The sequence below is a fragment of the Apaloderma vittatum genome, unplaced genomic scaffold, assembly GCF_000703405.1.
Source record: "Apaloderma vittatum isolate BGI_N311 unplaced genomic scaffold, ASM70340v1 scaffold4707, whole genome shotgun sequence".
Classification (NCBI taxonomy): Eukaryota; Metazoa; Chordata; class Aves; order Trogoniformes; family Trogonidae; genus Apaloderma; species Apaloderma vittatum.
The window spans coordinates 1-50,935 of record NW_009726552.1 but is presented as its reverse complement, the minus strand read 5'-3'; the positions used below and the strand labels follow the sequence as shown (position 1 = coordinate 50,935).

Here is a 50,935-nt window from a genome sequence, read left to right as displayed (position 1 = left end):
GTTCAGGAAGACCTGAACCACTCTCATCTTCTGAGATGTTTTCTGGGAGGAGGATAGGATAAACCAGGAGAAATAGGTACGATGCTTCCTCTGCGGACTTTCAGAGTTTTCTGCCTGTCGCAGTGTAGGGATTCCCAGAAGCTGGAGATGTCTTCTGCATTTAATAACCTTGGGTGCCTGAGTTTTCATGGATTTGGCCAGTCTTGAGGTGGCAAGGATTCAACAGTGGAAGAACAGCTTCTGCTTGTGGATAGCCTGATGAGGGGAGGAGAGCTGGGGTTATGGGACCTGTTCTTGTGTTTTTTTGCTCAAAGTTTTTTTTAAATCAGTGTTGTAAACAGATTTCAGGTTGTTTTTAAGAAAGTACCCTTCTCTTGGTCTGAAGAGTCACATTTGTCTTTTTTGGTGGCCCTATTTGGTTTTAGTTCATTTCTTCCCGCAGGCAGGTGGGGATGAGGCCAGGGCTGTTGGGGCAGCGTGGGCACTGGTCTGAGGAGTGGAAAGTTTTGAACTTCACATATCAGAGCCAGCCTGAAAGCCTCAACTTTACCAGTGGCCTGGCCTCTGTTATAAAAGAATGACTAAAGGTACATTTAGCTCAGCATTTTCTTGTTCTGAGGATGTACAAATGAGAAGAAAGTGTTTTTTGAGTACTTGTGGTAGGAAGGTAAATAAAGGCTGTGACCTCACTTTTTTCTTCCTTTAAATGATCTAGTATTGTGTGGATGTCTATTAGCTTCTCAGTGTTTGAGGACTTGAATCAGAGCTGTGCTGTGTAGAGTTGTTGGAATTAGATAAGGATTATATAAAATGAATCTGCAGAATTATCTTTAAAGAATTTGCAGTCTCAAAGGTCTGATGAACCCTGTTTTGCTTTTCCCGAATCCTAAATTCGGAAGTCAGAACTCTTGTCTTAGCCCTTTCTACAGATCTTTTTGTAATGAAGACTTTCACATGTTTGTATCCTAAAGACTTCAAATATTTGATTGTAGATTAGGCATTTTAGTTATCTGAACTAAATGGAAATTGGCAAAAATGATTGTGTAAACTAATATCCTATCAAGATTGGACCAAAAAAATTGAATTCAAGTCATAAAGCTTACACAGTTTCATGTATTTTGAAGAATTCTGAGAAACTCAAGCTTAATTTTGCAATATTTATTGGTACACGCTTTTTTTCAGGTCAGGATAGTTACTATCTTTTATCCAGAGTAAACGAGGCAAGGATGTGCCAATACATGACTTGTAGATGTTTTGGTCAATGTGATACCGTCACAGAATGCTGGCTTTACCTGATGCTAGGTCTTCCCTGGCACTAATACAGAATGTCAGGTTTTGCACGTTAGATGATTACGGACCAAAAGTCAGTTAATCTGTAAACCTCATTTCTAAAAAGTCATTGCTTCGGTCAATACTATGAACTTAAAATTATACGTAAATGGTTTTGTTTTTCCATGGCAAGCTTGCTTATGGTTGTATTCTTTCCGAAGCTACACTGAGAAGTGCTAGAATCTCTAGAAAATTTTAGCCAACAGCATTGTAAGAAAAAAAAAAATAGATCAGTGTTTATTTACTTCTGGAGTGAAAGTTTGCTCAAGTAATTCCATGTGTTAACCTTGTTAACTTTTATAGCATTTCATTTGCTGAAGACAATGAGTGTTTGACACTACGGGAAGGATGCTTATTTTGCTGAAATGTTGCAGGGTTCCTTTGACTTATTGTGCAGTCTGGATATATTGTATAATATACAATGACATAACTGCATGTTGTCATGGAAGCAAATCTGAGGAGCTTCCAGTGTTTCCATGGTGTAAGAATGAATCAAATCAGATGAGCTACCTAGCTTGTGATTGCGTGGAATGATTTTAGGCTCAGCTCTGAGCAGAGAAAAGGCAAAACATCTGGATAGCAACATAAACCTCTCAGAACTGTAGTCAAAGTGATGGTGTACGGGAACAATTCAGTATGTAGTGGAATGCTAACGCCATTTACGTCTCTGAAGCCTTTTGAAACTTAAGTAAGGACTGGCTTTAGTATAAAGCCACTTTCTGTGTAAATGAAGTCATTAATTATCCAAAATTGTCTGACATCTACATCCTGAAAAAGCTAATGGATTTTAATTAATGGGTTGTTACAAGTGGCTTTTCTTGTGTGGTTTTCGGTTTGCTGCTTATTAATGTGAGGTAAATGACTTTCTGTTCATGCTCAGTGTCTTTTCATGGCAAATTTGTTTCTTTTTATAAACAGACTTTCGGTCAGACAGTAATAGCTTGCGATAGATTGACAATACAATTGTCAATAATATAATAAATACTTGTCTTAAAATGGAAAACTAGCTCTAGTTTGGACTCACTGACTTTCTTCAAATCATGTCATTACTTCTTGATTTAGGGCTGTACCCTTAAAGTAATTTGAGGGCAGTGGGGTGCTATGAGTAAGTGAACCTGAATATTTTTATCCTAAATTAAAAGTAGACCATGCTTTTAGGTAAAATGAGATTCACATGCATCATCTTCCTATTTCATATAGATTTATTCAATTAAAAACAATCTTCCCCTTCCAAATAAAAATTATTGGATTAGTGGGATAATTCTGTCATATCTATGAAAGCATGTAAACAGTACCCAACCTTTATTGTTGTATTTTGATTTAATAGTGTTCTCAGGAGTGAACAGAGGCTACACATCTTAGTTTCCTAAGTGCAGCATACCCTATTAAATGTGAATTTCAAAACCTAAATATTTACAACCTAGATTTGCCATTTTTCTGTAATAAAGTCTTGGAACACATTTTGTCTTTGCCTTGTCTCTTTCTGATACTGAAACCCTGCTTGAGCTTCTTTGTGGACTCTGTAGCATTATAAGGAAAGCTACTATTCCTCAAGGTGGTGTTATTTAAATTGAGCTTTCTAGGCCCTGCTTTAAGTTGCAAATTAAATACATTAAATTCATTCTCAATAGCACTTACAAACCTAAATGAGGAGCCTTGTAATTCTGTTTTGAGCTCAGAGTGCTGGCTTGCTTGCTGAATACAGATGACTAACATGCTGCATTAGGTTCAGTGCTAGTATTTGAAAAATGAAAGTCACAAATTACCATTATTAAAACCAATATTAACTTTGTGTACATTTTGTATATTATGGATTTGGACTGTGACTGAGATTCAAGCACTTACGCAGTCTCTGAGCGATTTGGCAGGACAGTGGTGGTCTCCTTTGCGTGAAATGTAGTCCGTTATCTTAAGCCTATTAGGGTCCATTTTTACAACCTGGTAGTGATAGGTAGGTTGGATGCTGAAACTTGTTCTAATGAGATTGTTGTTCTTATTTCCACAAGATTCCTAGCACCTGAAAATTTTAGTCATCAACCAGCCACTAGATACTGCAAGAGAGCTCTGGTGGTAATTTTGTAGTTCCAAGTTCCCCATTTCTGCTTTGTGGGTGCCCATTTATCACACATGCACAGCTCTACTTCTGCTGCAGAGTAGAACTTCATCCCACAAATTGCTACACAGTCTGTTTTGTCCTATATTATTACTTATGGTTATAGCATTTTTTTTTTATTATTACTCTTATTGTAATTTTCTGTACTAAATTGCTTACTAGGCCTCAGCAAAAGAGTCTTCCTGTCATTGCCTTTGCTGCTTTGCTTCTGCTTGGGTAATCACAAATTGTTCCTCACTGCATTGTTTTGTAGATGAAGATTGCAATGAAGAGTAGACAGTACATAAATTTGCGTATTTGTCTTTAAATCAGTTCAGGTCATCATCAGCGTCTATGATTTTCCTGATATTCTACTGTTAAGAATTTTTCCCCTCCAAAGCCGTTTATTTGTGCTTTTAAGTTCAGAGTTTTAAGTTCATTTGAGTTCATTGCAAAATGCTGTGGGGTTTCAGGAGGAAACTAGGTTAGAGAATCAATTTGTTGACTGAGTTAAAAAACAAAAGCAAAAAACCCACCCAATACTGGATAACCCCTACTGTTTAGACATACGTAGCATGCTAGCTGTGTGTCCTTAGAGTACTCACTTAAATATGATTTTCAAGAGCCATAGCTTAGTCTGAAAAAAGTGAGATACTAAAGTAATGTCACAGACATTCAGGCTAGTCCTTTTAGTCTGCAGGAGCTGAGTAGCTAAGCCTTTTCCTTTCTGGGATCCAGAAAAAACCTTTCTTGTTTTTATTAGAGTAATTCCTGAGCAGATGATACAGCTTCAGGTTGGCTTGCCTGTCATCAAAATCTCTTGGTAAAACCGTATTGTACTAACCTACCCCTCTTCATGTAAACATACCCTGACAAGCTTTAGCCTAAGCTTTTTTTTTTTCCCTTGCTTTCTGTCCAAACTCATTGGAGAGACCTGGATAGCATCCAGCTGGAGATGTAGGTATTTTTATTCCTTCATCCTTAGGAGACTGTGGGAATTATTTGCTCCACCATGGCAACGGAAAGGGAGAGCCCTTGAAGGGGTAGGAGGGTCTGAAATCCAAATCTGAAGCAGAAGGTTCTTCGCTCTCATATCAGTGCAGAGTGATAGGCAGGCTTAAGTGTAACCACGCATGGGTTTGGGCCATCACAGTTAGGCTTATTGTTTACCGTAGCCAAGTCTGTCTTAAGGTTTTGTTTGTGGTGAATCAGTTTAGTGTTGAAAACCAGTATGGATTGTGCTGACTTGGACATAAGGATCTGACCCCCCCCCCCCCCCCCCCGCCTCTGAAGTACACGTAATAGAAATTTGCAATAGCATTAGAAAGCTGAAAAAGTGCATGTGTTTTAAATAATTTGGTTTTTAGCCAGTGCTTATGAAACAGATATGATATCTGTGTCCAAACTGGAGAGTTACTGCACGACCATGCTGCCCAAGGTGGGCAGGTCAATTTGATTTCACTGGGTGGGGAGCACATTTTTTAAGCAAAGTACGAGTCTGTTGGTAAGACGGAACCTTTCTCACATGAAAGAAATAACAAACCTGTAGAGAGGGGAAGTCTTGAGTCATACTTGTATTAATGGTATTCTCTTTTTTTTCTTTTTTTCTTTTTTGGTGTTTCCATTTCCTGTCCTGTGTAACTGGCGTATTTTACCCCCCGGACTGGCTGATGGGCAGTGGCAGCGCACAGCCCTGGGCAGACTGGGCTCTTGCGTCTTTGCCGGTCACAAAGACACCTGCAGCATGTTAGCATGTCTGTGTTATATGTTGTTTCGATACATGAACATTGTTTGGAATGTCAAGTCAATGCTTAAAACAATTGACTGTGTTCAGATAGTTCTACACTTTTTTTAGCTCTTGTGAAACTTGGTAATTTTTTATTTGGTTTTTGTGAAACTTAGTTTTGGCAGCAGGAAAATACTTGTGGTATGTTTTATTTCCAAATGCCATTAATACAATATTTTGTTTGAAGTTCTGGAGAAATACACTCAGGAAAAATATGCACGTCTTAGATTTGTTGTTTAACAACTCAAGTCACTGGTGTTGTGGCACTAAGGACCTGTCCAGGCCACAGGATGGCACCGATTTAGGGAGGAATATGGCAGAGACGGTGCCTCGTGGTTAGCACTGGCTGCGTACTGAGATTTAGATGCTTTGGGCATCATAGATCTAACCTGGATTGTGAATGAGGATGGATGGCAGTTGTGCTTTATTCTTACTACTGTTGGACCCTACCAAAAAGCTTACAAATCCCTGAAGGTGTGTTGGGTATTGACTTTTGTGATTTTGAGAAAGATGGATGCAAAGTTCTTAAAATATCCGACTTCACTAGTCAAATGCCTTGGGGCATTCCTAGGATGTAGTTCAGAGAAAAGATATAAAACTACCCTGCCAGACCTTAAATTATATGTCTCTAGAAAGAAAATACACCTTTTCTATTCAGCTGTGTAAGTGGGTATTGAATCAAAGTTGTTTTTTCCTAAACTTTGAAAATTTTGTTCACTTTGTTTTCTGCTTTCAAGAAGGGTTAATGAATATGGGCTTGTTATCATCAGTCAAGTCATATTAATGTATTTTGTGGTATCTACTTGAAGGCAGTGGAAAGGGCAAAGTAAAAAATTATTTTTGGAGGGTTCTCCCAGCTGTTAGAATTGTTTCTTGAAGTAATAAAAGTTGGTATTGAAGCTTTAAAGAAGACTTTTGCAGTAGACATTACTGGTTAAATATTAGTACTATTGTCTCTTTCTATGGGTGTTATTGTTATCCAGCTATTGAGTGGGTGTTATAAAACGTGAAAAGAAATTAAACTACTTGTAAAAGATTAGTGGCACTTTAACAGATTGCTGCGAAGAAGTGTGCACTGTGCATTTGATGTAGCAGTTTAAAAGAATGAAATATTGATGAGTCAGCTTTGTGTTAGCAACATATTGGTCAGAGTTGACGTGTGATATGAAAGCACAACCTGATCCTGAACCCCCTCTGGTTATGAAAAATCACTTAGTGCTTGATATTAGAGCAGAGCAGTTCATGCTGGTAATTAATACAGTCTGCAGAGAACACTTGCGGGTTCAGGCTTTCTGCAGTCAGGAGATGATCTGCCAAACCTGTACAGCTTTAGTTACGTAACTGCTTTTTCTTACTTTGAATTATGCATATGTCCCACTGCTTTGCCAGAGTTTGGGAGGTTTTTTCTGTTTTCCTACCATTGTGACTGCAAGACAGGCTCTCCCTTGCCTCGCATGTGGAGAGAAGGAGGCTGGTGACTTAAATATCTGATTAGTCTCCTTTAATGTCATTCTTCTTGCCTTCTCTACTTTCTTTTTTCCTTATTTATTTGCTGTTGTCTCTTCAAATTTTATTTACATGATGATTGTTCTAGATAAGCCTTACTATGCTTAGATTATATATTCCTTTCCTCCTCTTTCCATGGGTTTTTGGACCAAGATGCTGCATTCACTCTCCTTGCCTGCCTAACCCTAGATTGCCTAAGCTCTTTCCGCGGCAATTGCCCTGGCACACTGAGCAGCCCTGGATCAGTTACGTGTTCTTCCTGTACCTCCTGTTCCTTGGCTGTGCTTTGATGCTTGGACTGTTACTCTTGGGACTACAAATGCCTTCAAGTTCTTGTTTCTTTTAATTATTGATGACTTATTGATACAATCTAAGGGACCAAAGCTATGAGGACTTCCAGAAAAAACTCTTTTGCTGTTACCAGTTATCTGCTGCATTGTCTTCATTCTTTTACTACTGCAGCCAGCATGCCTGAAAGCACACTTGAGAGATGTCAATTCCTTTGTCTCATCTTTTGCTTTATGTCTTTCTCTTCTTTATTTGGAGGAGAATGTAAGAAACCAGACAACTGGCTTTTCAAGAATAACAGTGTCCAGCATCTTCTCTCCTTGCCCTTACTTACCATGCTTTAAAGCTGATTTTAATCAAGAGGCTACTTGGTTTATGATTTCTAACAAAGTTCCTACCTTCAGGAATAAGATATTGCTTTTGAATCTAGAACATCACCTATTTTGGGATTTATTGTGTATGCAAGTGGAAAGTGTTATACCCAAACCCCCTTGCTTTTTGCTTTCTACATTTTAGTAAATAGACAAGTGTCATGCTGGGAAGAAGATAGTACTGACAGGCAATTAAAATGAGTGGCATGAATGCAGGCTGCTAAACTTCAAGCAATCTTGATATCTTTGGGAAAAAAATGTTTGTGGCCTAAACTGCAGCCATTTGGCACACTGTTGCCAAACAGGATCCTGATATTTCTGTCAGCTTTACAGTCTGTACAAATAATTCCCTCAGGCAGGGGAACGTGCCCTAGAGTTGCTCAGTATTAATGCATCTCTGGAAATTTCTTAAAGAAGAAAAAGTTGGTTGTGATGTGCTGGTTCTGAAGTGTCTACCTATGTGCACACTGACAGCATGCTCAGCTTCCTCTCTGCCTTTGCCCTTGGGTAACAAATCTACAGATTTTTGGGTTGTCTAGAACAGAACAACCTGGGTGCATCTGCCTGTATATTTTAGTGGGACATAGTCCTCCAGCTCTTCGATACTTCAAAGGTAAAAGGCATGTCTGCCGTACACACGTGCAAGTCTGTGAACGTTTGTATGACCAACATATTTCCAGCCTCCTGTCGCTGGCCAGAAACCTTTCTGTCTATGCAGTTATGAATATTGTGTTAATGATATGCTCTGCAGCTCTTGATTACATCCATTCTGGGTAAAAGATGAGACATGGCAGCTCTTGGTGTTTAGAGGAGCATCTGTCAGTTCCTATTTATCTCTTATTATCCATGCTATAAATAACTGGAAATGTTTGTACTTAGGTCTGCATTTCCAGGGGTTTTTTTTTTATTCTAAGTGTAAAAACTATGCTGACTCATCTTATTTAAATATTCAGATTTGCAGTGGGAAAGCACATAGCGGCGGTAGAATAGCCGTGTTTTAACATTATGAACTGGTTAAATAGATTCTTTTTATCAAAGTACTGTGCACCTGACCTAATCCAGCTTTGTTTCCTATGGGCTGGTGTCCTTCATTCTTATCATATGCAGCGCCAGACATTCAGATTCACAGCATCTTCCTCAAAGAGACCCGTGGAGAAAGAGGCAGATGGTTTGTGCTGTGGCTGGCTCAGAACTGGGCAAATGCTGGTTGTGTCTTCTCCACTGTGGAGAAGACCACAGAACCACTGAGAAGCCAGTTTCTTTCCTTCAGTAAGGCTGGGAATGCAGGTGTCTCTGTTTAGCTGTCAATTTTTATGTAGGCTCTGGGAAGTTACCTTTTGATCCTTAGCTCTTTTTAGAGTTATTAATTTAAATTTGGATGGTAAAGTTAAATATTCAACAGCATAATTAAATCCAGCTAGCTCCTCGCTGTGTGCTTTTTTTGTAGGGTAGAGGTAGGAGTTGTTCTGGAGCTTTTTTCATCTTGAAAATCAGGGTGAAAATGTAATAAATAGAAATCATGCGTCCTTGGCATTAAAAACTGAACGAGTAAAAGAATTCAGGTTTGTTTAAATGTCTTAATGTTTTAAAAATATTTTCATTTAAACAATGTGTACCTTAACTGTGGTCTGACAGTGTTGCTGTATTTAATAGAAATGCAACTCTTAATTATTTATACAAAGTATTTCTTGTTATTCTTGTGATCTTCCTTTTTGGAAGTTTAATATTGAAATCTTGTACATTGTATCTGCCTATTCACAAATCATATAATTTTGCCTCACAAGCTTCTTTAATTAGTTTTCAGCCCCCATAAAATGCTCATAAAAGTAGACGTATTGATATATTAAAATTTTCTAGATGTAAACCTTTGAGAAATTTTGAGGTGCTAAAATTTTTAGGGATGGTAGGAGCTTATGAGAGAAAGAAAATAACTATAACCTTTCATAGCTTCTTTTAAATAAATAAAGTCAGATGACTTTTGCCATCTATTCAATAATTTGTGCATTGCATTGATTATTTATGCCCAGCAAATTGACTGTTGTGTGGTGGTTCAATGGTGCTCTTTAAATAGAGAGACTACACAACATGCAGTACTAGCTAAAACATCATTTAGTGTTTCTTCTGATGACCATAATCTAGAAAACAGTCACATTTTAAGCCTCCTTAGGAAGCAATATTTTGGTTTATTTCCCTTCTTTTGTTTTTGGGGGTTTTTTTGCAAAAAGGATTGTTTGGATTGCTAATTTCATGACTGCTCGCTGTTACGACTACAAATACTGTGGTGCTATGGATGATGGTGAAACGGGAACGTTCAAGCTCACTGAAATAACGGGGAGCCCGAGAATGGAAATACATCAAAATCTTCAGATGCACCCAACGCCGTTCCAGCACCAACAGCAGGCACTGAGCATCCGCACGTCTTTTAGTTCATCCACACTGCCCGTGTCTTCCAAACACAGAGGGAAATTTATAAACCTACGCGATAGCGTAAAAAAGAGCCCTACAAAAAGCACGGCAAAAGTAAAAGCTGCGAGCGGGTGGTTGTCTGACGGCTCGTGTTCTAACTGCTCTTTAGAAAAGGTGGGTATTGCATTAGGTGTCTGTAGGGGTGCGTTTTCGATGCAAACTGCAGAAAGTATGTCACAGCTTGTTTCATTATGTAGTTTTATCCCTGCTATTTCTAGAGACTGTTACTTAACTTTCTTTCGTACTTTATTGCTAGAAATCAAAGTAACAATAATTGAAATTGGGCTGGCAAAGAAGTGCTTCTACTCAGTGTTTTCCCATCAAGGCATTTTCACTGTGTGGGATGTTTTTAGTCATTTCTTGAAAGTGAAGAAAGTCTTCAGGTTTGCTTGAATTTTATTCTCTAAAACATATCTTCTAGTACTTTGCGAAGAGCACCATTATGGTTTGGTGGTTCTGCTTCAGGATGTGTATGATGCTTTGACTTAATTTCAGGTTAGTTGGTATTTCCTCACAGAAGGAGTTACTGTGTGTTGGTTAGACATGAGACAATGGGTATGTTCTTCCTTTTTACAGCAGCTGGACTTTTGGACATGCTCATCACTAAAAGACATAATTATCTTAACTTTCTAAAATATACTACTTAAATGTGGCTTTTTAATACATATATATAGATATGCAAGTCTGTCCTTGCACTGTGAAAAAGAAAATACTGGAGTTTTATCATAGTGTTGTAGAGAAGGGCTTTTCATTGTAAGTGTTAACACACTTACTTAGGCTGACAGATTCTGCTAAAGTGAGCTTTTGTTCAAGTCTTGCATTCCTATATATATAGTATATAATAATTCTGTGCTGTAGTTTGTGTATATTCAAAACAAGGTTTTTTGTTGGACCACTACTTCCTTTGTAGTTTAGATTGGTTTGTGTCTGTTTAAATCAGGACCATTAAATGCTTTAGACAGACATCTTTATTTAAAGTTATTTTCATGATAAGCTTTTGTTTTTTCAGGATACTTTAGTGTATTTTTTGGAGAGTTCCTAAAAATTACAAATGTTTCTTTAAAATTCCTGGAAACTGGAGCATTGAAAGTGATATGCCGATCTATTGGAGCTTCTGTAGCTGCTTTCACAGACACCTGTACCGTATGTACACTGGTTTTGTGCCCTGCTAAATAAAATTAGTGCTCTTCTGTTATAAGGAAGTTTCAGATCTGCTTTCTCTGATGATTAAGAACCTTTTAATTTCTTGCATTGTCCTTCCTTGTGGTGGCCATAGTGGCTGCATCAGTTCAATGTATTCTGTGAAACATTCAGGTGAAGGCAGTCTTACCTTCATGTGGATCTGCACATCCTATGCAAGTGGCTGCCACTGTTGTCACTGCTCTCCTCGCCCTGTGGTAGAGGAGGAGGGTCAGCCGGAACATTGCCAGGATGCCTGGAGAAGCTGGGAGCAGCCTTTAAGTGGCAGTCGTTGCTAAACCAACAGCACAAGTGGAAAATACAATGACAGTACTAATAGCTTGTGAGACTGGAACCTGAAAAAATGAAAGGACTTTGAGCGACATCATCTTTAAAATAATAAGGATAAAAATTAGAGCTGATTGAAAGGATTCTTGAAGCATTTGGGAGTGAGAAGCCCGGAGAGATGTGGGAGTCGGGAATTGAGAGAAGGAGAGAAGCAAGAAAATAAAGTTGCCTTTTGCTACAAATGGTTTGGCCCCCAAGGAAACCAGCTGTAACTTGGTCAGTTATTTTGCTAAGTCACAGGGAAAGTATCCAAGAACATTATCTAAGAATCACTTCAGTTTGGTTTTAACCTTCTCTTAATGCAGGACTTGTAAATGAAAAGCTGGAATTTTTCTGACCTGCTAGTGCTTAGACTTTCAGCATTAATGCTCTATTATATTTTATTATGTAATTTATATATGTCTGAAACTTTGGTTAACTGGATTCTTACTGTGTACACACATGGGAAGCCGCATACTTTGGAACAAGGCAGACTTGAAGCAGTGGCTTATATTGTGCAGGTGTAAGGCTAAGTGTTTGCTTCAGCTATTTAATTTGATTTATCTTCTGAAGGTTGCATCGTTCTTTCCGTGATTGGAGATTTGTTGCTCTGAGCATTTCCTGCATCCTTTGCAAAACGTTCCTTGTCATTTTTCTAGGACAATTTGGATTCTCCCCCACCCTCCTTTATTTTAGCACTCAAAAGACTGTGCTGTTGTCCATAGATGTAAGGATGTTTAAATTACATTAGTAATAATCTCTCAGGATATCAGATATTGAAAGATGTAAGAACAAGATATAACTGGATCATTTTTCACCAGCTGTTCATTTTGAGTAGGTTGACTTTGAGCGGGGAAAAAAAAAAAAGAAGTAGGAATACCATATGTACATTTAATAAGGGTTGCTGCTTTGGGGCTATTTCAGGTTTCTGTAATATTTACTTTTACTGTTTAATTTGGTGTATGCTATTGGTGTGTGTGGCCTTGTGTTTTAAAATATATTTAATACTGCCATGTTCTGATTTTTTGGTTCATTTTCAGGGTGTAGTATTTTCTTTTGTCAATAGGCTTCATTATATTTAAAGATCACAAGAATGTGTTGGAATAAGTGAGTTGCAAGAGCTTTGATCTGGTGTTCAGCCTGTAATTTTGATTATAGTTGCCAGTAGTTTATGTTGCTGACAGCTTGTTGACAGCCAATATGTTAACACCTCAAAATGATTTGAGTCAATGTTTTGCTCAAAATGCTGTTTGTAATCTTGTTCCCTTGGAGCTTAACTCAGTAGCTTTCCTGGTTGCTATTTTAATGAAAGTTCCAAAGACAAAAATTCTCTTGGTCTGAAGGTGTACGTAAACCTGTATGAAGATACTTGAGAGGCAGACCAAATCTAGTTTAGCAACTTCCACCCATTTGACAAAAAGATTTTCTTTATTTTTTGCACAGTTTAGAAACCTTAACATACTTCTGATTTTTCTCCTTTATTGAAGAGGAATAATAACGTTGTTCAGTGCTATCAACTTTAGCCACTGATTCCCTTTGATGCACATTGTGGCACGCTGGTGAAGGGCTTCTCTTGTGAAACCAGCCCACCAAAAGCCTGGGTCTGTCCATTGACATGCACGGATTTTATGTTGGACCCTGAAGTCCCCAACAAAGTCCAACCCTAGATACAGGCTGGGCAATGAGTGTGTTGAGAGCAGCCCTGCAGAAAAGGACTTGGGGGACTGGAAGATGAAAAATGGAACATGAGGCAGCAACGTGCACTCACAGCCCAGAAAGCCAATCCCATCCTGGGCTGCTTCAAGAGAAGTGTGGCCAGCATGTCAAGGGAGGTGATTCTGCCTCTGCTCTGTTCTTTGGAGACCCCCCTGCAGTGCTGTGTTCAGCTCTGGGGCCCCCAGCATAAAGGAAAAAATGGACCTGCTCAAAGTGGTCCATGGCTGGACAAGGGGGTGGGAGGCACTGGAACAGGTTGCCCAGAGGAGCTGTGGCAGCCCCCTCCCTGGAGGTGTCCAAGGTCAGGCTGAATGAGGCTTTGAGCAACCTTGGAAGCAACAGGATGAGAGGTAATGGTTTCAAACTGAAAGATGGTAGATTTATATTAAATATTAGGAAGAAATTCTTTACTGTGAAGGTGGTGAGACACTGGAACAGGATGCCCAGGGAAGCTGTGGATGCCCCCTCCCTGGGAGTGTTCAAGGCCAGGCTGGACAGGGCTTTGAGCAGCCTGGTCTAGTGGGAGGTGTCCCTGCCCATGGCAGGGGGGTTGGAACCAGATTATCTTTAACATCCTTTCCAACCCAAACCATTCTATGAAAGTCTCATTACTCTGTCTATGAGGTGAGTAACTTGGCAGGAATAAGCAGTGTGGGTGTGTCGTACTGCCTTGGGTTCTTTGCCGTTGCACATTGCTGGAGATGTACTGCCAGGTACAGCATGGTTAAAGGTGGTTGGTTGTCTTCAGTTCTAAATAGTTTCCAAATCCATATGCTATTTCAGACTTTTTAAGCTGTTAAATTTAGATCTTGTTTGTTTAAAAATGTTTTTCTAGATTTCATTGTTTTTGACGTTTTGTTGGTGATTTTTAGCCCACAGAAGCTGTTCCTTCCTCTTCTCCCATTGTCCCTGTGATCCCTGTCCCACCAGTCCCTGCTGAGACCACTGTCATCCCATCCACCACACCACAGGTTGTTATTCTTTTTCTTTTGTTTTATTTTGTTAATTGTGTTCAACTTTTATTCATTCCATTGCTTTGTTTAAATTCACCTTTTGATATTCTCGCACACAAGTCTGAGATGAACTGTGGAACAGATGAATTAGTAAAACTCTAGAGTTCCTTCTGAATTTTGTTTGGTTTATAGCAGCTTTTAATCCATTTGAAATGCCTATATTTTCATATGGAAACATATTAGTAAGTTGTGAAATAACTAAAGGAAAAAACAACAACAAAAGAATGGAAAGAAACAATAGGACATTTTATGTTCACATACTAATTTTAGAGCGATTCCACTCTTATTAATGTGTTATTTCTTGATTTATTTATTTATAGAAAATTTGTGTGTCATTTTATATACAAATACTTAATACATGTCTTTCATTGATTTCACTTGCATGATGTTTCTAAGGTTCAACCATTTAGTATTGGAGTCCTTGGCTATATAGAATACAAAAAGTGGTTTTGGATTTCTTTTCCCCTCTGTTCCTAACATATTTGACTCATAAAATGTGCTTCACTTCTGACCTTCATCCTTTATGTCATGTAACGTCAGCACAAAAAAAACCCCAAACTCCAATCTGTTGAAATAAATGCAAGCAGTAAACATGAGTTAACATTAGTATTGTGCATATAACTTGGAATATGTGACCATAGCATGGGAAGCTGTGGAATATTTTGGGATAGGTAGCAGTTTTATTTTTGCACATAGAATGGCATTCTGCTTTTATTTTTTGGTAACTTTACAGTAATTTTCTGCGAAAAAATCTCAACTGGTGAGCGCACACCTCCTGAAAAGATGGATCACTTCTTGGAATTGTTTGGTGATGGATATTTATTAACTTTAAAAGGGGAATGAGCTATCCAGACTGTTACTGGGATGTTTTTGTAGTACCCACGTTAGTTGTTTGGTTTTTTTTTAATTAAGGTCTGCTTTCAAGTGACAGGGCTAAACTTGCAGCAGGTGGTAATCTTTTCTTTCTCTGCTGCATTGTTAAATTCTGCATAATCCAAGAAATACCAGATTTTTTTTACAGTTGGCTGCTTTATAATGTAATTACTAGTGGTAGTGTGTTTACAAGAATCCATCATCTGTACCTTACCCAACAGGCAGACCAGAGATTTGATTAGTTCCAGAAATGTTTCCTTCTTAGAGAGGGATTCTGCCCGCATCAGGATTTGAGGCAGACAGACTAGTGCAACCACTGGCCTTCTGTTATCAGCCTCGATGGATAAAGATAACCGAGACTCCAGTAGCATTTGCTTTCAGGGATTTGCCAGTAGGCTAAATTTAGTTTAAAATAAAAGTATTAGTGCTATATGTATCTGTATTTTCTGTGACTGCCATCGGTGTGACAGCACGGCTGTCCGTTGGTGCTGGATTACAAGCAGAGGAGTAAGAGCCGAGTGGTCTGTGCCTCTGTGTGCTGAGGGCAGGAGTTGCCTGTATGATTCTGCATCATTTGTCATTCCAAGTGATTCAAAAATACCGTAGAAAGTTATGATCAGCTTTGGATTTGGCAGTTGCGTTTTTGCGCAGTAAACATGTCTTTGCTAACCATTTTAGTCCTTAGGCAAGCTTTTAAGCACACTTGTCAAATAACTTTTAAATATCTGAACAAGCCCTGGCACAGAAGCTTGAAAGCGTTAGGTAATTTGGAGAAGTCTTGCAAAACAGACTGAAATACCATGTCTTCCTTCCCAAAACGTTTGATGTTCTGAGTTAAGTGTTGCCCCGCGTGTTTGCAGTGTCCAGGCGTACCTTTGGAATGCCTGGCACAAAGCTTTTCTCCTTCCTGCTTCGAAATGACAGGAAATTATTGCTCCTTGATGGAGAATTCAGATAAATGCAGAAGGAGTGTTAGGAAGAATCACTTAACTTACAGAATGTGTTTTGCATCAGTTGGCTAGTTTGTGCCTCAAACATACTGCTCACCTAGAAACCTCATCTACTAGTGGCAAATTGCTTTTACCTAGTCCTCCTCCAGTCTTTTTTTTTTTTCTTTTTAAGACATTGACAGAAGATCCTTTGTCAGTCTCAAGAAAGAGATTAACAAAAATCCAGCCTTCACTGGCACTGCTTTTGTTGAATGTACTGGGATATACAGATTCTTAATATTAAATAAAAATAAATTCCAAAATTGAGTGAAGTGCAAAGAACATGATTGAACTTTCAAAATTCATCCATGTTTTGTATTTTCTTTGTAATTTAAAAATCTTTTCATACTTGATCCATAAATATAAAATAGATGTGGGTATGCTGGTCTCTTGTAGATCCAGTGTGATTAGACTCCTGATAACCTCATGTTTAGTCAGCTTCTCCAATGTATTGTTTTCTTTGTTTTTCTTAAAATAGTATTAATTGTAAAGCTCTTACACAATGATGGTGATGCATAATTTAATGAATGGGTATTTTTAGTAGAGGATTTTTTTTTTAACAGTGTTGTTTTTGATAGGTCTGGCACTTGAATAAGAAGCAGAAATTGGAATGGAAGTTAATGGCGGAAAATGGTAGTCTCTTTTGAGAGACTTTTATGATGATACTAGTAATAGTACTTAATTTCTGTACTGCATGAAGTGTGCCCATGGTTCTGCTGAGAGAATTGCTGGGTGAAAAAAGTGTTTGATGGCTTCTTGACAGAGTCATAAGTGCTGCCCTTTTGTCTCCTTTTTTAAGCAGTCTGCTCTGACAACTTGCACAGCTACCACCTGATCTTAGTGCTTAGTAAATGCCCCAGGCCTCATTTCCGCACAGCACCCTGGTAGCAGCTTGATGACTTCTGTCTAGTCATGGTACATTACTTACCTCAGTCTTTCCTAAGGAACTTCTGAATCATCACTTACTTCCTAGATTTTGAGAGCTTTTAAAAATTGTGAATTCTTCAGAAGTATGTTGTTGTCATGGTAATGAAAGTGAAATGCAGAATATGAATAGCCTAATACAGTTGTCATGGTTTTGCAGGTCTTAAGTTTATCTCTGAATGAGTTTAATGCTAGCTTCTATTGCAGCATGTTGAATTGTCCCTAAATTTATTTCCACGCACACATGCATGCATAAAAGATTAAAACATATAAAAGCTAAAAAAGTATCGATTTTGAATATAATGGATTTTTAAAACATTTATTAAAAAAAGTCTCAGCTTCATTAAAGCAGTAAGGAGACTAGCTTTGTTTTGTGTCACTGTGTGTGCAGGTCCTGTTGAACTCAATACATCAACAGTTATCTGGAGTCTGGAGTATATATACACACTTTCCCCCCCACACTCCTCAGTTAGTTTGTTTATTTCTTAGAGTGGGCTAGATGCTACCTAAGTTAAAGGCAGATAATTGATTCAAAAATAGGAAGAAATTTATTTGGAAATATTTCAGATAAATGCCACCAGACTCTATGGATTTTCTTTTAGTTGAAACCAGGTTTTTTTTCAAAGAGTAAAAGCATTATTCTACCAGTTCCTGACTGGCAGGGAAGCTCTACTATTACATATTTCTGTAGCAGTGGCCTCTGAGTGTTTCTGCCTTGTGGATCCATAACAATTTTCTGAGGGAAGCACATGCAGTAGGTGGATGTCTGCTGTGGCTTCGCTTTCACAGGTTCACATTTCTGTAAGTTTCCATTTTACAGACTGAAGGGTGGCCATGATGGGGTGAAGTGTTCCTGGCAGGAAGAAAGAGGAATCAAATTCACCAAAATTAAGTTTTAAGAAGTTGTCTGCTAAAGCAACTTCTGGACGTCACGGAAAATGTAACAGACAACATGTGAAATGACTCAGTGTTTCTTTTGAGAAACACGATAGTAAATGGCAGAACTTGTGTACAAAATATGAGCTCAAAGGTTTTGAAGAGTGTGGCTTCGTGGCATAAAAACAGCTTGTTCAGGATAGAAACGAATGTTTCTGAAGGTGAATTTCTGAGATTAAGCTGAGGCTAACTTTTACCGGAACTCAGGAAAACGGCAAATTAAAAGTTGTCTAATTCTCATTAGTATTGCTTTCTCATATGCTGTATAATTTTCTTTTTTTTTTAATTAAAGGCAAATCCCCCTCCAGTGCTGGTGAACACAGATTCTTTGGAGACTCCAACATACGTAAGCATACACTTGCTTTCCATTCTAACTGTGGATGAGGTTTTATGTATGTACTTGTGTAAGTCTGTTGTTGTTTAATAAAACCTATTTTACCTCTCTAATGGTTCTTGATTTCATCAGCTGTCCTGGTAGTTGTTTGAAGTCCTTAAATAGCTGTTCCCTGAATAAGAGGGGTTGCAGATTGCAGGTGGAAGGTTCTGTGTGAGTACCCATGTGTGATGGTGCAAAACACAGTTTGAGGTTCCAGAGGTTCAATGTTCAGAGAACAGTCTGTTTCTTCAATTGTTCAGGCAGATGCTTTAATATTTAATGTGCCATTTCCGATGCACTTCACTTAAAAACACTTCTTCATGCAATAGCTGTACTTAAGATTTTAGTGCTCTAAATGTTTATAAAAATTGATTTATTTGGTTCAAAACATTAAGGTAATAAGTGTAGTTACATGGAGGCTAAAATTTCTGTTTGTCAGTTTGCATTTGGTGATAGGAACACCACTGGCAGGTAGAGAGTTCGGAGGCTTTGAAATATATGTAAGTTTGGCATAGGTTTCGGGTCTGAATTTTCACCTGTACCTTCCTTCTATAGTTACGTGTTTCCCACTTGCTTGTCATTTTCCTGAACAGTGTTAATGCCTGTACTAGTTACTTTAGATTGCATTTATTCAAAGTATGGGCATCAACAAGTAAAGAGTAAATCTTGTCCTTGTCAGAAGCATTCATAATTTAGTGATGTTGTTAGAAAGGAGCTGTAATAACTCCAGACAGACAAAATTATGAATTAACAGTTTAAGCAGAAGATGGAAGATGAGTACAGTGACATAATTGGCTCATAAATGAGTCTTGAGTGTAAAAATGGTGCTTCTGACTGAAAGATCACAGCAGTAGCCTGCAGTGGCCCTTTTACCGATGTGATGCAGATACAGTTTAAAGTTTACAGCAGGTGAGGTGTCTCACTAAGCACACGAATTAAACCAGGAAGAAAAGTGATTAATAAATATGTCGTCACATTTCAGAAGGCTCTATCTGATAGAAGCACATGGAGAACAGTAGATAATAGAAATAAGAAGAGAAAATAGCATTAATGGAACAAATTGACACTTAAAATTATAAGCTATATAAATTATCCATTTACAGTGAATGCAAAACAAACAAGCCCATAACTATCTGTAATTTAACCTACTCTGTAAGCGTAGGAGGTTCCCAAGTAGCTAATGGAATTGTTAAGCAATAAATTGTGTAACCTCATATTTGTGAGGTAGCTGCATTGAAAATCTACAAAAAAACCCGCTTAAATATTAAAGCTTTTTCTACTGAAAGAATAAAAAAGCAAAATATGAATCTAGAAAGTCATCAAGGAATAAATGGCCAAGAAGGCAGCTCTCGTTACCCGAATAATAAAGCCAATGAATCCCTCTTAGAACGCAAACTGGGTTGGAAAAAAACTGCTACGAATCGTAATTTTTTTTATTTTATTTGTAAAAGACGAAGGAGATACAAACAAAACTCAAGTTGGGGGCCCATGAAAAGATTAACCATAGTGGAGAAATGAACTTCAGTACAGCCAAAATCTCTGACCAAATTCTGCTGAACTACTAATAAGGTTTCAGATTCAAAAAAGATTGCTGGGGAAAATTACAGCATTTGCTTAGAACTTCCTTCATCCAGGGGAAATCACTGCAAATAGGGCTTAGCTTAGTGGATCTGAGATCACTTCAAACCTTGCAAAAGGTAGACGAGAACAGTGTTTTGTATCGTCTGATGTGTCCTTGCTCCTGTCTCTGCAAATAATCGGTTTGTTAGAAAAGATAAATTCAAAGATAAATTAAAAAAAAACAAAACAAGGGAGGAAAAATGAGGGTCTAGAGAACTGATCTAAACCAAAGCAAAACCTAAAAATAATGGAGGTTCTTGCTTGATCTTATTTTTATCTAGATGATATTTTAAAATTGGATTATGGAGTTTTGTACATGGAAATAAAGAGGAGACCGCTTAAATATATTAGGTTTGGCTTTGTTTTGCTGGATAGTAATGAATAGGGAAATGATTAATTTGTTAAAAAAAAAAGCAGCGTCATGATCAGTCATCATGAACCATTTCCCAGGTATTGTAATTCGGGATGACTGGCTCAGTTAGCACATGTTGTCATTCTTGTAGATAATAGCTCAAAGACTGAGCTAACAGAAAAACTTCATCGCGGTGGCTCCCTTTGTGTCGCTGTAGTGATAGATACAGTTTCATGTATTCAGAAGGTCGAGACCTCTTCCCTTTTTAATGGAGAAATATCATGTGTTAGGTCCACAGTATCTATTGCACTGCACAAACGAGTAAGGATATAGTAATTTTTGAGGTACTGTGCAAAGATAATAACCGGTTACGTCTGGAACGGACGTGGCTTCCAATGTATTAAGACGAGACTGAGGAAAAACTGTAGAGAGGGATAAATGAGCTTCATCTTGGACAGCTTGTGAAAGCTGTGTCATCTCCAGCTTTTAGAGCTTCTAAAATGTTAAATATATGAGGAATGAAGTCGATGTGATCTTAATTTTGTTTGGAGTTAATTAAAGTCCCTTTTTAAATTCTCTGGTAGAAAACTGTACAGATTTTAAAATGCTTTCTTCTATAAATATATTTTGTATCTTTACAAAATCCTCGGTAGTTTGTTGAGAGTACAGAAGACTACCAGATATAGAATAATTTAAAAATAGACAAGATGCTTTGTAAAATAATAGGATAAATATTATTTCTTACTTGTGAAAGATTTTGCCTTAAAAGGCTTGAAATAGGGAATTGCATGTAACTGAATGTTGTATGTGCTGCTGTAGGTACCTGTGGAGAAAAGAATTTGAGTTCCAAGTTACTTTGGCAAATGAAAAGAAAATCTTAATGTTATTTTTATATTAAATATGTTTAAGAATTTGATATTTAATTGTTTTTGCTTAACTTAGATGTTACTTCCTTCATTTCATCCTAGTTCTGTAGGCAGCAAAGAGTGGATATCCTTTTTAACTCGAGGATGACAGGGCTTACTTCTATTACGGGGGTTTTTCATCTAGCTTTATGAAATATTCTTCTAATCTCTTCTGGTTTTGGTCCTGTTTTAAGTTATTCATCTTTGGTGTATATACGTATATAAAACCTAACTAATGATAAAAACTCTTACTGAATGTTCCTTTCTTTGTCTTACGCATTTCCAGTGAGAAATGTAGTAAAGCATTAGTCTTTGATTTTTCTCTGCTCTGTGAGGAACAATAGGTAGAAAATACTGCTCTGATCTTCTACACAGTTTCTCTATGCCCACAACCCCTTTCTTTTTTCTCAGTTTCAACTTGCTGTATGTCCTGAGGAATATCTGAGGATCTCAAGAGTGGTTTTTTTCCTGGCAGTCAGGAGCCTCTGCTCTACAGAACAGCCTGCTCTCTGAAATCTTAACTTTTAAACTCATACAAAAAGAGTGTGTGATTCGTGTACAGAGGAGAGTGAAAATCCCACGTCCCCTCTGAGCTCAGTGGTCACTGGGAATCAGCTGAGATTTGATGGGAGAGAACTGGCAGCTGAGCAAGCTGTGTCATGTAAAGTGTAAAATTCTCTGTAAGTCTCACTTTTCTTTCTTTATAGGTCAATGGCACGGATGCAGATTACGAGTATGAAGAAATTACTCTTGAAAGGGTAACGTGCTAAATGTTTTTCTGTACTCGGTTTTAGATGGGATTTATGATATTTCAATATGAAGAATTAACTCCTGAATGGCGATCCAAGACAATCCTTATTGTTTAGTTTGTTTTTTCTTTAAGTAGATTATTTAACCTAAGGAAAAAACACCTTGTTGCTGGAGCAGGAATAGAAATTTTTATTAACATCTTTCGTCATTAAGAGTAAAATGGGGGAGGGATCTCGCTGAGACATAATGCAATTAAAGCTATTATCTTGGCTTGTGGAGAGTAATAACGCAAATTATGATTTTATTTCCTATATTTCCATTTTTGATAGGCCTTTTTTTACCATTAAGCTTTATATTGAGATTTAGGCTTCCAGTTGAGATTACAAGAGACACCGTGTCATATGCATTGCTTTAAGTTTGCAGTGTTGAGATCTGTCTCAGATCTTTGTTCTTGAGCTGCCCTGTTAGCAAAAAGAAAGAAAGAAATGGTTGTCTTGGGTACCTGTGCGGTGCTGGTGGTTACTGAGAGGGTGAAGAGATCTTGCAGTTGATAGTAAGGGCAGGCAAGACTTGAAAGAGAAAATGCCAGTCTGAATCTCTGTGAGAATGTGTTAGATATGTGGCACAAATTACTTGGGGGCTTCTCTGGGAAAAATAATTTGTCACTAATAATTTAGTGAGGAGCAAATACTCATATGAATAATCTCAAAGACCTAGCTCACTGGGACGAGAAGTTTTTATCTAGTTTATCAAGCTCACTTCAACGAGAGAGCTGTGGGGTTGGAACTGTATCTCTTACAGTTACACAATGACTTACGTTCTCCTTCCTTCTGTGAAAATAAGTATAATTATATCTTATGTATGACTATATGTAACATAATGCTTAAAGTGTCTTGTAATATCTTTATCAGTGAAAATTATGTAGATTTTGTTCTATATTGAATCAAATAGATATACTAGAATATATTTTCCCCCAAAGAAATGTGTAATTTTTTTTTTTTTCCCACTTCTACCTTTAGGGAAATTCAGGACTTGGCTTTAGCATTGCAGGTGGTACAGACAACCCACATATTGGGGATGATTCAAGTATTTTCATTACAAAAATCATAGCTGGTGGTGCAGCTGCACAGGATGGAAGATTACGGTATGATGGTTTTCTGTGTTGGGTTGCTAAATGTTTATTATTACATTTTCAAACAGTGGCTATAACTTTCTGTTATTTTTAATAATTTTGTCATGCTACATTACATTTTAAATATGTTTTTCCGGCTTAAGTATTTTGTACATAATGAAAAACAGTTAAGTGAACCAATTTTATTTTTTGAACCAATAAAATCTGCAGTTAAGTGAGATTAAGTGAATTTTATCTTTTCTATTTTAGGTATAAATTGATTATGCTGTATGTTTTATAGCCCTTAATGCAATATGCAAAGGGAAAGCTTAGACAGGATAGGTAACTCTTGGTTATCCATGTGCAGATTTTGTGATCTGCAAGACAGCTGAGCGTATCAACTTTCTTCTGTGCTTCATATAATTCTGTGTCTTAATTTTTCATAGATACTACACATCTTAAAAGCAGTATTTTTTTGTGTAAATTAATAGAGAACACCTTCTCTAGTATACCCCCTTTATTATCTTATGCTGGTACTACTACTTCTAATGAGGAAATGTTGACATGTTACTAGATGGTAGCAAGTGATATTTGCAACGTTTTTTGAAGAGTGCTGTTAGAAATTAATAACAAATTGCATTAATAAATGATTTTTCTAATGCAGAGATAAGTATACTCCTGTGTCACTGTGTGGGGGAAAAAACCCCAGCTTTTTGTTCTCTGGTAGTGTCAAGAACTTGCCCCATCCTTTTTGGTGCAAGTGCCTGATGCATCACGGTTTTTAGTCCTAAGAAGCTTATTCCAAGGCTTCGTTTTAGCTAGTTGGCCATTGGCTGAGGTACATCTGGCCCAGCGCAGGGACAGGTGGGTCAGGCATTGTGCTTTGCGGAAGGAGAGCTCGGTGTTACTACAACAACACGGTAGATGGAGTGGAAGAGCAGCACTTAAACAGCTTGTGAAAAGCGGGAAAGGAGCTTCACTTGTTCATGCCATGGCTTAAAACTAGTATGTTCTCACTGCGTGCCTCCTAGTTGCTGAATGTCGGAATTTTCTTATAGCCCTAAACAAAAGGCAGTTGGTACAAAACTCTCTTTGAAATAGTGTTTAAATGAAACACAGGTAAGATGGTGTCCTCTTGGGCTGTGAGCAAAATATTCCTCCTAAAAGTTTTCTAGCAGTCCTGCTTTTATTTTAAGCACTAAAAATTTATTTTAGAACATTGTCTTGAATCAGGAAAATTTTGAAGCAAAATCTGTGTATCCTAGTATGTTAGGATATTTTAGATAAAACGTTAAGCTCCTAATGTGTCCACTCTGCTGTGACACAACAGCTGAACATGAGTGTTGCTGTCTCTAGGGTTAACGATTGTATTCTACGAGTAAATGAGGTGGATGTTCGTGATGTGACACACAGCAAAGCAGTTGAAGCATTGAAAGAAGCAGGATCGATTGTACGATTGTATGTCAAAAGAAGAAAACCAGTCACAGAAAAAATAGTGGAAATCAAACTTGTAAAAGGCCCTAAAGGTATGTGGGAAGTATAAAGCCTTTTTTTTCACAAGAAGGATAGAGTTGATGTTAGCTTTCCACATTTATTTTTTGAAACAAAGTAGTAATTTACATAATGGCTTGTCAGATGATTCTGAATTTTTATCTGTGTGTCTCAAACCTGTTCTTATAGAATGCATATTTTTCTTTCAAATTATAAAAATATATTTCTAATAGTAATTAAGTATGTTACAAATTGGAGTAAAATGTTTTATCGAATTACCTAGAAAGGAACTTTGAGAGATTAAAAATATCTAGAGAAAGTATTATTTGTTTATCTGTCACTAAGTGTTGGGCAATTGTTCTTTAAGTATCAATGGTGTTGCTGTAGCTCTGCTGTGTGCATCTTTCACAAGGCATGAAGTAAATCATTTAGCTTTGGATTTTCATAACTTGTGTAAATGCTACATCTTTTCCAGAACTTTCTGGAAAATAATACAGTTTACTTGGAAAGGCATCAAGTATTACTTTAGCCAGAGCCTAATATTTTTATATATTTGTATGATAATGAATGCTGAAAGATTTCTTCAGTATTGACTTTATCTTCAAGCAGGTCTTGGTTTCAGTATCGCTGGTGGTGTAGGAAATCAGCATATACCTGGAGACAACAGCATCTATGTAACCAAAATCATCGAAGGTGGGGCAGCACATAAAGATGGCAAACTTCAGATTGGAGACAAACTTTTAGCTGTAAGAGCCGTGTTTTTTTACCATTGTTCGCTTATAGGCCCAATCAAGTCGTGATTCATTTTGTGGTTAAGCTGCCTGCCAGTGGAGTGTTATTTCACAGAAATCTGTAAAAAAAAATGTTCAACACCGTCTCATCAGGAAATCTGAAAGCTGTTCCTCAGCCCAATGTTTCATTCAAAACTTCTGTTAATCAGCGTCTTTATTTCTGATGCCTGCTGTTATTTTTCTGGGTTCTAAATGATGGGCTTATAAAATAACATACAATGGGATTGTTTCTCTCTTCAAAAAAGAAGAATAGAAAGGAACTTCGTGTACTGGTGGCTGACCAGCCTTTAGTGAAACTGCTGCTTTTATTCAATTTTAGGAATTTTTGTTAGAAATATCAAACTTCTGTGACAAATTAATTTGTCCATTATTGCCTGACAAAATTAAATAAAGTAGCATTAGATTAGTGTCAGACACTGTTTTGAGAATGCAGGAAAGCATATGCAATGTGCTACTGGATAAGTAAATATAATGTCCTAATTGACTGTAACTGTAATCATTCTCTCAGTTCGTTAAGGAAGAGGGGAGTGATCTTCTGATGAGCTGAATTTTTCTTACTCAAAGCTTTAGTCACCAATGTAGAGATGAGGTCCCATATTTTGAGAATGAAACTTTCTGTCTGTGTTTAGATTGTACTGCAGTTACCAATGCACTGCGGAATGAGATCTCGGTGGGATTTTAAATCTGTTTAAAAAAACCCCTCAAAATTGGTAAGAGGCTTTTAGGAAACTTTTAGAAATAGAGATGGAAAGAATATATTTAAGCACTAGAATTTTGCCCCCACGAATAACAATTGACAAGGCTCAATTGTTTTTATACAGTATCTAAAGTCAAATAATAAGGAAACATTTCCCATGTTGCCTGGAATTATCTGCAGAAGTTACTTCCCTCTTCAAAATATGGAAGAAAGAGTCAACAACTCAGTTTACTAAGGCTTTATATAAGATAATTGTTGAAGTTTTGTTTATTCTTTTTTTTAAACTGAACTGCTAGTGTTTCACCCCAGTAGCAACAGTTTGAAAAAATTTGTTGCTTGTAAAGTTAAACTGGTTCTTATTAGCTGGCATGCAAGTCAGTCACCTCGGGATGTCCTCCAGTTTTCATCTCTACTTTTGGCCTTTTGCAAGAATATGTTGTCTCATTATAACGTCTAGATCTTACTGTGTTGTGACAAGATTGTGTAGGATTTATTCTTACTAGAAGAAACTTTCTTCTTTTAATGCTTGCAATAACATACTGTGTCAGTGATGTGATGGGCATTTTGAGTGTTGTATTTGCCCCATTAGCTTTCCAAAATTGTATGTGCCTTGTTTACAGTGTTACGGTCAATACAATTTATTATAATCTTGTTAGGAAAGACTTGTATTATTTCACAGCCCTACAAAGCAACTCTTCTATAACTTTCACATAACCAGTTATGCATGTGGCATGTGAATCTTAATAATGACTCTAAATGCCAGAGCGCTCAAACAGCTTACACTGAGTCCCTTGTGAAAATGTGCATTTTTTTGTGTTGAGACTTGTGGTCTTTTTTCTTTAGGTGAACAGTGTTTGCTTAGAAGAAGTTACTCATGAAGAAGCAGTGACTGCCTTAAAAAACACATCTGACTTTGTTTATCTGAAAGTTGCAAAACCCACAAGCGTGTTCATGAATGACAGTTATGCCCCTCCTGACATCACAAACTGTAAGTTCAGCTTGTCTTTGGGATTTATTTTTTTTCCTTTAAGGCTTAAACATACTCCATTTTTAGTATTTCACCAGGTTCAAGCTTCTTAAAATTATGCAGTGTGAAAATCTGAGATAAGAAAGTTGATTAATCAGGAAAAGTATATTCCAAACAGAGGAGCATCCTCTAGCTTGTGTGCTGGGCAGACAGCAGCAGTGGGGTGCTTCCTGTGTGTCTGGGACTGATGTGGCCTCATCCTAATGTCTCGGTGTTTCTGATCACTCACTGGTGAGTACAAGGAGAACATGTGCCTCATTTTTTGTGGGGGCTGTGAAGAGTAACAAACAATGCACTGCGTACATGTTCAGTGTCCAGTGAACTGAGCAAAAGGCAGTACTGTTTCAGGTAGAGGTTAGTGATGTTCTGACTTATTTCTTTTCTGCTTTTTCATGAGGTGTCTGTATTTAAATAAACTGTACTGGGAGGAGGGGGAGGTCTTGACCTCTGATGCCTGCCTGTGAACATGTTGCAAAATTCCATATTAACTTACTTGAAATTATGCTTCAGTTTCGACATAATTGTTGATAATTCAAGCAGAAAACCAGTGAATATTGCATTGAAAATAAATAAGAATTTCTTTTTGGCATAGGGATACTACAGAGAAGTATTTCTGAAGTCAGACATCCAAATCTGGAAAGTTCAGGGTTGAATGTGAAAAAACAAATTAAAAATTTTCATTGAATGTACTTTTTTCTGCAAGAGGGATATTACCATTTCGTGTCTGGACAAAAGGATGAGCATTCTCATGATATAACTGTATTGTTCCAAGACTGAACTTTTCTCGGTCACCAATTTTACTTGTCTCTTGAAATGGTTTGGGGGGAGAGTATCTAGTTTGTCCAATAATTCAACCTTTCCCACTGTTTCCTTGACAGGCAGACTAATTTGTCCTCTCTCCATCATAACTGACCTCTTCATATGTTTCCACTTAAATTCAAATTTTCTGGAACACAAAACCTGATTTGAATGTATTGTTTCTTGTAGTGTTGCAGTAATGCAATTACACAGCTGTGGGTGGTGATGCAACAAACACAGAAGTATCTTATCTATTACCGCTGTTTCTTGACTCGATCATTGGGATATTTACTTTATGCATCTTTTGTCAGAGCAAAGGCCTAAGAAGGGTTGGGGAGAGGAAGCTAGAGGAGGAGCTGGCTCCTAATAATTTACCCAATCCTAACAAATCAAGTCACATTTACTTACTCTTGCTCAGTGCCACCTATTATTAAAAACCAACTTGGAATAAGGCTTAAATGCACAATCACAAAGCACTATAGTATATAGAGGGCTAGTTACCTATTTTGGGAGGAAAACTGCAGTTTGTGTGAGTGGAGGAAAGAATCTATAGTAGGATATGAAAAACCTGCTCCTTTATGAGGTGACTGTAAAGGAATGGTTGCATATAAATGTAGATTTTCACTTTAAATTTCTATGTGCTTTGGTAGTGTTCATTAAATGATAGTTTGATCTTAAAACTACTGTCTGTAGGCTCAAAAAGTTAAAACCAGAGATACCACACTTGGCATGGCTGTAGTTCAGGTTTAGGTGGGTGGGATGATTGCTGAGAATCTTCGAAGCAGTGGTCATATTTCCTCTTTGACTTCAAATTGGTGCTCTCCTTTCAGTGATTATTTTGTTCTTTTTGGGTGATTATTTTGTTCTTTTATTCACATTATCTGTACTAATACGTACATTTAAAGAAAAGTTTGCACTGACGGTATGTATAAGGGCATGCTGTGGGCCCTCTTGTCATACAGTAAATTAATTTCTCTCAGATGTTTCATGAACTGGTGAAGTCAGTTCATTGAAGTTAATTGCATTGTAACAGAGCCATAAAAGAGGCAGTGGTATCTTCATGAACATCTTCTTATGTCCAGTGACTCTTCAGGAAAATTCTGTGAAGGGTAATCCCACACGATTGCCATGAGGATCTTGGCTTGACCTGAGTCCTTAACTTCCTGATATACATGATTTAGTCTCACATCCATTTTTCTGGAGGTGAATGACCTGGTCACACATGTAGACCCTCTTTTGTCCCATTACTGTCCTGCCTCTCAAGTTTCTCTCTGTTTGGCTGCTCTCCCTGTAAATGAGACTTGAGACAGTGGCATTCTGTGCTGCCCAGTATCCTGCCCTTTGTGTTAGTAGCATTTCTGTCCACGGAGAAGTGAAAAGCCATTCTCTTGAGCTGTCATGCAGTCAAGCTCCAGCAGCTGCTTCGGGCAATTGAAATGTTTTGAAAAAATTACACAAGATTTTTCAGATTCCGGGTGTCTGTCAGTCTGTTGTCCTTTGGTGACCGTTGACAAGGTTGGTTAGCCGAACTGCTGTCTATATTTTTGAGTAGATTTTCTGGGTTTAATGTCATTTAGCTGCAGTTTTTGCAGAATCATAGAATGGTTTGGAGGGGACCTGAAAGATCATCTAGTTCCAACCAGCTGCCAGGTTGCTCAAAGCACTCTCCAGCCTGGTCTTCAACACTTCCAGGGAGGGGGCATCAGCAGCTTCCCTGGGCAACCTGTTCCAGTGTCTCTGCACTCTCACAGAAAAGAATTTCTTGCTAATATCTAATCTAAATCTTCCCTCTTTCAGGTTACTGTTTACCCCTTGTCCTGTCATTCCTTGATAGAAAGTCCCTCCCCATCTTTCCTGTAGATCCCCTTTAAGTACTGGGATGCTCCTGTAAGTTCTCTCTGGAGCCTTTTCTTCTCCAGGCTGAAAAACTCAACTCTCTCAGCCTGTCCTTGTAGGAGAGGTGCTCCAACTCCCTGAATCATCTTCATGACCCTTCTCTGGACCTACTTGATCAGTTCCATTTTTTCCTTTATGCTGGGGGCCCCAGAGCTGAACACAGCACTGCAGGGGGGTCTCCAAAGAACAGAGCAGAGGCAGAATCACCTCCCTTGACATGCTGGCCACACTTCTCTTGATGCAGCTCAGGATGGGATTGGCTTTCTGGGCTGTGAGTGCACGTTGCTGCCTCATGTTCCATTTTTCATCCTCCAGTCCCCCAAGTCCTTCTCTGCAGGGCTGCTCTGAACACACTCGTTGCCCAGCCTGTATTTGGGCTTGGGATTGCCCTGACCCTGGTGCAGGACCTTGCACTTGGCCTTGCTGAACTTCGTGAGGTTTGCATGGGCCCAGCTCTCCAGCCTGTCAGGGTCCCTCTGGATGACATCCCTTCCCTCCAGCGTGACCAGTGCACCACACAGCTTGGTGTCGTTGGGGAAACTTGCTGAGGGTGCACTCGATCCTGCTGCCCACGTCACCAACAAAAATGAACAGCATTGATCCCAACATGGACCCCAATCACACATCGAACTGTTGACCACAGCTCTTTCAGTGTGACCATCCAGCCAGTTCTTTATCTAGCAAGTGGCCCATCCCTCAAATCCACGTCTCTCCGATTTATGTTGCATGGGGCGGTGTCAAATGATTTACACAAGTCCAGGCAGATTACATCAGTTGCTATTCCCTTATCCACCAAATGCTGTAGCTCCTTCATAGAAGGCCACCACATTTGTCATACACGATTTGCCCTTAGTGAAGCCATGTTGGCTGTCGCCAGTCACCTTCTTGTTTTCTATGTGCCCCAGTGTAGTTTCCAGGGGGATCTGCTCCATGACCTTGCCAGGCACAGAGGTGAGACTGTCTGGCCTGCAGTTCCATTTTTCAAAATGGGGGGGTTATGTTTCCCCTTTTCCAGTCAGTGGGATATTTTACCGGTTTTAACCTTTAGTCCTCTGTCTGAAGTTCCTTCGTTTATTTCACATTGTTTCTGGTAGAATTTTGTCAACAGTTAACCAAAGAAACAGCTGCCTGCAAAGATCTGGGTCCGTTGATGAAGCATCAGCCTATATCTCTTCCTTAAATCAGGAAAGCCTTTCCTACCCGAGGCTTCATACGCTTGTCTCTCTCTGTTGATCAAAGTGCAGCTGACTGTTACTGCAGCTGGCATGGAGACTCTGGAGCTACTGCCTGAATTTTCCACACAGAATAGATCCAAAGGTCTTGCCTGAGGTGTTTAATGACTTAATTCAATAAAATGAGTTTAGCCTTTTCCTAAATCTTTCACTTTTTAGAAACAACTGCAGATGGCTAAGATGCTAAATGCTATTTTTCTAATACAGAACAAAAACTTTTTCAGTACTCTTCAGTATTCTCACATTTACAATGGAAATTTCAAAGGGAGATACCAGTCTCCACAAAGGCTATTGCTTCTTTAGAAACGGGTAATATAATTTTGCAACTAGAAAGCCTCTGCTTTCTGTAAGGAGCTGCTCAAATAGATAGCACTCACACCAAAAAAAAGGGATGGCTCCTTTACATAGTATTTTGAAGCTGATATTTTCAGGGCCACCATTTCAACGTTTGTTTGCACCTCCGTCTCATCTCAGATGAGACCTCCAAAAGCGATGCTGCATTTTGCAGGGGGGTACCTGGCTTAGTAGCTTTAGGTGAGGGACTTGAAGAGCTTTTCCCCTATGGCAGGTATGAAAGAGATATTTTCTAATATCACCTGTATTGTGCGTGCACGTTGAAACAGATACCAGTCTTTCTTCTTTAGCTACTCACTTGCAGCTGTTTTGAGGTGTGTATTTGCAGTCCTCCTTCGTATTTCTGTCCATTCGAATCCTCTTGCCCAGGTTCAGGCCCATCATAAAGGAGAAGTAATGCGTACTATTCCTTGATTATATATAAATACTGGATCTCTTAAGTCTGCACAGAGGCTGCCCATGAACATGTCCATTACAGGTCATGAAGGTAGAAACCCTGTCTGCTACTTGAGTGTCTGTGTAGGCTGCTTACTGCCCAGTTGGTTAGGGTTTTTTATTTTATTTGTGTGGCTTTTTTTTAGGCAGTCATTTTATCAGAAACATCTAAAAGCACACTGCACAGTACTGACCAGCTTGGTATCTGTACTATCTAGAGAACATGCAGTAGATTGCTCACTGTGATAAATTTTGTGAACGTGGTAGTTTGTTCAAAAGCCGACAAACCAGCAAATTCAGAATTTGCTTGTCTTTAAAACTTTCTTTCTGGAACTGGTCTAGTTTAGTTATAGGGCTGTCTCACTTTCCTTGGTGATCACAGAATCACAGAATGTTTAGGGGTTAGAAAGGACCTCGAAAGATCATCTAGTCCAGCCCCCCTGCCAGAGCAGGATCCCCTAGGGCAGCCACACGGGAACACATCCAGGCGGGTTTTGAAAGTCTCCAGAGAAGGAGACTCCTCAACCTCTCTGGGCAGCCTGTGCCAGGGCTCTGTCACCCTCACCGTAAAGAAGTTTCTCCTCATGTTGAAGTGGAACTTCTTCCTATGTTCTAGCTTATACCCATTTTTCCTTGTCCTGTTATTGGGCACCACTGAAAAGAAATTGTCCCCTTCCTCTTGGCAGCCACCCCTCAGATATTTATACACGTTAATAAGGTCTCCTCTCAGCCTTCTCTCCTCAAGACTAAACAGCACCAGTTCTCTCAGTCTTTCATCATAGGAGAGATATTCAAGTCCCTTAATCATTCTCGTAGGTCTCGGTTGGACTCTCTTCAATAGGTTCCTGTCTCTTCAGAATTGGGAAGCTCAAAACTGGACACAGTATTCCAAGTGTGGTCTCACCAGGGCAGAGTAGAGGGGGAGGAGAACATCCCTACAATTGCTGGACACACTTTTCTTAATGCAAGTAGATTTAAAATGCAGAACTAAGGATAATGAAGAACTGTTTGAGAACCACGTTCACAAATCCCAGCATCTAGGCTTTCTGCAAAATCTGTTTTCTTTTGGAACTCCTGTAGTAGGGGTACCAGCCTCTAGTTCAGTCTGTCAGGTGGTCTGATGGCACAAAAAAAATGAGACAAAGTAGATTAGCAACCATATAGATAATGAAATAATTTGGTATTTCTTCTGGCTTAGTATCTTTGAATCAAGGGACATTTGATCAAGAGGTTTCTGAGATGCTGATTTATGGCAGTAACTATATTCAGAAGAGTACAGAACATGCCAACGTTGTGCACCTGGGGCTGAAAATTGGCCTCGTCATTTGGTATTTATCAGAGTGAGTGAATGGCTTCTGGCTGCCCATGGAGGAAGTTGATGTTAAAAATCTTGTTAAAGAAGAGTTGGGGCTGTCTGAGAACAGAGCATTTAGCAGGGAAGGTAGAGAAAGTAGCCGTGGTTGTGTGCTGAAGCTCCACAGACTGGTGCGTATATGGGTGAGAAAAGCTTGACCACGTCCCTTTTGCTTCTGTGAGGTTTTTCCTTTAACCATTGAGGTGTGGATTGATGATTTAAATAGTTACTTTACAGCGATGTCTATTTTTGACTCAAGAATAATGCAGTTGAGCACATTGCTATTTGAGTACTGTTCTGCTGTGTGGTGCCCAGTCTCTGAGGCACCAGAAGACAAAAACTTCCAGTATAGGAAACATGGAAATTCAGTAAAAAAACCCCCTATGTTTGTGGCATGCAGAGGAGTAACAGCATTGTACCTGGGATGGTCTTGTAGACCGATCGATGCCTCCCCGCTGGCTGGCACCACTGACTGCCCAGCTGGCTTGCGGGTTTGATCCTCACAGCTATGGGTCGTCTGTAGTAGGTCATCTGGCAGAGGGAATATTAACTGCCGCGGGAGTCTATGTGCGAATGTTCAGTAACACATTGTTATAAATGCTCTTATTCAGTTGATATATTACTAAGAAGGTCTAGAACTTGCCATTTAAAAACACCAATATAACCCGTACAGTGCATGTTATGGGATATGAGAACCAGCAAAGTGTTTACACAGGTTTTGAGAGACAGAGAACTTGCTTCTTATACAGGCCTCCTTTGAAGATATCAGTAATGATGATTTTTGACTCCTAGTCAATTTTAAGGTATTTTTCCTGTATTTGTGTTTTTCTGCCATGTACTAAAAAATAAAATACTGCAAGGTAGGAAATAGTTTCCTCACTGAAGACATAAATGCCTTGTCATTCCTTAAACATCGTATGTACAAAGAGAAGAATGTAATAACAGTAAATGATACTAAAGTTTTAATTTTATTTAACATTTTAGAGATGGTACTTCTGATTGGTGTCCGTAGTTTGCAGATACCTGGGAAATATCTTCCATTTTGTTTAGAACTGTGTTACTTCAGGGTTGGAGTAAATTTGAAAATAGAATTTCTCCTTAAGACAATTTCTTTTTGAGAGCTATTGACTTTTTCTATCAAAATAAGTTCATTTTATGCATGTAACTTTTTCTTCATCCAAAATGCAGTTCCTTTATCAATTACATCAGTAATAATATGTACTTGGAAATTTAGAAGTTTAGACCTGATTTAGGATTCAGAAAGTGATGGCTTGCCTTTATTTTCTTTCATGTTCCTCATGAATATTCTTCAGGTATCATATTCAGCTAAAACAGTTTTAGGAAAGGCACAGGAACTCCATGGCGAGACTTTTTTTATGCCTTGTAGGTTTGCTTCCATAGTGCTGAGCATACTGGCCTTGAGGAAGGGGCTCTGTGTGTGTGTTTCTGAATGTGATGCAGTTAAGAACTTTAGGAACCTTAAAAACAATTAAATGGAAAGCACTGTAAGTTATTGAACATAGAATTTGTTATGAAAAATCTAATTACTTCCTATTAAATATGCATTGTTATAGCTGTCATTGACTTGTTAGAAATAATTGTGAATTCATCTTGTGAAATGAGAAAATTTAGTTCATGAAGAGAACATACAAAGCTACTGTACTGTGCTACAATTATTTAGCTGCTTTTTAATCAAACCCCATTTTTCACTAATTGGAAAAGCTCATGAAGTCCGTGTTCCATTTTTTTGTGTGTTTTAACTGTTAAATTTTCTGAGGAAACCCAAAATAACTGTATGTATGTACAGTAATATTTTTTTTTTTTAGTTTTCTGAGTTTTGCTGAAACCACTTGTGAATCCAGAGTTGGAATTTCGGAAAGTTCTGCACAGTCCCGGGCTAGAGCATGCAACGCGGAAAGCTTGTGTATCTGAATGACGAGCTTTGTGCTTGATCAGCTCCTGCTTTTGAACTACCGAAGTTGTTAGTGGTGGATTTTAGTGCTTGCTGAAACACATTCTAGAAAACTGAAAGGACTCTAATACTGTAACAAAGCTTTAAAGAATAAGAAGCCATCTGGCTAATTAGCTACGATACCAGATGTTATAGGCCAGGCATTAAGATACCATAGGTGGTTGCCTATTTGGCTTGGCACCTCTTTTATTAGACCATTGATTAGGGTAAATCAGTGCTAATTTCATACATATGCCATGTATAGAATCTCCTGCACACAGGTTTACTAAAAATCTAGAATAATACAGAATCAATCCAGCACAGACTGGGTGGTTTGAAAGCTGGCTATTTCTGCAAATTTGTCATACAAAAATACTCTTGAAGTTTGTATATACCCAAATGTCCTGCCAGTGGTTTAAAAAAGGAAAATATACAGGTCGCTCCTGCAGTCTGTCATGCCTGTTCATTTAAAAAGCTTTGCGTTTAAGGTTAAATCCTCAAAGGTCAGGAACCACATCAGATACAGCAAGCAGGTAACAACAAAGAGAGCCTGGCAGCTTCTGTGAAGTGTCCCCACCCTCCATGTTTAAGCCACAAAACTTTGAAGCATCCACACAACAATCAAGATTTTCAGTCTTAGAATATGCTTTGTAACAGGAGCCAGTGGTTATGGGTACACCTGGTGAATGGACACTTAAAATTGATGTGCCTGATTTGGAAATATATTGCACCCTCTTAATTATTTATTGGAACAACTCTTCTGGAGTTGTAGACTATTTTCCATGGACACACAGACTTCATGCACAGGATTCGTGGCATGTTACGCAGGAGGTTAGATTAAATGCTCTTAATACTCCTTTCTAGTTTTAACCAATGAACTGACCCTTGCAGTACAGTTGGAATTTTTTGCACTAGCTTATTTATTCCTCTCAGTAAATTGGTATCTCTTACCTTGAATAATAGGAGGTGGAATAACCCTACCTTTGGTTCTTGATGAGTGCTGTGACTGAGCACATCACTCCCAGCTCGTGTGCTGTTTAAGATGGTTTTGTTCAGAGTCTAAGATGAGGTCCCTCCCTGTTCAGACCTGGTGGTCAGAAGGCTTGGAGTGCTCTGGAGGCTCGGGTGCTCCGCGTCAAGGCATTGAAAGGGCAGAGATAGGCAGCTTCACAGTCCGAAGTGGATCATTAAAGTGCTGGATTTTTTTACTGATACTCCGTCATAGTGATTTTAAGAAACTGAAGTTCTTAGTTGGCTTCAGTCATGTTTAAGATAACTTTAAAAACAAGTAAATCTCCAAGTGTCCTCAGGGACTTCAGCTGTGAACAGAGTCTGTTTCTAAGAAATGTTTTTTTGAGGTCAATCAAAATGAAAGATTTACTTGCTGACTGGAAGTGAGCAATGTGTACTGGGGCTGTGTTTAGATGTGACAAAGTATTTTAGAACTCTCTGGTATTTGTAATGTACCATTTGAACTGCTGTATTTTGTTTTTAGAAGACGTCACTCCTTATATTTTGCTTCATTTCCTCCAACTCTTACTACTTTAATGTTTTTTTTTTAATTTTATTTTTGAAGCTTATTCTCAGCCAGTGGATAACCATATCACTCCTTCTACCTACTTGGGACAGTCCCTGCCCCCAGCATCACCAGGGCGATATTCACCAATTCCCAAGGGAATGCTTGGAGATGATGAAATTACCAGGTAATGAATAACCAAAGCTACATGTCAAATTAGTGCACTAGGGAGTCTCAGAAGATATGTTTGTGGGCAAAACACTAGAGAATACTATGTTTTATTTTAAGAAATAGATGTTGGTTTCTTAACACTTGTAAACATTGTTGATGAAGAGAAAACTAGATGTAATTTTATATATTTATATTCACACACACGTATACACATGATCAGTCCAGGAATACTACTACAATCAGAATGCCCTGCTCAAGTGCTCTGTGAGTCAACTGAGCTTTTTCCGATGGTCGACTGAGCAGATTAGAGATCATTTCTTATTTTAAAGCCAGAAATGTTTTATTGTTGGTGAGGTTTTGTTTGTTTGGTTTTTCCCCCCACGGACAAGGGTTTGATTTGATGAATTTGTAAATCCAGAAAGGCTGGAGAGTTCTTAATCCTTTCCCGTTAATAGACCATTCATTCCTTCACTGATGCCCTGGATTGCTGTAATCTCTTGTTCATCATCGTTGATAAAGGAAAGCTCTTCTAATTTTGTTACCCTTCTGTTCTCTGAGCATTGGGATATTATACTGCATTTCAGAATGGTGTTGATGAATTCTTTGTCACGCCATTGTCTGACAGGGATAATGTCACTCTGTTTCTAAGGCAGAGACTGCAAGGACTGCAACCTAAGTGGTAAAATAAGTTGGAGAATGAATTTTAGCATAATGGAAGGTAGGATGTGTTTTTGTAGGCGTTTTTAACTTTGGCTTACATGCACCCTAACCCTAGGAGATTTTGTCCTGCTGATAGCATTGCAGTTTTATAGCCTTCTATAAAAAGTACTGTAAAAGGAAGTTTTTAGATTTCTTCTGTAATGCAAGGGCTATTCAGAGGAAGCTTTAGGTGATTTTCTTTAAATTATCTTACCTTCTTCCGTTCCCTCCAGCCCAAAAAGAAGTGTAGAAATTTTGAGTAATGTTTTAAAAGATACTGCATATTTATGTTTTTTAACTGCAGCATTTTTGTTAATGTATTAGTGTGACCCAGAGCAATATACATATGTTTTCACAATGTGATTTACTTATAGTAAAATAGTACTCTGAAAAAATGAATATAAATGTTAATAGGAGGTAAAATTTAAGAATTTGATACTAAGTTGGTTTAGAGCTAGTAGACAAATCAAGTTGTTTTTAAAGATCAGACTAGATGATATATTTTGTTTGTTTTGGAAAACTGCAGCTTCATAGTTTAGCCTATAAATTAATAATTAATGTCTCCAAGTGCTTAAGAATGTCCATTAATTGTTCTTTAGTGCTCTCTAGTGATTTCTCAAATGCAGTGCACAGTGGCTCTGCTTTATTAGAAATGTCTGTTTCTGAAATGATTTATCCTTTTCTTGAGTCAGGCAGCAGATTAGTTGATTTTTGGAAGGAGAATTTCTGCATTAGGGGTTGGTTGGCCTTTTCCTAACTTGATTAGTATTTCTTCTTTCCTCTCCTCATGCAATTCAGGAGGGGATGCTATAAAAAGAATGCAACAACTTGGTTTAGATTTAACTTTTTCAATTGCAGTTTCTGCAAGTGTACCATAAATTCTGATATTTTTTTACAGGGCTTATGCATAATTACTGAATTGTTCTTTGTTATAGTTATTGCTTAACCAACTAGAGTGAAATTAAAGCTGTAAGGACGTATTTGTTGATAGAGGTGTTTCCATTGGAATTTGTTCTTCAAGTTTTCAGAAAGGGAAAATAATATTTTGTTGCTTGCTGTTACCATTAGATAAAATAAAACTGTGAGCTATGTTGAGGCTCTTGAACAGTATTGAAGGTGTTCAATAATGATGTTTAGTGCTGAATAGGGTTGTAGTGTAATAGGGATTTAGAACACCTACAGACTTAGGGATTGTTCATTTCACCTAACAACAGGGAGGGGATTTTGTGCATCTAGAAGAATTGAAAGCACACACTTAATAGAAAACACATAACTTGAAATAGTTTCAAAGTCTAACCTTGGGAGGGGGGTAGGACTGGGGAGGAGGGGTGAGACACACAACGTTATTGCCTTAAGAAATGTGTAACTACTTGTACTTAAATTTTCAACACTACTTCTCTCAGAAAACTCAACTTTTCTAATTGTTTATTTTACTTCTACTCATTTCTAGTGACCAAGATTTCATATTCCTTTCTTTCATTCAGGGAGCCTAGAAAGGTTGTTCTGCATCGAGGATCAACAGGTCTTGGTTTCAACATTGTTGGAGGAGAAGATGGAGAAGGAATTTTCATCTCTTTCATCCTTGCGGGAGGGCCAGCTGACCTGAGTGGAGAGCTTAGGAAAGGAGATCGTATAATTTCTGTAGGATTCCTTCTCTTATTTAAACAGCAAAAAGATTTTCCCCTCCCCTGGATATTAATGCCATTTAATGATTTATATGCAAAGAATGTAATTAACTGAGCTAAATTTGAGACAATGGATCAGATGCCAATATAATTCCAAAGTATCTTTAAGGACTTTAGTCTGCCTCAGTTTCTAATCTGTAACCTGATTAAAATAGCACTTTCCTATCTCAGAGATATTCAGTGACAGACAGCAGACTGTGACTTGTCTTAGGTAACTTATCTAAGTCTGGTAGCTGAGAGGTGTGTGTGTCTAAAAAGAATGCAGGCTATTCTTAAATGGGTCTGTCTCATACCTGTCTAAGGGCTTCTTCTATATTAGTACTGAATGTCTTAAAGATTTTGTGTGTTTCTTTGAAATGTTTTAACTTACGGAGAATAATTTCTTCGAACAATTGTGTTGTGATTTGGTAGTTAAGAGGAATTTTTTCCTCTTAAATTTTGATTCTGCTGCTGTTAAGATCCTGTTATTGAAGTGTATCTGTAGTTTGAACTATTGAAAACGCTTTTGGTTTAAAATGTGACATATTCTGCTTCATTTTTTTCTGACGCTATTTTTTAATCTGCTACACTGAAAACAAGGCTACACCCATGGAGGGTGTGATCTGTCACTGGATGTTGAATGTAAAGGTCTCTAGGCATGCTTTGGCTAAGGAGATCCCTGGAGCCCTGGTACCGAAAGGTGATGTGAACCATCACAGAAAGTAACATTCTCTGTGTCTCCTTAAAAAGAAAGAAAAAGATCTTTAAACAAGAAGAAAATTCGTTAAGTGACACACGATGACGATTACAGTATTTCTTAGCAAAGGAGTATATGTGAGAGGATTTTTTGACTTCAAATATTAGTAAGGATCAGCAATCTTTGCATTAACTAGCTTGTAATATTGGAAACAGAAAACTCACCTGGTCTAGAAACTAGTTTGTGTCCAGTTGAATTTTTTTTTTCACGAGTGTGTGTTCTGTGATGATAAAAACAAACATTTGTTTTGATAAAGAGCTTTTTTGTACTCCTTGTAGGTAAATGGAGTAGATCTGAAAGCAGCAACCCATGAACAGGCAGCAGCAGCCCTGAAGAACGCAGGCCAGGCAGTGACTATCGTAGCTCAGTACCGTCCAGAAGGTAAGAGTTGCCTTACACATTCAAGTTCACTTCTACAATTCGAAACTCAGAGAAGGATAATCTGCAAAGTCCTCTGATCCCACCTTACCCCTCTTCTGAGGAGAAACAAATAATGCAATAGCTGTTGACACATACCTGTTTGTATAATTGCAGGTGACTAGGTGGGGATGTGTGCCAGCATTGCTGCTACAACTTGATATGTTTCTTACTCTGAACATGTTCAGAATTTTAGTTTCTTCAGTAAATGTTAACACTGTCATAACATGAAAATTAAGTTGGTAAATCCAGAACTTGGTTGTTACGATATTTTTGTATTTTACAATTGTCTTCAGCCTTTAATATGGTGGGTTTATTTTCCGAAGAAGGTAGAAGGATAAAAGACTGATTCCTTCTTAGTTGTGTCCATTCAGATGACCTGAGAAGACCATCAGGTTTCCGTCCCTCTGTTTCATACTGAGCTGATATTTGTGTTTATCCGGTAGTTTCTTATGGTTCAGATTTCAGCAGTGGCGAGGGGTAAGTGTAGGTCAGGATTGGACATTGCGCAGGACAGGTGCCTTCGTCTGAAATTGTTAGGTAGCTGGTTGCAGCACAATTCATTCTTTATTTCTTCTCTTCGGTCATGTTACTTTTATCCTGTCCTTCCCAAGTCTTTGAAACATGAACTTTCACATTCCCCTTCCTCTAAAGCAACATCTTGTATCTCTTCTGACCCAGGAACTCTTGTCGGTAATAAGGGCAGCTGATTGATTTGCCTGGTTCATGGTCAAATCCCTGCAGCCAGCCTGTGTTGTCAATGCCCTTATTGTCTAGAGAGAGCGTGTGTATCCTGTTCACATGTTGAATCTGTAGACTGCTTTGTTCCAGGTTTCATTTTTGAGGACTGCTCACTCTGAGATTTCCTTTTTGAAAGATTGGTAATGTCAGCATTGGTTCTGGAATATTTACTTTCGCTTTGTGTCTCAGTTGTCAAATATTTCTGTTGATACACATTTAACCTACTCTCTGCTTAGCTCTTCAGTGTTGTAACATGTAGGCCAAATTGTTACACCTTCTTGCTCCTTGCATAGGGATCCCTCACCATAGTGAGAAATAAAGCTTGTGCTTTTATTTGCCTGTGAGTTGTCCTTTTGAGCATCTGGCTACTTTTTGTTCAAAGAGGGTGTTCGTGGTCACTCTTGGACCTGATGATCTTTCAAGGTCCCTTCCAACCACAAACATTCTGTGATTCTGTGTTATGGCTCCTAGTTGGAGAACAAACGTTTCTCTGTAGACTATATCCCAGGACGCAGGCATGTTTTTTTTTCTTTTTTCCATTGCCAAAAAACGTATCCAGACTCCATGCAAAAGCAGTATTTTTTCGGTCCTTTCTCTCTGGGATTCAGGCTTTAGAAAGAAAAGAATCCCTTCACATTCTGAAGGTCAGAACTCTCTTTTCCTTTTAGAATAAGACAACTGAGCATTTTGGATGGTTTCTGCTCTTTCTGCATTGGAAGTAACAGTTCTCTTTATTACCACTCATCCAAGCACGTAACTTATTTTCTCAAAACATGCACTGAGGTACTTGATTGACTGATGGGATTTTGAGTCATTGCACAGAGATTTGCCCAGAGTAACATACGCTGCCTCTTAGAAATTTCTTAATGACTATCACTTGTAACTTCGAAGCTGGAGCTGTCCACATTTCTTCATGGTTACTGAAGCATTCAGAACTAGACTTTATGCGTTTGAGCTGTATTGAGAAGTCAGTTCTGAAAGAATTATAGGGTCCATTTGAGGATGCGTGTTGGAGATGTTACTTGAATTATCCTAGATTATGGACAGATGTCTGACACATTAATTAAGAAAAGATTTTTTTATTTGGTGTGATTTGGGTTTTTTTAAGATGTTTTGTCTGCATGACTGTCTGTCTTTCTGAAGTAGTGCTTTAAAATCTCTGTTCAGAGTGAAGACATGGGAAGCACGTTAGGGCTTACTCTACCCTTTTGAAGTATACCATGAAGGAAAATTGTTACTAGGAGATGGAGATCTGTTGTAGTTTGGAGGCAAAATATAAATTTGAATGAAATTGAATATAAAAAGAATTATGTATGGCCAATCTACCTCACAGAGCTCTAGTTACTAATGTCTGATTTTGACATTTCTGCTTGCCTTTTTCTTACTCCTCATAAAAAGAGGTTAAATGGAACTCCAGCTGTCTGGTGTGGGAGGTAAATTGGATCAGATACTCACCCTTCAGATCTTAGAGGTTAGTAAAAAGAATATTTCCTTAAAGACTGCTGGTTTTTTATTATCACAGGCAAGCAGTTTGAGATTTGGCTTTCCAAATAGAAAATAGCATCCATGTGATTGAGTGTACTTGATACAAGTGCATATGTTCTTTGACCATATTCTTATTTCCTAAAGTATAGCTGCAGATGGTCTTTTTCTCCTTACTTGATTCATTTAAATAGGGAAATTTTATATATGTCTGTATATCATCTTCACTTTTTCTTCATGCCATTAAAAAAAAGGTTAAGTATTAAAAGGAGTTAGTAAAACCATTCGTTGTTGGTATTTCTCTAATGTCTTTGTAAATATGGAGAACATCAGTTATAACGGCTTATATTGCATATGTGGTTTATTTATATTTACAAATCCAGTAGGATTTTGTAAAAGATGCTGACAGCTAGGACAGATCAAGGAGAATCTAGACATCCATCAGGCTTCATTATAACTGGTTAAATATATTCAGTATGATAGGAGCATTTGGAAGACACTTGGGACCAGCTCACTTCTCTCCCCGTAATTGTATATGACAGTTCGTGTGTTCGTAGATGTGGTGGGGAAAACTACTTTATGTTTTTGTATCATACCACATTAGCTCTATCTGAAATTCCTCATTTGTCTTTCTCTTCAGATTTTTGGATATAGAAGAGTTTTGCAAGCAGATCTCTCATAGAAATGCCTGAGTAGGGTGTAGAAAAATTAATCTTTGTAAAACTGCTGTCATGGAAAGGGTTGAATTTTCCATAACTGATCTCTAAGGTCCCTTCCATCTCTAAGGTCCCTTCCAGCCTATGCCATTCTATGATTCTGTGAACTGTGTCTTCAAATCCGTAGTGTATCAAATACTAGTTAGTGGATTTAGGGTAGGCTGGTATGGCTGAATGATACTGCATTTTTTACATCCATGCTCAAATTATGTAACTGCTGACTTTTTTTCTCTTAAATCTCCAAAATGTTCCCTGGTTATTGAATTAAGTGAAAACAGATGTAATCTCATTCCTAAAAACATAATTCTGGGCATTCATTTAGTTTCCAGCAGTGTTCAGTGGATCTGAGAGATGCTTTACAGAATTTTCCCACTGTATCAAATTTCAACAATTTGCCAGGACTCTTTGGGACTGCTAGAAGTGAAATAGGGAATGTGAAGGTATTCTCCTATTACAAAAGTGATCCATGCATCAGGTACCCACCCTTTCTGTAGTACCACAGCTGTAGCCAGTTGATGTCTGCTTTCTCCATGCTTTATCTTTCAACTTACCTAGGAGCTACTTTTGTAGACCGTTAAGTCACCTGTTGGGTGATACTTGTACACACATTTGTGGTACGTACATGGAGATGTATGTGTATACAAAATATCCCTCATTGTGGAGATCAGTGGGTTTGAACCTGCTGTGGTTGGATGCTACAGAGGAGGGGTCCGTGGCAGGAGAAGAGCAGAAGTTCAGGAAATGGGAACTATCCTGTGGGCAAGTCAGGATGTTGTTCTTGTTTTCCTCTGTGTTTGGAAAATTCTCCTTCTTCCCCGACTCCTAGAAATTTCTGTCTCCTTTCAAGATGTCATTCGTGAATAAATAGGGACTTTGCTTTACTGTGAGTTCCACTGGAAATGAAGTACCATAACTTACAGCACTTTCTAGGAAGGTGATATTGCTTCAGTACCCAAAAGCATTTTGATGAGCCGTTTTCACTTGTAGAGTTTTCTGAGCCATTTCATTTTCTTGTTGCTCCCAGGTTCTGCAGAGACACCTCCGTGCCATACTGCTCTCCCTTCTTTGGGATTTCTGCAGATGTGGGATGTCAAGGGAAAAAATGCTATACTAGTGTGGAAGAATGAGAGGAAGCTCTAGGCAGTTTGGATATATGTCTGCCTCCCAGGAGGGGGTATGCAGAGATGGTCAGAATTATGAACATGGTAGGAAGCTGAGATGCAGGAACATGAGAGTCTCAGGGCCTCAGTGGAATGCAGTGAGGAGAGGAGCAGCAGGGGGAAGTGTTGGACTGCACAGAGGTGTATGACCCTTGCAGGGCTCATGGTGACATTTCTGTTGTTATATCCCTTCAGATTAAAAGGTCATCTGAAACATTCTTAGGTGTTTTGAGGATGACATATAATAGTGTCACTTCAAAATTTGGAATTTCTGGAAGGGTAGATTTTTCCATTCTGAAAAGGTAGGGTACCATAACTGTACTGTAGCTTGAGTGAATTTAAGTGTTTAAAAATAAGAAAAATAGCCAAAGAAATACCTTAAAACTATGAAAATATATTTGGCTGATATTGGATAGAAAATAATTTTGTGGATTGAACATTTTTTTTCATAGATATATTCTACTAGATCAGAACTGGGCAATTAGGTATATGTATAACATTAACTGCAGTTACATACATTAACTGTGGAACCTGCTCCTGGAGGGTCTTTAAAAGGTGAGCAGGCGAAGTTTACTGACATCAGCAATTGTTCACCTCTACCTTTCCCCAAAATAGGAGCAAAATGTAGATAACCTTATCATGACAGGAATGGGAGACAGCACTTTGCTTCCCAAAGATCCACCTGACATACAAAAAAAAATTATAATTTGAAGTAGTACAGAAGTACAGTATCGGCTGCCTGTTATTTAGAATTTAGAATCTGCATTAGTCTTCTCTTTGCAATTCAGATGTTTGAGTCTGTCTCGATATAGCCACTTCTTTTCTGAAAGGATAATAAGGTGGTTAAGTGATCAGATTAGCTCCATGTTCTTAGATGATTGGGTGGATCAGTGTAAGATTAGAAGGTGGAGCCCCAAGAGAAGATTGTAAGGTATTTTTTTGTAAAACCTCTTCTTCTGAACTTATATTGTTCATAAAGGTAGTTAACACATTTTTATTTCAGCTTTATCAAAGGAAATAGCTGATTCTCCATTGCAAAATGCATTCAAGATTCAAAATTCATTGAAAACTCCTTGTACTTTGTTAGACAGATTTTAGGTGTATTTCCAATGTATGTATTTTTATTTTGAAGGAATGTATACATCTACCAAATATAAGATCCAAATACGACAATTTTTCGCATTTTTCATTCTCTCGTCTTTAAAACAAATGAGAAAAAGGGGGAAGAAAAAGCTTTCCTAGAGCTTACTTTTTAATGGCCAGTTTGTAACACTTCATCTCTGCACTGTTTTCTTGTGGTATTTAAAACCAAATAACTAAGCGCTGGGAAACGGTAGCACTTTAATGTGTCTAAGATTATTTTCTGAGCATTTGTCTTGAAATATATTGTAAAAGTCCAGCTGAGTAGCAGATAGCCAATAATGCTTTCGCCAAATTTAATTTTCACTGTTTGTCTTGTATCAAGAGGATGAGCTTCCCTTGCTTTCTCACTGTGAACATGGATTGTCTTAACTAAAGGTGATTTAGAAGATCAGTACATCTCAATTCATAAACTGAAATATTTTTTAAAAAATAACAAAGTTGACCCTCCTTTGGGGTACGTGGTCTTTCAAACTTTAGTTCCTGCTTGTTTTGTACCTTGTTCTACTCATCTGCAAGTAATCCAAATTAGTCAATTAAAGTACTTTTAAAATCAGGCCCATTAAGATTAAAAGAAGGCTTCTGCTATATATAGTCCCCATAGACCCTATAAGGCAGATTACACATGTTCTAATCCTTTAAAACCTCACTCCTGCTTTTTAATATAGCAAATAAAATTGTCTTTCAGAGCAGTTCAGTCTTTTGCAAGTTGTGAATGCACAGTAAACCTTCAGCAGTGTTGTTGGTGAATTCATTAAGCAGTGACTGTACATAGTCTCTTTTTGAGTTTTGCTATATTCTTCAACTAAATATAAATGCTATTTTTCTAATCTGTTTTGAAATTCCATGGCCTAGTCTTTCAAGTGATTAATGAGGTACAAGCTCATTACACAGAGTGCACGAAAGCCACCAACAGCGTGTGGAATGCGTTGTGGTCTCTCTCAGGTCATGCTACTATAAAATGACAACTACAGAACCAAAGTAATATCTACTCAAAAATGATTTATGATGTTTTGATTGTGGTTCATACATTTTTATAGGTAATCTCTTTACTGCTGTTTTTGAGTGGTTGTACTAAACATGCTGTACTCCGCAACCTCCTCTGCTAGCTGAAGTTTATACTACAATCTGTAAAAAGAAAAGGTATATAAAACATGAATGGCACCTATGAATTTACAAAACACCAGTATAAATTATCAAGGGATGGTAGAACATGACTAGAACTTGTAAGTACAGCTTCAGTCATCCGCATGCTGTGGCAGACACGCTCACAAGCTTAGAACTGAAAACAAATAGAAGACCAATACAAGATCACTGTGATGGTAGCCACCCTAACTTATTACCAGGCTTCATTTATCAGTTTGTTCAGAGGCACCATGAAAGGGAAAATTGAGTATTCTGAGTGTGGAGAAAAGAATATAAATCAGTTGTTGCATTAACAAAATTGTCAGCACAAGAATCCTACTTTGACAGATCCAGTCAGTCCTGCCAGCACAAGAATCTTGCTTTGACAGATCCAGTGGGTCCTGCTAAAGGAGGGCTTTCTACACACAGATGGGAAGAGGGAAGCAAGGGGCATACTTTTTTAATTAAAGTGAGCTTTTTCAGCTCTTTGTGGGTTCAGTATATGTATGAGTCTCTGCTTCTCAGTTGTGGTGCTGCCATCTGTTCCTGATACACACATCCATGCTTCCATGAGCTGCTTTTCCTTCTGTGCTGTTTGCTGAATTTTCCATTCCATCCCTTGTCATTGACTTCTGCTTTTTTGCCCCATTTGCTAGAATGTGTGTTCCAGACCAAATTCATTTTTCATTGTGGCCTCATTTTTCTCTTCCCTTGCTTGTGCAGATTATTCACTGTGCATGTGTGTGTCACTGTGCTCTTGTTGCCCAGCAGCTAGGCAGTCCAGAGAAAAAGTCTGACCATTGAAACTCCTAAAGTTTTAATTTCTCTTAAACATTGGTACTGAAAGCATCACAGTTTTATAGGTAATACCACTTTAGGAGCTCAGGAGCAGAGGAATCTTCCAGGATTTCCTAATCTCTGCCCCCCTTTCCCCACACCTCCCCTTCTTTTTTGTATGTCTGTTGCTGGGCAAATCGTGCAGACATGAAATAGAGATTTATTCTAGTTTTGTACCATCTGCTTATCCAGTACAATTTTAAAGTTTAAACTTGAGTCCAGATGTATCCATCCAATGTTCTTAACAACTGATTATGAGTAAACCTGAACAGGCTTTGGGACTTTTTTTCTTTGGTGATGGTGGGTTACTGTTGGATCAATGCCACGAACTGAAGCAGCAGATGCTTGTCCTTCCTCAATCTCTATATTATGATAGCAGATCCTACTCCCTCCCTGCTCCTGAACTTATTGGAAACTTGAAGAAAATTCTATCCAAGAAGAGATACTGTTATTCTTATATTCTTATTTTGTTGCATTTCCTGTCAGTCTTGTGACCTGTCACCCATTATTTGATGTGTGGCATCAGCAGCTTTCCTAGAATTCAGAACATTAGAAGAGATCCTGAGTTAAGTGCGATTCACTGCTGTTGCGTGTACATCAGGTTTCAGATCCTGCTCAGATTCTTACCTGAAAGGACTGAGAGTTTGGACTGTATGGGTTTTCTTTGGTCTTTAATTTAACTGAGAGGCAGAGGAACACACGATGCTTCTTGAGCCACCATACTTCTTATGCAAATGCTATCTCAAAATCTTAGTGGAAATTGGAAGTATTTTTGTAGATGGAATTCCTGTGATCAGCCTATTCCGTTTGGGTTAAAGTCAGTGTTGCTTTTTCATTTAAATTTAGCTTTTGTCCTATGTTTGGTTACCACAGTCACATTAGACAGAGATCAATTATATTCCTTCTCAGCCAAGCTCTTCGTTTTCTCTTAACAGGGAAAGCAGAGCATCCTTTTAATTTTGTTCACAGTGCCTGTTCCAGCTCCAAATTTCTGGAATGTCGAAGTAGCAAAATAAAAAACTTTTTAAAAGTCTTATATTTATGTATATGTTGTATGGCTTTGTGACACTTAGAAGTTTATTGTGCTATTCACTGTCATTTAGGAGAAAAAAATATGCTCTTTTGTCGTATGCTATAGTATGCATACTCCGTAAGAAAAAATGGAATTGTAAAGAAAACAGTTCTCTTGCATTTGAGAGAATCTGATCATGATAAGCTGAGTGAAATAGGTAATTTAAACATGAAACAATGAAATTTTGTAAAAATGGAAAATTCTGGAGGATGGGAGAGTACTTGAAGGGAGGGTCATGGCTCTGTTCTTGCCTATGTCTCATCAGTGTGAGACAAGTGTTAAGGTGAGATCATGTTTTATGTTATTTTAGCCAAGGGGTTTCTCAGAAAGTCCTCTGTGTCTGGTACACCCATTCTGTGAAGTTTTTAGTGTGTATTTGATGCTACTTCTCTGCAATTTGTTTGCTTCCCCCTCAACCCCCACATTTAATATGTCAAAGGTATTACTGCAGGGATTGATTAAAAATGTAGAAGTGAGTACGTAATTTTCTGGAGCTTCTGTTATCAAATAAAAATGTCTTTTGTACAGCTCACATTCAATGCACATGCACCTCAGATGCGAGTCTGCAGCCTTGCCGCCAGCGGTTGGCTGTTGCTGTTCCCCTCTTGTCGAGCACGTAAGGGGGAGCAGCTGTGGACAGTTTTCTGACTGTGAGCCTGCAGCTACTTCTCTACATTTCATAAAATACCAGATGGCATCAGTGTTCTTAAGTTTGACAAGAGATTGAAGGTGCTGAAGACAGTTGATAGGCAACTCTTCTTGATCATAGAAGATCATAGAAATATAACATCTTCTAGAGAGATTAGCAGAGCTCACACTTTGCATTATAATGCCTAATTAGTCAACAGGGGGTGGCTGCTGATCCTTTGGGTAGCAAACTGATACTGCTTTTCTGATACTATCAAGAGTCATCCTGTTGTCCTATTTTCTGTCTCCAGCATTAGTTTCAGTATTGCTTTATCTAATAACAAGCTTTCTCATTTAAAAACCAAAATCCTGTCTTCTTTTGAGCTCTAAACCCAATGATTTTGAGATTTCTATCCATCCTGTTCCTCCCAAAACCTTCTGTAAGAGGAAAATAATTCCAATTTTTAGCTTGCTCTACATAGGAGCTCACCAGATTCCATCTGCACAGAGTTTTTAAGCTTTTCCCGAATATGACATCTCTTGGCACTCCTTCTTTTTGTACATAGAACCTTCTGAGTCCCAGCCCATTAGTTTCCTTTTTTGATGTACTGATATAGCAGGAGCCTCCATGTAGAAATTATTCTCCTCCTTACTCCTACAGATGTCCCTGTCACTCATTCAGCACTTACTTCCTAGGAGTTTTGATGAGAAAAATTAAATTACTCCATGAAACTGCAAGACCACCAACCTTAAGGTGATATAGAGGAAAAGTAGAATTAATGATAGTAAGAAATAGCCTCTTCTGTTAACTTTCTTACATACTACATGCTGCGTAGGAGGAAATCTGATTCTTCTAGACGATGACACATGAAACTTTAACATAAATTTGTAGTCTTTTCCAGTAGCTATTGCAAAGAACTGCAGGTATTTTCAGTAGCTGTAGCACAAGAAAATGCTTGGATTATCTGTTTATTTCCATGCTTACTTTCCTTTCAGACAAGCTTCATAAAACAAACTCATATGTCAGAAATCTCAGCAACCATTCTGGTAATATGTTTGAAGTTTTGAACTTTAATCTTCTCAAATGCCCGAGAATTAGGTGAGAGGCTTAAAAGATCATTCCTCAGTTATAAATGAGTAAAATGAGGTGACTTACCCAAGGCCGTGCAGTGCAGCTTTAGCACAGCATGAATAGATTATTCTCTCTTCGCATCTGGGTCCTTCCCCTAAGAGGTATACGGGATATCTAAACCCCTCATTTTTTAATATTCCTCTTAGGATACCATCCTGTCATCTTGAACTCTTTTGCTATTAGGGATAGCATTGGTAGTGCTGGAAATCAAGTTTTTGTTTCTCTTATCACCCTCATCTGTCTTATTTAGTGCCAGTGAGTTATTTGATCTGGACTTTATTTCTAAAAGGCACTTGATGCTGTTTTAAAAAACAAGATAATATTTTAAAGACTGATAGCTTTTGGTTTTAATGAACGAAAGTCAGGGTTATTTAAGAGGCTGTTCATATTGTCATAATCTGGCTAGAGTTAGAGTGGCTATTGCTAGAGCATCAAATTTATAGTTGCCTTGATGAGCAAAGGGATATACCAAAAATTCATTCACAGAATATTTTCTGTAACTTAGGATATTTTTTTCTTCTCTAGTTAGTGTGCAAGCCTCGGTGCCCACTGTATGATGAGTGTAGGGAGAAAACCCTCCAGAATGTAGTAGGAGAAATGATTCATAGCATTTAGATGACCCTTAGTTTAGAGATTTTTTAGAGCTCTCTCCATCAATCTTGCATCTCCTGAGTACATTCAATGCCGGCGGGGCGCAAGGGCGCAGCTCGGGGCAGCAGCACCTCAGCAGCACCTCGCCCGCTC

General features: G+C 38.2%; 1 protein-coding gene across 1 annotated transcript; it reads left to right on the top strand.

The window, feature by feature from the left end:
* Positions 1-9,619: 9,619 nt before the first annotated feature.
* On the top strand, positions 9,620-40,639 carry LOC104276867 (disks large homolog 1-like; the record flags this gene model as incomplete). The annotated part of the gene is made up of 13 exons (XM_009873322.1): positions 9,620-10,007; positions 10,848-10,981; positions 13,933-14,031; positions 18,088-18,141; positions 21,756-21,806; positions 22,818-22,942; positions 24,266-24,435; positions 25,010-25,146; positions 26,732-26,876; positions 36,512-36,638; positions 38,806-38,962; positions 40,021-40,123; positions 40,606-40,639. Coding segments are annotated over exons 1-13 (1,724 nt in total), but the record flags the coding sequence as incomplete, so codon positions are not given.
* Between the last annotated feature and the right edge of the window lie 10,296 nt (positions 40,640-50,935).